Raw genomic sequence first — 60,948 nt, 5'->3', positions numbered from 1 at the left:
TTAGGCGAGGGAAATAGATTTGGAGGACTTCCAATGAAACTTAGTTTTAAATTTAAAATAGATGGTCCAATTTAAAGATACATCCGCACATACATATCTAATGAGTATTAAATAAAAAGTTCATGTACTCCGGATATGGTTGTAGCTTTATGGATTAGTATAACTTTCCAAGTGAAGCATTCAGAAACACTCATTTAGAAGAGTGATTTTTGTATTCTATTTTCTAATTGAAAAAGACATAAGCATAAAAGAATTACTCCATAAAATGAAGTAAGGATTTCATTGTTTTGTTTACTATATAGAAATAGGTAAAGTTTTTTTGTTTTGATTTGGTTAGTTGAGTATAAAGTAAATGGAAGGACATGATCACATGAAGGAACTTATATTGTAAGTTCTCTTGTCATCTGTATTCTTCCATTTTTGGAGCTATGAAAGGTGATGGTTTAATAGATATGTCTCAACCTTTCTTTGTTAATATCTTCAATTCTGATCTTACATGAGGTGGAACATACAAATTACAAACACTTATGTAAGGCACAAAAATATTATGGATTAATCAATAAAAATTATCTACAAAATAGCAAAAAATACTAAAATATCACAATATCATATTTTGTAATATAAATCTGTCAAAGTGTCTCATATACGAGTTTATCACTAATAAATTTAAGATTATATTATCGTGATTTACTTTTAAAACAGTATAATATAGTTGACATAAAAAAAGTTAACAAAAGAATTTCTATCAACCAAAAAAATCAACACATGCACACAACTAAGAAACATATTGAAAGCCAAGTTGCAAAACAAAGAGAGCTAATTCAAGGGTTGGCTTAAATACAACCGACTTAAATTTAAACACTAAAAACCCATCAAAATGATGCCGATTGAAAAGATAGCACCCCCACCACTACCACCACCAATTTAAATAAATTAGTATACCAAAAGTCTATGAAAAAGCTACTTGAAAATTGCCAAATTATCTTTTCAAATTAAAAGCTAAAAAGCTATACATAATGTCTAGCTAACACCAATCTATGATTTCTACTATTTTATAACCACACATTGAAGATAAACCTTCATTTTTATTTTGTTCTACAATTTTTGTTTTTTATTTTTGTCTTAAAAGTTTATAGCAAAATAAAAGGATGTAAGTTTTAAAAAAGTTACTATTAAATGGTCATTTTCTTGAAATTAATTCATTTAAACAAATCAAATGCTTTAAATTTATTAAAATTAAAATGGCCCCCTACTATGATAAGCATAGATGGGCCTTTGTTTTATACTATAGAAATTTCCCGGTTGTTTACAACAACCAACCGGCCCACACGTAAGCATAGTAGTATAAGCATACGCGTAAATCTTGGGTTCAATTCATCGTTAAAAATGTGAGAAAGATTATTATTACTTTTTTAAAAACGATAAGGGACCCGAACCTTCAATCCTCGTGGTTTTTTTAGTCTCGTATTTACGGATTAGACACTTTGAGAATGAGGGGGAACAGCAAGGGATCCCCACCCTCAAAATGCCCTAGTGGAGATTGAACCCCCAATCTTAAGGTTGGCAGGTACAATATTTCCCACTAGACCAAGCTTAGCTTGATAGGAAAATTATACTTGTAGATAATTCTTACGTCGTACACTCCTACTCCGTATAATGTTTCTATTCTCATAGTGACAAATTAATAGAGAAGAGTGAATAGAATAGAATGGCTTGATTATTATTCATCAATAGGTAGAGTATTTATACAAAACCTAAGAACATAAGATAGGAAACAATCTTCCTGAAAGATATACTTAAATAATATCTTAATATATAATAAACCTAAATATATTATTCTCCTAATAAGATCAATACGGAAAATATATCACACATATATTTTCCGATATTATCTCTAACACCCTCCCGCAATCGTAACGGCAGTAACACGTACGTTGCGATTGGAAATTCTTCAAATTGTTGAAGCCGAGATGCACACTCTTGTGATGTCGCCTTCAAATTTTGTTTTTTTTCACTTCAATGATGAGAACGTTCATCTTTTCGAACTCATCTGTCATCAATGAAACAGGAACGTCATTCTTTTCGAACCTGCAAATATAACAATTTTTGGTTTTTCCAGAGCAAAACCGAGCTCCAATCAAATATTGGTTTTTCAGAGTAAACCACACTCAAATTTCGTATTGGTCTTTCAGAGTAAACCACACTCAAATTTCTTATTGGTTTTTCAGAGTAAATCACACTCAAATTTCTTATTGGTCTTTCAGAGTAAACCACACTCAAATCTTTTATTGGTTTTTCAGAGTAAATCAAACTCATATCCAAAGGAGCAAAATCATGCTCGAATCAACTCACAAAAAAGAAAAAAAATTGCACACGGAATTTTTAGGTAAAATTTATGAATCCTGCCGATGAGTTTAATTTTCTAACCCACCGGCAGGGGGGAATTTTTGTAAAGTATCCCAAGATCTAACCTACTCTTGATACCATGACAAATTAATAGAGAGGAGTGAATAGAATAGAATGGCTTGATTATTATTCATCAATAGGTAGAGTATTTATACAAAACCTAAGAACATAAGATAGGAAACAATCTTCCTGAAAGATATACTTAAATAATATCTTAATATATAATAAACCTAAATATATTATTCTCCTAATAAGATCAATACGGAAAATATATCACACAAATATATCACACGAGGTCGAGGCAGAGGTGCTCGTGGGGGAAAAAGTGGTGGTTGTGGTGCTAGTGGGGGGCGCAATAATACCTCTGCGACCACTACACATCGTGCCAATGCTGTACAGGGAGGCGTGAACAACAATAGTGCAGTAGGCAGCAATCAAAATTCCTCCACACAAGGCCTTGCAAGTGTGACGTCCGATCAGGCTCAACAAATTATTGAATTACTGAGCAATAAATCTAAGTCTCGCTTAGAAGGACCAGTCGACGAGGATGGTGATTGGCGTGGGTGAACGAGACAACGGACTTTATTTTTTCCGAGGTGTGCCGCAAGTGAAGGTGCTAGCAGTGGACTGTGTGGTGGATCTGTGGCATCAACGCATGGGTCATCCGTCGGAGAAAGTGTTGAAGTTACTTCCGCCTGTGAGTAACTCAATTAGAAAGAATAATAAAGTGTGTGATGTATGCCCTCGGGCAAAACAATCTAGAGATAGTTTTCCTCTTAGTGAGAATAAGGCTAGTAATTTGTTTGATCTAGTTCATATTGATTTGTGGGGTCCTTACAAGGTAGCCTCGTCGTGTGGTGCCAAGTATTTTTTGACAATAGGTAGAGTATTTATACAAAACCTAAGAATATAAGATAGGAAACAATCTTCCTGAAAGATATACTTAAATAATATCTTAATATATAATAAACCTAAATATATTATTCTCTTATTCATATATTTTCCGATATTATCTCTAACACATAGTCTATTAAGACATAGTTACTCCATATGACCGTATGTGATATACTAATCGATTCTTTTTAATGTGAAATTTTATACCCAGAGTAACATTATTTTATAATATAATAATTGTTGATACGTAATTAGATATATTGATCATTAAAAGATAGTCTTAAATACAGTTAAAATAAAACCTTATATTATAAAATTGCTCCGTAGTACTATATGAAATAATACAAGGTGTATTCAATGTTATTTTCTCAACATTTATTTTTTATTTATTTATTTGTTTATTTTAAAATCTTAAAATGAATAATAATAATAATAATAATAATAATAATGATAATAATAAAATAAAATAAAATAAAATAAAAACAGAGCAAATAAACACCCTTACATGCACTTACCTCTATTTACATCCGAGTATATATAAAAGAATTTTGAATAAATAACATTAAGTATGTAATTTCACTAGTAGAAAAATTGAAAAAGGCAACGCTCATTGGCCACCGGTTTTTGTAAACCGGTGGCTTAATTAAGTGGCGGGATGAGGCAAAGAACAATTGCCACCGGTTCAACCAAACCCGTGGCAAAAATTGGAAAGGCCACCGGTTTGAACCCGTGGCAATAATGAGTTAAACCCCCCCCCCTTATAAACCCCAAACCCTACCCTTTTCCTCTCATCAGCCGCGCCTCCTTCTCTCTCCTCTCCCCTCTCCTCTTTCTCTCTCCTGCTCTCCCCTCTCTTCTCTGTTCTCATCTTCTCTTTCTCGATCATCCCCTTCTTCGATCTCCTTCTCCTTCTCATCCCCTATTTTCGATCTCCTTCTCCTTCTCCTTCTCATCCCCTATCATCTCCGTCTCGTCTCCTTCTCTTTCATTTCCAAGACCACCAAGACCAACACCGCGAAGACATGCACGAGGTTAGGTTTTAATTCGATTTAATTTTTGGGGTTTTTTTTCCTTTTTTTTTGAGTTCGTGAAAATCAATCCGTTTTCAACTCTTTTTGTTTTTTTGAGTTCGATTTAATCCTCAATTTGTTTTTAATTCTCGTTTTGAAAATCAATTCGATTTGTTTTTTGAGTTCCATTTAATTCTCGTTTTTTTGATGATTTCTAGGATTTTGCTTAATTTTTTTTTTCTGGGTTTTTTCTGGGGTTTTTTTTTTCTGAGTTATTTTTCGTTTTTTTTTCTGGGTTTTTATTAAATTTTTGTGTTTTTTCTGGGTTTAAAACTGATTTTATTAGATTTTATTAAATTTTTGTGTTTTTTTTGGGTTTTTATTAAATTTTTGTGTTTTTTCTGGGTTTTCATTTAATTTTTGTGTTTTTTGCAGTTTATTTATTTTATTAGATTTATTTTTTTTTGTTTTTATTGGTGCAGGTATGTTGATTTAATTTAAATCGAAGAATGAAGCCGAAGAATCAAGATGTAAGAATTTTGATTTTGATGTTTTAATTTTTTTTTTTGATTTATATTGTAAATTTTTTTGATTTATATGTTGTAATTGTTCCTGACTAGTTGGCTGGAAATCGTACTAGTAGTTCCTGACTTATATTGTAAATTTTTTTTATTTACTAGTTGTAATTGTTCGGTTTTTTTTTTGTAGGAAATACTTTCGATTTTATTGATCTACATTGTAATTTATTTTTGATTATATATTATACATTTTCGATTATATTTATCGTTATTGTTTGATTTGGATTTTGATGTTCTTATTTTTTTTATTTAATTGTACTATTATATTTCTTTAAGAAAAAGGCAAAAAAAAAAAAAATTACATAATGTACATTGCCACCGGTTAACCGGTGGCATTTATATTTAATACAAAAAAAAAACCGCCAACTGTTTTTGCCACCGGTTAACCGGTGGCAATACTTAATTTTGCCACCGGTTTGAACCGGTGGCCTTTTCAACCGAGTATTGCCACCCCCCAAATGACCACCGGTTCAAAACCGGTGGCATAGGGGGTTTTGAACCGATGGCTAATTCATTTTTTCGCCTAGTGTTTTATCATGTATCTATTGACTATTACTAAAATTGAGTATGTTGACATCACCACTACTCGTGTGTCGCTTTTTTTTTTTTTTTTTTTTTGGGTGTGGAGCTATCATATTTAATTTTTTGATTTTGTTTTGAGGGAAAATACTTTTGAAATTTAAATATTAGAAGTTTCTATATTATTACTAAAACCTATCAATTTATCGTATTAATTTGAAACAATAGCACACTAATAAATGACCTCATATAAGCATAAGAAGATTCGAACCCTCAACCTTTCATATCAAAGATCAACTACTTATTTTGTTTTTAAATACCTGCTCTATTTTTCCATGCGCGGAGTTTTAGGAGAAATTAATAAAATATAGAGGTAATGGGGTTGTTGGAAGAATAAAAAAAATTGTAAAAAGCAAAAGTAATGGAGAGAATGGAAGGAGCGAGAATATAAAATTAATATAGAGGTAATGGGGTTGTTGCGAAATGAATTAATTATTGTAAAAACTTTCCAAATGAGGAAATGGAGCTTAAAAACGACCGCAAAAGGAAAGTGGGGCAAGTATTTTAAAATCGAGAGAGTATGTTATTAATATGTAAAAACTTTTATATAAATGCAAATCACAAGATTAAAAAAAAATTACACATATAATAACTCAATTTGGTTTGATAACGATGATTTCAGTTTTAAAAGGCCTTTAATAAAATAACGCCCGCACTACTCACTAATTACTTGCATTATATTCCGTATCATGGCATTTTTTTGAAAACCCGTATCAACGCATTTTAATTTAATTAACTAGTGTATAGCCCGGACGATGCCCCGAAATTATACATTAAATATTCTTTACTTTGTATTATAGTTTTCATTATTATACTAATTATAAATACTTTTTTAAAAAAAATAAACTTAAATACTTTTATTATAGATTTAGTTGAAGAAAATGATTTGTAAAAAAAAAAAATAACAAAAACAAAAAAACAAAAAACACATGTCATACATTAACTATATTTAGGAAGAATAAATAAACTAACGTGTTCGACAGCAAAGATGGTATGCCTTCTAATTTATTTTCTAATGACCCGAGTTCAATCCTTGATATAAACATTTTTTAATTGACATGTATCAATTCTCCTTGGTGATGTGGCATCTTCTTAGTGGAGAGAGGAGTGACACGTGGCGTATATCCTTAATTAGGAACGCCTTTTAATATATAGTATAGATACTCGTACTAACGCTTTTCACTTAAATCAAGAAAGTTCTTCTTTCTCTCTCTTAGATGTGACAAAAATGGGTCCCACTTCCATCTACCTTGCCAGTTGCCACATTCCAATCTCCTATTGGTAGTCATAGAATCAATAGAACACATGGCTAAGTGAAACTTTCCCTTTTTATTTGCGAACCGCTAAAACTAAAATTCCAAACACGCCCTTATTTTTTACTCAATTTGATTTTTTTTCATTTTTAATTTTTGATTTTAATCACAACTTTCATCTTATAAACACCTTACACGTATCCCCACGTGTCAACAATCCCGGCCACCTCTACCCCTCTTTTTTTTATTAATTTTTTTTTTAAAAAAAACCTTAACCATAGTTAAGTTAACTAACTCACATATCTAGTTTAGTTAATTAATTAAACCAACAAAAACCCTCCTTATTTATTAATTGACCCCCTCTTGCTGTCTACTCCTAGCCCCTCCAAAAACTCCAAAAGTTTCTCTCTCTAAAAAAACCCTTATTTTCTCTCTCTAAAATCTATTGAATTGAAAAAAATTTGAAAAATAGTTGAAAAAAAAGGAAACAAAAAAAATATGGGATTGTCGAATTTCCCAAGTCCAGCAGAAGGGGTTTTACCCGTGTTAGTAATGAACACAGTAATGTCAGTAGCAATCCTGAAGAATTTACTGCGGTCATTTCTTCAATTAGTAGGGGCAGTAAATTGGGTTACGAGTAATTTCGAGACGAATCCAACAACATCCACCGTATCAGCATCGACCGCAACAATAACAACAACTACTAGTATAAGTGAAACGAGGCGATTAAGGGGTATTTCAATTACCCAATTCAAGTATTTGTGTGCTATCAACAACAATAGTTACCACGGTAAAAATAAGAATATTCGAGACGAAGATATGAAAAATGGGATTGAAGGAGAGTGCTGTGTTTGTTTGTGTAAATTTGAAGATGAAGAAGAGGTGAGTGAATTATCTTGCAAGCATTTCTTTCATAGAAATTGCTTGGAAAAGTGGTTTGATAATCATCATACTACTTGTCCACTTTGCAGATCCATCCACTAAATTAAACAAATCTTTAATTTTAATTATTTTTTTTAATTTGGGGGATAATTTAGGTGGGTGGTTGAGGATGAGGATGACCACACTTTTTTTTTTTTTTTGGGAGACTTTTTGAGGAGCCTTTTTCTTTGATTTAATTCTCTCTCTCTCTCTTTTTTTTTTTTTTTTTTTTTTTTTTTTTTTTTTTTTTTTTTTTTTTTTTTTTTTTTTGGAAGAGGGTTCCTTTTGTTGATTTGGAACCCTTCATTTTTATTTTCCTATGTTTTCCAGCAAAGTAGAGAAAAAAAAAAATGAAACTTTGCTGTTGTAGATTTGTAGTGTGTTGTTGTGTGTTTGTTTAAAGCACCAATAATATCAAAAAAAAAAATGAAGGGTTCAAGAATTTTTGCTGTAAATTTATTGTCTTATTTTTCAATTTGTGCAAATTTATTGCTCTTTACAATTCAATATCAAGTTCTAGGTATCACCTCACCATGTCGACGATAACTAACCAATTAAGCTAGTTCGCATCCAAACAAAATTGGTATTGTTGTTTCAACATGCAAGAGGCCAGGTTGTTGTAGTTGTTGTTTGGTTTTTAGGTCTGCAACAAATGATATCAGAAGTAACAAGTAAATCTTTATGTATTTGTTTATAATAATTTTTTATATATAAAAATAAAATTGTATTTATCGGAATAAAAAAGTTTTTGTCTGAATCTGTAACATGCTGTGGAGGGCAGTATGATGTTACTAGAAATGGTCCATCACAAAATTTAGGCAGTTTTGGTTTTTGGTAAAATTTACAAACTTTAATTTTTCTTTCTTCTTTCTTCTTCTACTCTTATCATGTGCAGTTATTATTGGCTAAACACATGTGAAGGCTTCCTATTCTTGGCAACATCAATCATTGGTGCCATCTCTATTTAGTGGACCTATTTCAATTTCTATCTTATTTTATTTTATATGACTGACCCCTCACATAAAATAATATAAAAACTATAGGTTAAAATGTTTTATTTCTTACAGAGTGTACTACTGGTAATTTATTACTTTTATGTTGCGGTCCACTGGTCCTGCGGTCCTGCCTTTCTTCTATGAATGTGTAATGTGTATCCAGAAAATACAATTTCCTGGGTCTTATAAAGTGTGCTAAAATGACATTTTTGTTGTGTTACATATTACTCGTCCTTTTTTTTAATGCGAGTATTCTGCTATTATAAAGTAGCTAGCAGAAGAGCATTGCCTGTGTCATCACCTAAATGACCTAATTGTGGGTGTTTGTGTTGTGACTTGTGACATTCACACTATATCAGTTGATATCCTTATTATCCTGGGACAGAGATATACAATGGAAAACCCGATATGTATAAATCAATTTTTGGAGTGTCAAAATTAGACGTACACATGCATGGACTTCCGAGTCATGAATCCATGCATGTAAAGTGTTTTTACTATGTGGCTCATGAGATTTTAAGCTAAACTTTTACACACACTGCGCATAAGCAAATGTAATTATCAGTGAATAATGTTGGAAGGCTTCTTCACCCTTTTCCATGCCCTGAATAAAGCAATGATAAGTACGTGACTGAGCATGGAAAGGGGTAGATGAAATGTACGGAGTAATTCTTTCCATGTGCTAATATTTTGTCTACATAATAGGAAAATGCTTCCTTTGTTTTAACTAATAATACTAAGCACTAAACCATATTAAGCTTTTTTAGCAAAATAATCATGAAACTGATTAATGGCATTCATTTATAAAAATGCAAGCACAAGAATCACAAGATCATTTTTTATGCAATAGAAACCAAAAATCTTATAAACAAGTAAAAATTGGTGTACTATTTCCCTGCAATAGATACAAGATTTTGTTTTTCCTTTTTGGACGGTAATGTATTAGACCTATCCCATTTCCGAATCCTATAAGGAAAAGATAAACCCTCTTTCAAGGCCTAGAAAAGAATCAAACTTGTGACCTCAAAGTACAATAGGCAAACCATTAGAGAAATATTCATGCATTTACTTCATACATAAATAGTACTTGTACTAAGTATTTTTTTTTGTCCTATTAATTATGTTCGAACGAGGAACACACAACAACATGGAAACCATACATGCTCAACCAGGCACACAGAATGAAAAAATAAAAAATAAAACAGATGAAAGCTTGAATATGTGCAGTTATTTACCCTGCATTTATGAAGACCTTCCCGAGTTCTGATTTCTTTTTCTTGATAAATTCCTCTGCTTTGACATCTACGTAAACTTCATCTTCTCCCTTGTTAGCAACATCCTTTTGGCCAGTTAATCCTTTAGTTTTAACATCATTTTCGCCATCGATCGTAAGCTGCTTCAGCTTCTGTTTGATGAATTCCTCTGCTTCGATGTCGATATCTGACATATCTCCCTCATATTTCACAGGACAAGTAAAACTCTTTACAAACATGCTGCTATTGTTGTTGAAAGCAGATTTGGCACCATTAAGATTCCTGGGAGGAGACAACAAGTGAGAGAAGTATATGTCATACTCATTTAACATATTCATATTTCACAAATAATATACTACCATAGACAATCATTCACATTCAACATATATGTATATATACATTGGTTGATATTATATTATTTATAATTTGGCAGTTCAATTTGATATTCTGTTCAACATTATTAGGCAGAACTTTAGAAACTTCATGTACATTAATGCTATAGGTCATGTTAATGAAACCTAAATTATGCTTCCATATGCAGAAAAGGCAAAGAATAAAGCTTTACTTTGCCTATATGATTCTCTAAGGAATAACAGGAAGTGTAAGTTTTAATACGAGCTGTCACAACACGATAAGTCGATAACTCTTTGCATTGCGTACACAAGAATGTTCATGGGAAAGGTTTCCTGCAGGGTAAATCACTAATCACTATTGGATTATCATTATTGAGTTGAATAATTAACAATCAATCTCACTTTGTTGGTTAACTTCATCCAATACGAAAGTGTTTAAAGATCTTACTAGAAGCTGAGCTGCACACAACTTATGTTAATGACTTCTAATTAACAACCATTTTTGGTCACTTTCATTACCTATAAAAGTAAATTTATTTAACAAAGTGAAGTTTAGATGTATGGGTCAACAAGCATACAAAATAAAAATTGAAGAAAAAAGTGGGTTTACATTTGTAGGTATGAAAGGACTTTTAGGTATTGAATTTTGTTGCAAAAACAAGGGGATTAAAACTTCTTAAGTAACGTTTTTTCCTAAATCAAATCAATAGGGAGGGGGGGGGGGGGGGCATCCTTTTAATTAAGGGAGAAAATTTATCAACACTCTTTCAATATTCGTTTTCCACAAGTAACAAAAGGGATCCCCCACTAATCTGTACCTAAATGGTGCAGATCTAGCCTCCAAGAAACATTATCCCGAGGAAGATTGTTACACATAATAGGTCTAACTGTCTAAGTCAACCACACATGCCGACATGCACATCATTAACATACGCGCACAAACAAGAGCAATAACAATCTAAGTCTTAAATCTAAAGATAGAGTCGACTATATGAAACAAGGTTTTATCTATGCGTGTTAAAAAACAAAAAAATCTTAGTTCTTTCTCTTTTACCCATGTAAAGCAAGCCGGTAATACGCTAGTTCATAGTGTACCAAGATGGGACATAAGTGGTTGTAATGAGTTTATTTTATCTGTTCACTTACTCTATGATGATATAATTAAGATGATTCCATGATTTAGTTCTTTCTCTTTTACTCATGTAAAACGAGCCGGTAATACGCAAGCTCATAATGTAACAAGAAGGGACACAAGTAGTTGTAATGAGTTTATTTCCCTCGGTCCTTTTCCTCAAAGCCTCACAACTTTGGCGGAAATTGACCTCATCAATAAAATTGCTACTTGCTTAAAAAAAAAAAAAAAAAAAAAAACCTTAGTATTTTGTACTACCTTTTCATGATTAGATGGAGGAAGCAAACCTTTTCATGATTAGATGGAGGAAGCTAAGACATAGAAAATATATAATATGGAGTAATAGCAATCCTCTCAAGCAAACAATAACTGGACTATTAGTCCGATATTGGGGCAATTTGGTCATTTAAGGGGGTACTTTTCAGGACGTGTTGGATCCATACTCCAAATTAAGAGTGACACTTTTATAATATTGGATTGAATGATTGATGTATCCAATGAATGTTATGCACTTATAGTTTCTCGTACATTCGTTAATGATTTGTGATGACTAAAGAATCATGACTAGTTCCAATATTCAAATGAGATGGTAACATACTCAAATTGATTGAAGTATTAAATCACAAGTGGCTAATCAGAAATATAAAAAATAAAGACCTGATGCAAGATACTCCATTTCTTTGTAAGTATTCTAAAGTTGGTCCAATATTGCCGTATCTTCTATCTTATGACTGATGTCAGAGTGACCTTTTAGAGCCAAGATCAAGCACGCCTAGCACTAGTTGCTGTCAGATATCATGCATGAACCAAAAATACAGTATAGGAGTTTGATCAATCTAGCTAATATAAGACCAATAATTATAAACACTAATTACTGGAATAATAACGGTGAAGCATGGAACAGTCCAACAATCATGCAGTGATGGTACAATCATTTTGAAGCTTCAAGTGATGAGCCGCAGAGCTTGTGTTTGCAATACACTTATCTGCAGCACGGTGAGAGATCCGGTGATATCGACACATAATAATCAGTATATACTATGATAGAACATCATCTACTCCCAATCTGTGTGTGTTCACTAGTCAGCCTTGAATCCCAGAACTTTATAGGAACCATATAATTGACTTTAGTACCTTACCAAATCCTGGTTTACTCTAAAACATACACGATGAGAGAAAATGGTTCAAGGCCTTGCTTCATTTCAAAAAAGCTTAACTGCAGACACTTCAGAACATTATTCTGGTAGTAATAATTTGCTAGGAGTTAAGGAGCATGTCAAAGCTTCACTTTCTTTAGTTGAGCAAGGACATTCCAACAACAGACAACTTTACTTCTCATGGATATCTGTCTATTTACTTCTAGCATATACATTCGCAAGGCGAATAGTTTGGTGGTTACCTAATTGCCAACTGATTAGTCTTATTCTTTTGAGATATATGTGCGTGAATGAATCAGTAACACTCTTGATCTTCATACTCACCAACACGAAACTTCAGAATATTAGAGATGACCAACTCCAGGAATATCTTCAATGTATCCTAGTGATTAACTCCAACAATAAGGTAATATTTACAAAAGACATAGGATTTTGTGCCTGAAAAACCTGAAGATTGTAAGCGTAAAGCAGTAAAGGTAAATAGCTCTAAGTGCTTGTTACATTAAGAATGTTCAACTAGCTTTTCTTAAGAATGTTCAGGTTATCAAAAATATGGCTACGGTACTATGATGCTTTTCATGCCAATGGCACAAAAATGTCACTATTATATGCCAAGGTTATTTTCTCTACAAGTAACCTGTCAAAGGCATACCAGTGATCTCACCTTGTAAATGGAATGCAACACATCACATCATGTGCCTTCATGTATAAGTTCATAAAGAAAACCAGAGTACCCATAAACGTTGGAGTTTTAAGTCAAAAGCCATTCATAGACCTTATAAATGTATAAGAGATTTCGCTAGACAATTAATCAACCAAATAATAATGGAGAAACATGTGCAGACCAGACCTGGAGAATTAACACATAGTGTTATCCAAAGTTCGAAACTACTTCTAATATCCAGTTAACCCATTTGACAGTTCCAGCTTCCGAGATAAAAACTTTTCCACGAGACATCTCAGCAACGCCACATAACACATGGAGCCCTGGTCAACATCAGGTAGAAAGCTCCTTGGCTTTCAAATCTGAACGTCTTGCTTCTTGTAATACTGTAAGACATCACAAGCCATCCAATCGGCAAACCTATGCAAGAAGTCCAAAAGAGAAAGGAAGGTGACATCACCAAGAGTTTTGTTAGAAGGTTTGACAGTCTGTGCCTTAGAGAAGATTGAGGGCACATCAGTAAATTGTTAAAGAGTATGACAGATACGTGAATCATGGCAAGGGTACAATAGTATAGATAAGGGGATGTGGGAAGGATCAATTCATGAAATTGTGTGATTCTCTATCTTCTTTTGGCCTTGATTTGTATTCTCTTAGTGATGAGTTGATAGCATTGTTAATACAACGCTATTAGTTTCTGCTTCTTCTCATTCTTCTTCTTAGTTTCACTCTACTTCTTGTATTCTCCGTTTTGCCCTAGATCAATCTATTCCATTACAAATAACACTGTTTCCTATTTAAAAAATATAATATAGGGTATTTCCTCCTCCATTGTCTTCGTAAGTCCCTATTCCAGGATCCCAGACAACCAAGAGCAATATAATCCTCCTAATTACATTTAGTACCTAGGTTGCATGCAGTATTCTAAAACTTAAGCTATGGGTGCTCCATACCTGTGGACATCCTTGCTTGTATACTATATCACTTACACATCCCTCGTCTCAGTAACATCAGGTCGAATAAGCAGAAATGAGACCGATAAGCTAGCTTTGCTTAATTTCAAGAAAAAGATAACAGCTGACCCATCACAAATTATGAACTGTTGGAATAATACTGTCCATTTCTCCAACTGGCACGGTGTTGCTTGTGGCCAACGTCATCAAAGAGTCACTGAATTGAAACTCAATTCCTTGCAATTGGCAGGCTCCATTTTCACCAAATATTGGGAATTTGTGCTTTTTGAAGATACTAGAGCTGAAAAGCAATAGCTTCAGGCATCAAATCCCTTCAGAATCAGCTATTTGCGAAGACTGCAAATACTATACCTGTACAATAATTCTCTAAGTGGTGAAATTCCATTTAATCTATCCTGGTGCTCTAAGCTTATAGCATTAAGTTTAACCTATAATAGCCTGGAAGGAGAGATACCAAAGGAGTTAGGATTTCTATTGATGCTTCAGTTTTTATCACTAAGCATCAATAACCTAATCGGAAAAATCCCTGCCTCTCTTGGAAATTTGTCTTTGCTAAGCACTCTCTCAGTAGAAGAAATCAATTTAGTAGGCAATATCCCTGATTCTCTCGGCCAACTTAAACAACTTACTTTTTTGGGACTTGGTGTTAAGTGTTAACTACTTGTCTGGAACTGTCCCTCCCTCAATTTTCAATATCTCCTCCATTACACTAATGTATTTAGGGTAATCAACTCCAGGGACATCTTCTTAGAGACCTTTTCACCACTCTTCTAAACCTAAATGACCTTACTGCAGCCCTTAACCAATTTTTAGGTCCCATTCCTACTTCTCTATCCAATGCTACAATCTGCAGTTTCTCCAACTGCAGATGAACATGGGAAAGTACCCCTTCTCTGGAGCTTCAGGTGTTCCTTATAAGTGGAAAATCTCTTGATTTGAACTTTCTTTGTTCATTGACCAATCCCACCAATTTGCAAATCCTGGACATGAGCAGCAAGACAGCAATTATCTTGGTGGTGTTCAACCTGAATGCATTAGCAACTTGTCCACCAAACTCACAGAATTGTTGTTGTGAAAAACCATATCTCTGAAAGTTGATACTAATGTTGTTCTTTAACATCTTTATGAACCCTTTAATTATGCAATTAATTATATTTTGCAACATTTGACTACAGAGTATGGAGTAAGTGAGGTGTCTACAAGGAGATATTTATAGCTACGGCATCCTATTATTAGATATATTGACTGGGAAGAGGCCTGCTGATGTCATGTTTAGGGATGGTTAGAACCTACATCAATATGTTAAATGGGCTTTGCCCAATGCCCAGTAACATCAGTAACATAGCAGAAATAATAGACCCTACTCTTAAAGGTGAACTTGGAACAAGCAAAGATCATATCATGGATTCCTTACCAGAGATGTTCAGAGTTGGACTCGATTGTTCTGTTGAGTCACCCGAAGAAAGGACAGACATCATTGATGTCATCAAAAAGTTGTGCTTGATCAAGGAGAAGCTTCTTGGAGGTGGAGATGCATCACAGAGGAAAAGGGCTGTTGAATTTAAAGGTAATAGCATATGAAGTTTCTTCTCTTCAAACTCCATTGGAATAATATGGAATGTATCTAACTTTTATTTTTCTTTTCATTTTGGGCAACAGGATGATGACTTCAGTGATGAAATATAGAAATCCTAATGCAAACAACCCTCATTACCGAATTCCTTCCTACCCAGGCTAGCTGGTGAGTGATGATTAACCCAACCAAAAACACACGATATGAACTCGCCTAGATAATGTATTTCATCTCAAATAATAATGGCAATGTACTCGCTTCATATATCTAGATCACAAAAGGCCACTGTACTCTTCTAGTGATACATAAAATCAGTACTCTATGGTTTGTACTCTGTAGCCACACTACACACATTATTAACAGTTTAACACTAACCGGGGCAGGCAACTCAAAAGATGATTTTTAAATGAAATATATTCCCGTTAAAAAAAAAAAAAAAGGAAATTGTGCAAAAAACCACCTTTTATAAGCTTTTTTTTTTTTTTTTTTTTTTTTTTTGCAACAAACCACCTTCTAAATTTTAATTTGCAAAGACACACCTTAATCAATTTTTTTTTTTTTTTTTTTTTTTTTTTTGCAAAACCATACCTTTATGCCAGAAAATAGAGTCAAACCGTATTTCCCGGCGTTGAGCCGTTGACTACGCCATTCGCACCCACGAAACTGACAGTGGAGGGGAGAAGGGTGGCTAGGGCTATAGAGGAGGGTTTAGGGTGGTCACCGTCGTTAAAGGGGTGTGTTTAGGGTGGTCAACGCCGTAAGAGGGGGTGTATTTATGGTGGTCAACGCCATGAAAGAGTGGTTTTATGGGTGGGGCTTGGGAGGGAGGTGGTGGGTAGATTAGGGTAATCAACGCCGGAAAATGGGGTCAAACCTCAATTTCAGACAAAGTATGGATTTGCAAAAAAAAAAATTGATTAAGGTGTGTCATTGCAAAAAAAAAATTATAAGGTGGTTTCTTGCAAAATTTGCTTATAAAAGGTGATTTTTTGCAAAATTTCCAAAATAAAACCATGAACACTAGTCCCTGATACTATGTTATAATGTCCGGAAAAAGGATTGACAACATCAATATTATTAAAGGGCCTTAAAATGTGGCCAATCAATATCCTCGCAACAAGAAATTACGCAATTATGGATTGGATTAAGCAATTCCGAGTATTTGTTTAAAGAGATTTTCTTTAGTATTTGTTTAATTTATTAAGCTAAGCTAATTAAAGCCAAAATCCTCCTCTAATTACCTAAATCATGAGAAGAAAATCTCTTTTCTGAAGTATTAATCGGGGTTACGAATTATCAGACAAATAATTCAGTTATGGAAGAGAAAACGAAGAATTGAATTCAGAAATTGATTAATTACTGGATGCTAACTAATTTGTATGGAAAAGCAACGAATTAAGCAGATACTGCAGATTGAAATGGAAAAATAGAACTGAATTAGGGTTTTAGACGCTTACAATCAAATATTTTGCTCCAATTCAAGCGCCTCTTCTGTTGGTGGGAGTACTCGACTGCGAAACGAGTGGCGTTTCATTGCTGAAATGCTTGGAAACGAAACTAGAGGAACAACCGAACAATGCAGCGAATACTAAGAGTACATCCTCGGACACAAAATACCAAGAGTGCCCATAGAACGTTCCATTACAACCCTACTCTATTTTCGGGTCACTAGTTAGGAACTTAGGATTCACTCGGGTTGATTTAGGCTTTGAATCATGCTAAATTATTGTACACTTGTACTCATATAAGTAAAATTCTAAATTGATTACTTTCGAGTATTAGTCGGATGGGTGAGTTTTTGACACCATTCTCTCTCTCTCCCTCTCTTGATAAAAACAAGCTTCTTCCATTACTTAAGACATTAGAATTGTCACAATAGTCATTGAGGTCAGTTTATTTATAGTTGTATATGTTGAGATCTCATAGCTATAAGGCCATGACCCAAATGTTTGGTTATCGGTAAACTGGTTGATGATAAAGATAAATGTATCAACTTGACAATGCTGGGGAAATCCTATCGATTGTTTGGATGGACAACAATCCATCTTTCTCGCTTCGCCTCATCAATCGCGAGGGTTTCTTCAGGCAGGTCAATTCATTATGCTCGTGGCACATTTTGAAAATGATGGTGATGTACATGTATGAGCATTTAATATGATTTACGGCCCAAATAAGTGCTTCTTGTGCCTTGCCATTTTCATGATAGGCTCATGCTGAGTTAGAGAGACACTCCAAAGCAATAACCTCATAATCAACCTACATAATAGAGGGTAAATGAGTAATTACATATATACATAATCAAAATGCATATCCAAAATTAAAATTGCTCATAATCGTAATATCATTGTATGATCAAATAATATCATTGAGTGAGATTATTTCCAGCTACGCCTTATCGACCGGCTCATTAATTCAGTGAATAAATAGTTGGTGGGGCCAAACTTTGTACAGCTAGGAAAAGAAACGCTTCATTGGCAAAATTGGTGGCATCAACGATGAACTGAGTGTAGAAGCCCCTTAACTTCTGCTAACAGTGAACAAAAATGGCTTCAGTTCATCTTCTTCACACTTCAATTCTCTTCAATTCTTTCAATTCAACCAAAAGAAATGATTTTTCTGCTTTCAAAATTCATGGGTCTCCTTCTATTTACCAGAAACATAATCTTCGAAAGTACCCATCTTTCAAAACCATGTCATCTGGGGATAGAAGACAATTAGAGGTAATCACTATTTTCAATTTTTAATTTTAATTTTAATTGAAATTATTGAATGAATTTATCCCAATTTTTATTTATGTATTAATTTTTTTCGGGTAGATAGTGTATGACCCAGAAGAAAGATTGAATAAATTAGCAAATGAAGTGGATAAGGAAGCTGGTCTTTCTAGGCTCACTCTTTTCTCCCCTTGTAAGGTGTGACATTTACTATAATTTAATTCAAATTGATTTATTAAATTTTGTTTTGATTGCAAGTTTTATTGTAATTTGGTGCTCTTTGAAATGAATTACAGGTGAATGTGTTTTTGAGGATAACTGGAAAAAGGGAGGATGGATATCATGATTTGGCGTCTCTATTTCATGTATGTCCTATCAATTTTGGCGTTTTTAGGGAAAAAAAATTATGATTAATTATCTGTATTTTGATGTCAATCAATCAATGAACCAACCAAAGCCTTAATCCCACAAGTGGGGTCGGCTACATGAACCAAAAGTGATTATTCTGTATAGTCATTCACAATAATATATAGAGCCGCAAAGGCGGTGATGTTTTGTTGTAGACGAGATTCGATCCCAAGTCTTGGGTGCCGTACTGCCCTGAGGTCTTGGTAAACTTTGCTATGCAAATTTAGATTGTTAGAAGGATAATGCATATATTGTTTATGTTTGTTTGATTTAGGTGATAAGTTTGGGGGATAAAATAAAATTCTCTTTGTCACCTTCAAGGACCAAGGATAGTTTATCAACAAATGTGGCTGGAGTTCCCCTTGATGATAAAAACCTGGTAATTACTGCAGTATATAGTGACTATTTGATGAATTGTGGTACGCAATTATGTTGCAATGGACTAAAGTTTAGACTTTCATTCTCAGATAATTAAAGCTCTAAAGTTGTATCGGCAGAAGACAGGCAGTGACAAGTATTTTTGGGTATTTGAAGTGTTTTTTTTTTTTAGTAATGAATTCCGCAATTGTGTTTAGATATTGTATTAACATTTGTTAATTTGAATCCTGATTAACAGATTCATCTTGATAAAAAGGTTCCTACAGGAGCCGGGCTTGGAGGAGGTAGTAGCAATGCTGCTACTGCACTTTGGGCAGCGAATCAATTTAGTGGTGGTATTGCAACAGAAAAAGAACTTCAAGAATGGTCAAGTGAAATAGGTTCTGATATTCCATTTTTCTTCTCCCATGGAGCTGCATATTGTACTGGAAGGGGCGAGGTATGTTGTTAGGAGGAAAAAAGAAAACAAATTTTATGCAATTCAAGTTTAAGTGTCAAATTGTTGTTTTGAAAACGTGATAATAAATGTTCATTGGGCTGTCTAGTTCTAAACTGTTGATAAAACAAACCTATGAATTAGGAAAACTATATACCTTCACTACAGGAGGCACTAAGGAACTTGGACCAATTGACTGGCTTTCATACCGCTGTTGTTTAATAATTGTCTGGAAGTTTGAGATAGTTGGAGCATATCTAGGTCTTATGTTGCATTTCAAAAAATTAGGTGCTGGCTAAATATTAATGATTTTTGTCTTAATTATGCTAAAATCATGTCCTCCTTGAAAGAAAGAAAAGTGACTTTCATCACTAAATGATACAAAGTATCTATTTGTAAATGTTGCTGTAGTACATTGTTGGACAGTATTAGATTAGTCTATAGTTTCCTGCTGATGAATCTTCTTCTGTTATTTAGGAAGTTAAAAATATCCCGCCACCCATACCTTTGGATACTCCAATGGTCCTTATAAAGCCCCAAGAAGCATGCTCCACTGCCCAAGTTTACAAGGTATGCATATTCCGTAGCTCCTGCAGAATGTTGTATGCAATAAGATCTTTGGCTTCCGTATAATGTGTGTATTTAATAGTTTTTTCTATTTCCACAGAGCCTTTGTTTGGATCTAACTAGCAAGGTTGATTCTTTATCTTTATTGGAGAAAATATCCAAAGAAGGAATCTCTCAAGATGTATGCATCAATGATTTGGGTAGGTATTATGCTAAAATGGATCTTCTCTGCCCCTTAATACAGTTAATTGGATCCCAATGTCTGAGATATTATGAAATCTTGTCATTCTGCAAAGTCTGACAAATCCAAAAGAAGGCAGCAAATAGAAACATAGTTGTGAGAATGGCCCTTTCTCGTAACTGCTAACCTGGGATGGTTACATTTTTAGAACTTTTCCTCCTAAGAACTGAGTACAAATTTTTGATTTTGGATTGGGTTGGTGTAACACCTGATAGATTGAAGTCAGACTAGATTTGGGTGATATTGTGTATATAATATAGTCATCCTGTCCATGAATTACATAAAGCTAACTGTGGTTCTATTATTCCACTCATGGTTTTGATTGTTCATGCTCTATTTTTGCTTGGAGCCTTAATTGGTTATAACAACATTTTAATGTTAAATTAGCTCAATAGATCTCTTGGATGAATCTCTAATAATATTGTTTTCAGAGCCTCCTGCATTTGAAGTTCTTCCAACTCTGCGAAGATTGAAACAACGCGTAATTGCAGCCAGCCGCGGACAATATGATGCTGTTTTTATGTCTGGAAGGTGAGATTTTAATGCATGAATGCTATAGTTCACTGTATTTGCTAATATCTTTTCTCAAGGCTTTTGAATAATTTAATGTCATTTTGTACTCAGTATCTAAATGGATATTGTGCTGAGCCATTACCCCCTAAAACCCCTGTATTCGCAGTTTGAGCGAATGCCAACATGCTTGCTTATTCAATAATGTCTTATATGCATGACATACAATTGCTGTCTTTCCAGAGTCCAGACACTAGGTTTCTCGTACACTACATTCAGTTATGAACTGATAGTCCTATACGAGTATGCTACAGCTCTTTTGTTCAAAGCTTTTATTTTAGTATATGTAGCAAAATGAAATTTGAAGTGAGATTAAAGAAAAAAGACTATACATTTCCCCTTGGACAATTGGATTTGGCTCATTGAATTATTTTTTTTTCCTCTAAATATTTGTTAATTTTCAATCCTTGCAGACTGCAATGACTTAAAGGGTCTTCTATATTATGCATTTATATATATTCATTCTGGCCGGTGCTGCCATAATTGTTCTTTTGCATTATGTTCAATGCAGTGGAAGCACCATTGTTGGGATTGGTTCTCCTGATCCACCACAGTTTCTCTACGATGATGAAGCATACAAGGATGTCTTCTTATCTGGTATGATTTATGCAGTCTCAAATGGAGATTTACCTGCGTCTTTGTGCTCTATGGCCTGATTATTTGAATCTCGACTACATTCTATTCCCTGCAAGCTGACATATGGAGTACATTGTACATGCAGAGGCTACCTTCATCACTCGAGAAGAGAACCAATGGTATTCAGAACCTTCAAGTAGCTCTACTGGCTCAGTTGCTGAATTTTCCCGGCCACTTAGTGATGGAATTACACAGTAACATGATGGTAATTTCCAAATGATTCTATTTGCCCTTATTTGCTGTTAATGTCCATAGTCTAGATAGAGAAGTGTAAAAGGAAAATTCTTTAAATTTGAGATTCAACCTTTCCATGTTTCGAATAATTTTGTATTTTTGTTTTTTAGTTGCTGAGAAATGCTAGGACGTCTGTAGCTGCTTCAGTCAATTTCGAGGTGAACTTTCAGATAATATTTTTCACTGTATAGAGCAAACTTATCGTTTACTATTAAATGGAGGTTAGTATACTTCAACAAAAAACTTCTCTGCAACATTGTAAATTTGTTTTCCCAGGTCACACATCAGATCAGATGTTTTTGTTACAATGAACTGTACCTCTTAGAGGGGTAGAAATTTTATCTTCTTATTTTGAAATTTGTTTATTCTTTTACTTGTATGTTGCGAAGAACATAAGGTAATAATACTCAAAACTATATGCTTTGAGCTTTATCCTTGAGACTCAATCTGATGATAATAACATAATTAAACAAGAAAAGTAAAAACTTCATAAGCAAATAGAGAAAGTGAGACAAACAAGTGTGTTAAGGTAGCGAAAGATTAATCTCTCAGAAAATGGAAAAAAAAAAAAAAAGAAGGAATAAGAAAAAAGAGTGTGGCAGGCATTATTATGCAATTATCGTGCATGCTACTTGCCGTTGAATGCTGGAAATTCTCCCATCATTCAATGCTGGAGGGCATCCGTTTGCTGAGTGCAAACTTGAGGTGCTCATGGTTAATGAATTCCTCAGCTTCACTATCAACATCTTCTTCTTGCTTCTTTCGTGCCCCATTATGATTTCTCTGTATGAACTGTTCAGCTTCAGCATTGATGTCTTCACCATATTTGATGTTCCCACTTCTCCACTCTCTACTCGAATCATTAGGAGGCTTATCTTTGTGCTTCTTTGGCAGGGAAAATAGGTGCGAGAAATAAGCATCAGTTTCATTCAAGGTACTCATTTTGGTAGCTGATGATATTTTTGTAGATGTAGTTTCGAGTCACAGACTTCTAGTTATATACGGAGTTATCTTTAGACTACTCTGCTCACCAGATTAGAATTCGTCGTGTTCTCCTCTTGACATCTCTTTTTTAATATGATGTTAACGAATCTTATTCCTATATGGCTTTATAGCATGTGCAACTGAGTTTATATGCTGAATGCATCTGTGGATCTGTGACACAGACCTTGTCCAAAAAAAATTTCAAGAATTGGTTTATTATACGAGGAATCTTCAACTCAAACCTATTGTCCTATTGATATATTTTTTTTGTATTAGGAATATTTTTGCCTTTCCCTTTTAGATCAACTTTGTGCACCAGCTGAATTATTTGAATTCTTTTGTCAATCTTTCAATAGACTTGCCGACGTTGGGCCTAAATTAAATGGGATTGACTGAGGGGAAAAATGGGCGAATCCGGCGAATTATTGTATGATCCTGTGTAATTGCTCCCACCCCTAGGAAAAATTATAACCACTTCCTCGATTCGTATATAGCTATATGATTGCATCATATTCTATGTGGCTAGCCACACCGTTAGTTGACAATGTGGTAACTTTACATAAGATAATTAATTGAGTAATGGGGGTAATGGTGATGATTAAATGGGATAATTTTAATATATGGATGAGGATTACTCTATTGAAAAAATGGAGTTACTCTTACAAATAAATAGTTGTTCCTCTAATTATAAAAGCAAAAGAAAATTGGTTATTTGGATGAATAGATGAAGTTATTTTTTCTTACTAAATCAAACTTTTTTTTTTTTTTTTGACGAGAAGATTAAAGATTTCATCTATAAAATAGCCAAATGGCACTTACAATCAATTTTTGAGAAATTTAAAATTCCAACAAAAATATATAAAGCCCTAAAAATAACATTGCATAATCGATTGATAATAGCCTTAACAAAAAACTTCATCCGAAGCAATACAATCTGTGAGTTCGCTCTAATTCGGCATAAGATCTGCAGATGCATAATTTTTAGGATGAATAATATACTTCCGTGGTCTTCTAAACTTGCGAAACCTTCTATCTTCATTCTTCAATAAACAAGTAATAAAAATCCTCATCATGAACACCATCTTAAGGAGGTATTTTTTTTTTATTGAAAGCAATTAAAGAGAAATTGGGGCTTTCCACCGGTAAAAACCAGTGGAAGCCCCTACAAAATTCACAAATTAAAATCAAGAATGAAGGAGATGAAGAGAAGTAGGGAAGGATTGAAGAAAAAATAAAGAAAAAATCCTAGCAAAAGAGGCTAGGAAAAAACCCTCCCTAGGGAAAACTCTAGAGGGAACAATCTCTCCCTAAAAACTAGAAAATTTCTTACTAAATCAATTTAGTCATATAATAATGAATTAATATTATTACTTTTATTGTAAACAAGTAGTTAGAGCTTCCCTCACGATTCCAGGAGACCGTGGGATCAATTTTCACCCCGCCCTTCGGCCCTTGTGGCTCTCTAGATACCAAAAACTTTTATGATAAATAAAAGGTTCATTGGTAATCTATTCGGTGGATAGGTAAAAATTTGTGATGTATAATGTCTAAATATTTGGGATATTCTCGTCTCTTTATGATATTATCATATCAAGGTTTTGAAATTTAGCTTAAACTTGAACAGAATATACAAAATTCCTCTAGATCGCTTGTAACATTGCATGGGAAAATTCAAGGAATAAAGTCGTTATACCTACAATTATGTATACCTTCTCCTTTATGAAATTCATTCAACTTCCAAGCTTCTTAAGTTGAATTTCAACTAACTGCGCCTCTATTTTCAATGCCAACGTAAAAGCAATCAAAGAGTATCAGATTCCCTTCTATCATTCATCAATGTATAGGAACACACGTAAATTCAATTACTTGCATATATATATATATATATATATATATATATATATATATATATATATATATATATATATATATATATATATATATATATATATATATATATATATATCTTAGTTGTTGTTTAACCTTGTGACAAAAACAGCAAATCACAGACAAAGAAGGGAAAACACAAAGAGAGGGAGTGTAGATGAAGCAGCCGAAATCCAACCTTAACAACAATAATAGTAACGTTCGTAGCTTAGATGAACGTGAGAGTTACTTCTCTTACATTTTGTCGCCGCCATACAAGATTAGCCACCAAAAGAAGTCAGTAGATGGCCGTAGTAAGGTGGAGAATGCAATCAAGCATGGTGATATAATGAAATGTGAAGGGGACGTTAATTGTGAGGCCGAGGTTTTTATTCAACAGAAGCGAAAGAAGTTTGAGCATAACAATTCTACATTTGTGATTATCGATTAAGAGTGTTATTATTGTACAATGTTGTTCATAAGATTGATATGTATGTATATGGGAGCAGTATCCTATATACGAAGTAGTTTATAGTTTCATTCTTTAATAGTAGTAATATCTAGATTGCATATTATGAGGCATTGGCTTAGGTTTCTTAGATTAGGCAAATAAGTTGAGCTGTAAATCGATACGATACTCTTTGACATTAGGCCCATATATTAGACTAAACAAGTTTTATTTAGCCCAATATGACATTTACATATTCAAATCAAATAATAAGGCAAGCATCCTCACTATTATATTGCTTGTATTCTCAATTATCAACTTTCTTCTCATGATAAAAATATTTGTGGCAAAACTGTTTCACTTAGAATGTGAGCTTTTCTATGTCTTTATTAATAATCAAAGAAAATTTTTTTTGGGTGGGGAGGAGGGCCTCTCTACCGAGCCAGAACCTCTCACTGATTCACCCTGGCCCAGATTAACGGGCATGTGACTATGTGAGATAAAGTTACCCATTAGACTGAATGTTGAAATTTTTTTAACTTTTGGGTGACCTTTAAACGTTTGTGATAGGAAAACATACAATTGAGAAGCTGAAAACAATTGAAGGAAGGTGTTCAAGGCATTTAATAAACAAATTAGCAATTTTAGACAACAACTTGGAAGATTACAGTATATAGCAATGAATGGTACTTGTTTGTATACCGTTTTTTTTTTTTTTTTAAAAAAAGGTTGGTTTTATTATGATCATATATACTTGAGTAAATAAAAATATCTGTCCAACATACATACACGAATACACGATTGTTACATTTAATTATACGTCACATACATACACCACAATCAACAAGATTGAACAATTATTTAATACTTCCAAAGGCTGAGCTCAAATTTCTGTTGCTTCTTCCTAATAAACTTGTCAGCTTCAGCATCAACATTTTCATACCTATATTCAGTAACCCTATTACCACCATAATGCTGCTGCAGCTGCACTTTCGACGCCGTGCTCTTACGCTCAGCATTCGGCTGCTGCTGCTGCTTCTTCTTCTTAAATGGTGACAATACATGAGAGAAATAGATCTTATATTCATCTAATATACTCTCCGTACGAACGACCTTACTCCTCTTTGTCGACGACATCCTTAATTATCTATATTTGAGTTTAATGTGATAAGATTATTATTGTAGGTAGGTTTTGAGAAGGATGCAATGAGAAAAAATTAGGGACCTTGTTAGCCATATTTATACGTGAGTTTTTGATTCAAATTTTTGGTTTGACACGTTTTGATTTTCGAGATTATTTATTCAAATTCTAATAACTAACTTCCCCACCGATTTTTGACATTTTTTAAGTTTAATTTGCCAAATAAATCAAGTTAGTATATACTCTTGATCGAATATATAAGTATTAGTTCAAGCTTCAAATGTTTTTCTTTGTTAATTAATTAGCATTCACTAATTAAAATAATTCTAGACTAATGTAAAGGCACCGCCATCGTCTCTGAATCTTGCTTTAAGAAACTGCTTTGCTGCGCCTAATTAACAATTTTGCTTACTTACTTAAGTTAATTCCCGGCATTTGTTTAGAGACAACTACATTGTTTCAAGACAATCCTTTTTAGCTGGAACCCTAGAAAAACCGCGTCCATAATCCTCAAATTATTATAATTTGATCATTAATAGAAAAATTATGAACTTTTTTTTTTTCTACTTTTGGTGGCCATGTTATGGTGTTCTTTTGCCTAATTTTGATTTGAAATTCTACTCTATGTTGTGTAGAATAATGTTAATTTCAATTCTTTTTGGAGTGTCCCCTTTCAATGAAGGGTCTTTAACAACATTATTATTGCAACAAGTCTTATTCTACATACAATAATGTATTATTAAGTCGTCCACAATTTTCTTAAAACACTATGACATATAAACATCGTCATGTTGGTGGAACCGAGATTCAATTTTTATTAATTTCTTGTCATTCTAAAGGTGATATCATGTCAAAAGATCAATTCAATCAAAAGCTAGTATAAATTGAATGCTAGAGCCAAAATTGGTTTCATATTCTACTGCTCCATGTCAGAATAATACAAGTATTTTTTTTAGCAATTGACGACATTTTCAATCTTTTTCTTCTTGGAGATGACTAATATTGTATGATAGGATTCATCAGCTGCGTATATCACAAAACTTCTTATAAGTATTGTAGTGATAAATAACAAGATTCGTCTTGCTGTGAACTTCTCTTTCCAAACATTATTTGCCCCTTGCCCCCCTAGGGGCCGGGTATCAAACTTGTTATTAACTCATCAACTGGGCTAATCTTTTTTTTTTTTTTTTTTTTTTTTTTTTTTGGTGAAAAGGAGCAGGATTAATTAATTAATTAATTAAGTTTGTCGAAAGATCCACCATCATACACATAAGTTCTCCCATCAGTGAGATCAAAATAAGGTGGCATAGCACCCACATAGATCATATTAGGACTAATAGTAGCATAGATAGAGTTAGAGAATACATCATCCAAAAGAAGGGATGGGGTTAATATAGCACTGCTTTACAAAAATGTAACAAATCAGGGGTTGTAGTAGCCCCCTGAGATGCAAGATCCAATATGGCTTCCCTGGCTAGCTTGTCTGCCTCTTGCACCTTCTTTCTTGACACAAACAACAGCTTGATCTCTGGTAGGCTTTGGCTTAGGTGCCTGCAAGTAAGAGCAAGATTGTGTAGTTCATCAGCAGGGGTGTTAGGCTAAGTGATGACCTTAATACACTTGTGATAATCTGAAAGGAAAGTAGAAACTGCCCAATTGTTTTTGGTGGACCATTGGAGGGCCATAAGAATGGCCAGACACTCGGCAAGGAGAAGGGAAGTGTCTGTTACATGTGTTGCAATTCCTTGCACCCATGAACCCTGTTGGTCTCTACATACACAAGCTAACCCTACACTCATTGTCCTTGCAGAGTGAGAGGCATCAATGTATATAGTATAACAAGCACTGAGAATGTTAGTCATGCCACGTGTTGGTTTAGCAACAGGGGTCCCTAGTCCAAACAATATAAACTCATTGACATACCCTTTAGTAGCAGCCTGCCAGCTCACCACTGCTCAATGGATGAATAATTATAGCTTCTAAACACCCATCTGTTCCTCCTCAACCAAATTCTTCAACTAGGCATTAAGAAATTTGTACTCCTTTACTGATTGAATATCATCATTGACCCAACTCAAAACACCCCCTAAACTACCACTTTCACCCCAAAATCAACACAAACTACTTGAAATTGCCTCGCTCTATCGTGCCAAAACCACCCTCCAACCCCAAAACCACCACCTCTAACCCCAAAAACCAATATCTCGAATCACAAAACTATCCTCACCAACTCGGAATGTCCTTTAAACACCCCAAAATAGCCTACCACCTTGAAAATCAACCCTTAGGTGTTTTCAAAGGTGTTTTGAGGTGGTGAACGCCATAAAATTAGGTTAATGGTGGAAATTTGGCAAAAGGTACGTAGTATCTTACAACATTTTACCTAGTTTCTTACAACATTTTTTTTTTTGGTAAATTCTCACAAATTTAGGTTTTATATATATTAGGTAAAGTTCCGACAAAAAACCCTATATATATGATGATGTTTCTTAATGTAATATATTGGAATATCAAGTTTTATAATCATATCACTAATATAAAAGTCGGTCTCGCAGCCAGGCCACGAGATAGCGACACCTGGCATTCCAGTTTTTCTCCAAGTGTCGCGCCACATAGGCGACAAATAGATATTAGGAAGAATGAAAAAAAATCCTACCTTTGCACTTTTTCCTTACAAAAATCCAACCTTCAATTTATTCCTCAAAAATCCAACCTTTATACCCCTCCTTCCCCAATAGGTCCATCTGTTGATGGCCGAATTTTCTAAGTTACATGCCATGTGTCAGCTATTAATAGGTTAATTATTTTTTTAATTATTAAAAAAAATTAAAAGAAAAAGAAAAAAATAATCAGAATCCCTTTTCCACCACCACCACCTTCCCCTTCCACCTCCACCATCTTTCCCTGCCACCAGTGGCGTATCCAAGAATTCCGAACTGTGGGTTCGGAATTTAAAAAAAAACGATGATCATATATTAACTAAATATTCAATACATAAGTTCAATTTTTATTTTTTATTTTTAATTATAAATGGATGGATTTCACAATTATAAATAAAAAAAAAGCATTTTTCGAGTTTTCATACTTTGAAAGCGTGCTAATACATTACTACTTCTATAAATCTATAATTCTATTGCAAAGAATCAATATGACACGTTTAAAAAAAAAAAAAAATTCCCAAGTCCCCAATAAATTAAACACAAATTTAACAATGTAAACTTCTAATTATCAATTAAAAGACCAAGTAAAAATCTAAAATTCTAAGTTTCTACAATTCAATTTGTCAACAATTCAAGTATTCAACAATATATCAAAACTAGTTAAACAAATCAGTATGTAATTAAACTAATTATCACTAATTTTAATAAAATTAACCATAAATAAAGATTTAAGAATTAAGAGGAGTAGAGGAATAAGGGTCTCACAAACTCACGAAGAACGGAAGAACACGAAAAAAAATAACAAAAAAAAAAAATAAAAACATAAAATGAGATTAACCATTAAATAAAGATTTAAGAATTAAGAGGAGTAGAGGAATAAGAGGTCTCACAAACTCACGAAGAACGGAAGAACTCGAAAAAAAATAACAAAAAAAAAATAAAAACATAAAATGAGATTAACCATAAAATAAAGATTTAAGAATTAAGAGTAGAGGAATAAACAGTCTCACAAACTCACGAAGAAAGGAAGAACTCAGCTCGAAAAAGAATAACAAAAAAAAAAAAAAACATAAAATGAGGGCAGCTGGATTCGAACCCAAGACCTTAGAAGGAGATTCAATGCTCTAACAATCACTCCCTTACCAATGTGCCAGGCTTTCACATTTGATTATTTATCTCACATAAATTTGTTTTAACCCTTTTTTTTAAAAAAAAAAAAAAAATTAAAACTTATAATTTTTTTCCGAAAAATCTGTGGGTTCAATGAACCCCCTTGAACCCCCTAGATCCGCCCATGCCTGCCACCACTCCCTCTCCCCCCCTCCCCTGCGCGCCCACTGCCCACCGAAACCAACGCACTGCTCACCGCGCGAAACCCAACATACACCACCACCACCTTCCCCTGCCACCAACACACACCCAGCCACAAAAAAAACCGCACAGCCACCAACTCCACCGCCCAGCCACCACCTCCAAACCCAAACCCCGCTAACCGCCCAGCCGCCAAAAAAAAAATAAAAAAACCCCCCTTTTTTGTCACTACACCTTCCTTTTTCGGTCACATCAGCCACCCAAATCACCCACATTCGATTCCCTTCACCTCGAAACCCTCCCTACCTGAAATCTAGCCCCTAAAAACCTCCCCGATCTGCTTGAAACACAGCCCGATGTCACCCTTCGCACTTTTCCGTCACTACCACCTTCCCTTGCCACCAACACACTTGCCCATCCCACCCTTTGCAAATTGCAAGCCCTGACTCCATGGAGGAAGAGGTGAGAGAGAGATAGGGAGGGAGAATGAGAGTGAGGGAGGGAAGGAGAGGTGAAACGGCGATGATGAGTGGTGGTGGCGGAGGTGGGGTTGGTTGTTTCAATGTTTGAGGTGAGAGGAGAGAGATAGAAGAGGAGTGAGATAAAAAATGAGAGGAAAAAAAAATCTTTTTTAACCTGTGTTTATCAGGTCACATGTAAAATGGACCTGTTGGGGAAGGAGGAGTATAAAGGTTGGATTTTTGAGGAATAAAATGAAGGTTGGATTTTTGTAAGGAAAAAGTGCAAAGGTTGAATTTTTCTTATTTTCCTAGATATTATTGTGATCAGATTAGATGCAACGTTAGATTAAGTTGGATAGATTTGTTTAGGATAAAAAAAATATACATAAAATAATTTATAATTCTTTTGAAAAAGATTTTTTTTTTTTTTGTTTTATTGACAATAGAATTTTACTTATAGCAAACGCACCACATATTATAATTAATATATGAATATCCAATTAACAATAGAATTTTACTCCTATAAGAATAACTAAGCAATTATAATTATAAATATGGCCATGTATCATTAATACTACCTCCGTTACATATTATTTGCAACGATTAGACATTTTCTCTCTCTACTTTATGTCAAATCGTTGCAAATAATATGTAACGGAGGTAGTATTTTTTTTTGTTATACCATTGATTTACCACCAAAGCTCTTGTAGAGAGCGTTTAAACTAATGAAAGAGCTACTCCGTATCACATATCAGAATACCCAATACGGTTAAACGGGAGATGTTCCCTCAAACAATTCAATTGATCTTCCTCGTTTCTTATTGTTAAGATCTTTTCATTCGAATTAATATATGAATATCCAATTAACAATAGAATTTTACTTCCATATATATAAATAACAACGTAATTATGACTATAAATATGGTCATGTATCAATAATTTTTATTTAGTCTATCATTGATTTACCATCAAAGCTTTTGAATGAATTAGGTATTCTTCATATTCAATTGTAATACTTTTGTGTATGTTTATGATTTTGTTAATGAAATTAAAGAAGTCAAAAACATTCTAAAATTAGGAAACAACAAAAATGTATAATAAAAGGGATTATTATCAACAATCCGGGTATCGCCCGAGCACAAAACTAGTTTTTATTAATACGTAGTTAAGGAAAATATTGATAGTCCAACTTTTGATAAAAGTCAAAACGTGTCGGACATTCAAGATTAGGGAACATAGTACATACTTATCTTCTTATCATGCATATAATATCGGAATATCAATTTTTTTTAATAATTTTATTTATACATAATTAAATAAAGATATTGATAGTTAAAGACATAATAAAATTCAAAACATGTCAGATATATAAAAGTGAGGGGAGTAATGGAGCATCATATACTCGTATTCGATTATGAACTTGAATGTCATTCCATTTATGTAACCCAACTCTAACTAAATTTCAATAAGATACTCTACAATATAGGAGGTCATCTTTCTATACTTTTTCCCTTGAATCCTTGATGGATACAATGTAGTTGCCTTATTAGATAGAGTTCCAATTTTCTAGCTAATTGCATAATATACAAATACTACAATATTCTTGCTTAATTAACATACAAATCCTACAATTTTCTACATTATCTACTTTTTCCCAAGCTAATGGTTGTCGAACTAGATTTCATTCTTTATCTTAAAATTGTTTTAAAATGATGCTAGTATCAGTGTATCACCTTTTAGTTTGATTTAAGATAGATTTATATTGATGTAACCTCCTATATCTCACTACTTTTGGGCCATGATTAGTTAATAATAAATTAATTAAAAGTTATCTAATGTTATTTGCAAATAATTTCTTGCCCACACGGGTTTGCCTAGAAATAGGTACCCAATCTGCCAATCACGTAGAAATAACGTGTTAATGAAAAGGTGAAAAATCATGAAAAGGTGAATTTAGTGACTTTATGTTATAAAAAGTTTAATAAGACATACGAAGTACAATTCAATTGAGTTTGTAATATAATTATATATTGAAGGCCATGACAGGTGTACAATAGAGACTTGTTGATTAATTATCGTATCTGCTATACTTCTTGTAAGCTTGTAAAAGTTCGAATAAAAATTGGATGAATTTCGTGTATTCTCGCTTGAGTTTTCATCACCAATAATTAGAGTTTCCTCAAATAATTAAGTACCTAGATTTTAGATGCTTTGGATGTGACCTCTCCACGATTATATTATTGTACTAGATGATTTCAAAAGCTTGTTTGAAAAAGGATGTACAAAAGTAAATTCTTCAAAGCACTTCGTTATTTTTTTTATTTATTTATACTTTGTATTCTTTTTTCTTGACAATTATTTGTATCAGAAATACTTGCGTGGACCTGGTCCACAATAATATTATTGTGGACTCGAGGTTTATACACACACAACTGACATTATATTGAATATAGTGACCTTATTTTTAACATAGTAACCTTATTTTTAACATAGTAACCTTTATTAAAAGTTGTATAACATTTAATACTATTGTGAACTTGAAGTACGACGTCATGACCCTAATTTTAACATAGTGACCTTTATTATTTATATTGACCTTATAAAGTATTTCATTAAAAAAATTAACTTCTTATACCCTATATATTACCAAAATGACTTTTATTTTCAACATAATAACCTTCATATTATTATAGTGACTTTTTTTTATTAATAAAATAACCATAGTTTCTCTAATGTTAGTGGTCCACAAAAAGTTAGTGTGAACCAGGTCCATTTAAGAATTCCAGTTATTTGTATATACTAGGGAAAAAAAAAGCAATCCATTCGTTGGTCCCTACAGGTGCTGTTACTGTATCGTACAACCGTTTTCTAGGAAAGAACGTAATATAGAAAAGTAATAAACATATAGCTATAGTGAAAAGAACATATTATTAAAATATAATAAACATACCCAGAGTGAAAAGAACATACTATTAAAATGTAATGAACAATTGAACATATACCTAGATTGAACAGAACATAATTGCACCAAAAAAGAGTGAAAAGTATATATGTCCATGTTCTTTGATTGTTAGTGTAATGTACTTTTATTTGTGACATAATGTTCATTGCTTATTGTGAAATGTTCTTTAAATTTTTTCTTCAAATTATGGTGGGTATATATAAATAATGTTCATTACATAATATTATCATGCTCTTTATTAATATTACAGATATTCTTTAGATATTTTTAAAAAATTGGATGTTCTTAACAAGATAGTTGTATGTTCTTTACAAAACAGCTACATGTTCTTTCCGTGTTTCTTGTCTATACTGAGCAAGGTGCAGCCGCTTGTACCTCAAAATTTACCAACAATAATATTAAAAGGAGAGAAAATTCTATGTCACGTTGGCTCTGATATCATGTTAGAGGATCTTCTCAACCAAAAGTTTTAGCTGATGGTTGAGGCCCAGAAATATGTTATATACTCTATCAAGCTGATGGTTGAGGCCGAGGAATATGTTATATACTCTATCAATAACTAATATTGATGGTAATATTGACAATTTAGTAATATAACTTACATTGATAATTCAATTGCTTCTTTTATATCAACAATCCCATAGCTTAAATCGGTAATTTAATAACTTATAATATTGACATTTTTACCAACAATTGCTTTTCTAATATAATTATACTAAAATATATATATATATATATATATATATATATATATATATATATATATATATATATATATATATATATATATATATATATATATATATATATATATATATATATATATTTTCTTCTAGACATTTATCATTTTTTGTACAAAAATTCTCTTGTATTTCTTGAGAATTATTAGATATGAAGTAATGGCATGGAAGGTATAATGAGTATTAAGAATAAATTAGCTTTGCTTTTAGAACAAACTTTAATTTGTTAGATTTCTATAAGTCTCTATAGTTAATTATATGCTCTTTTTGTTTTTTTTAATAATTGCAACACTTTTCATTTACACTTAATTTGTATAGATCTAATACTATTTTATCACACATTTTCCTTATATGTCTACTTTATACTTAACATACACTTTGATTTTACTATTATTTTGTGTTTGTACTCTCTCCTATTATCCATACACAAATTCAGTGTTTAGTATTCCACTTTAAAAGGAGGGGTAGATAAGATTCGAACTCGTGACCTTTATATCATGTTGGCTTTGATACCATATTAGAGGACCAACTTAACCAAAAGTTTAAGCTAATGGTTGAGGCTTAGGAATATATTTTTTACTCTATCAAGAAACAAAATGACAAGAAAGTTATAAGTTCAGATCTCATATATATACAGCTTCATGGTATGGTTTTAGTATAAAGAGGCCCAGGCCATGTATGTTGTATTTACACTTCAATCACAAACAACTATCATGAGAGGAAATATGATAGAATATAAAACCGGTTTTGGAACTAGTTTCAACCATTAGTTTAGAATTTTGATGGATTTGATCTCTGACACGACCATCATACTCGAAACTCCTAACATACTCGAAACTCCTAAGTCCTAAGATATAGTCATATTCGTCTACCATACTGCAACAAAAGAATTTGAAATATGTTACAACTTGCATGGGTTATCCCCTAGTTGGCTAGCTCGTTACATGTAAATTCAAACAAGGAATAAAGCTAAACCTAAAATTGATTCGAATTCCTCATATTTATTCAACTAGCTAGCTTAACTTGAAAATCAACTACTTTATCCGACTTAGACTTTTTGACAGGAAGTGTTATTCAATTTTGCCCACGTAAAAAAGCAAATTTGGCATTAGATTCTCTTCTATCATACATACTTTTATCTAGAACCACATAACCAAAACTACACAATTATTGTTTAGGTTGCATAACTCTATCTTCGTGTATATATAGGTGCTCTTCATCTAAGTTGGAGTATATACATTCGACAATAACTCGACTACTCGAGCACGAGTTAAAAATAAGAAAAGAATACAAAAAGAGAAAACAACAAAGGAGTTAATTAAGTGAGAACGAGTGAAAATGAAGCACCCAAATTCTAACCAAAACAACAATAACATTCATACCCTAGATGAACGTGAGAGTTACTTTTCTTACATATTGTCACCTTACAAGGATAGTAACCACCAAAAGAAACCATTTAATGGTCATCAAAGGGTGGAGAGCGCGATCAAGAATGGTGATAATAAGAAATGTAATGGGGACGTCGATTGTGAAGCTGAGGTTTTTATTCAATTGAAGCATAAGAAGCTCGAGCTTAGCAAGACCATGTCCATGGTGATGATTGATTAAGATTTGAATTATGTATTTAATTATATACGATGCATGCTCATGCATATTCTATTATTATCCTTTTCGGGTTGCTTGTAATTTAATGATGCTAGTAATTTAATATGAAGCTAGCAATATAAAATATGTGTGCATTGTGTAAGATATATAACCATGTAGGGTATATCGATCTCTATGTGTTTTGTGCTAAATAATTTGTTGAACATCATCATATATGTTGAGTCCTTGTTGTAAATATAATTGAGATCTATACATTCAACAATGTGAGAATTATATAATTAATCTTTTCATCCATCAATATTGTCCATGTATATACATATATTTACATTAGTGATAATCGTACCATAACCTATTTTTTGAACGAGAGGTTCAATTCAAAACATGCTTACAACGATGACAGGTAGTTAGATGTCAACTTTCTCTAACAAACACTCAAATGACATTATATACTATATACTTCCTCCGTCTAGGATTAGTTGTAGCATGGGTGAGCACATAAATTAAGACAATGAGAGTTGGTGGGTTTTTGGTCCCCACATAATGTATGGATTTTTTTTGAAAAAAAAAACCCTAATAATGAGAAGGAAGTTAGTGAGCGTTGGTCCCTTCATGGGTAATAATGTACTATTGATATTTTGCTAGTCAGAACTTACTAAGCTAAGTAACGTTACAATTAAAAACAACATCCAAATGAAGTTATTATATACTCTTATTTAAACGGCCGTGCCTCTATTCTAGCTAATGCACTTTGTGGCTCGTGTCTTTTTCTACATGCTCCAATTATACTACTGTAAATTTGTAATTGTTGTGTGCAAAACTATATGACACTAAAAATGATTACAAATATACAATAAGTATAAAGTAAATTATATTCCTTGAAACACTATGTTGCCATGGCTGCGCTTCTATTTTTCCTTTGCTTTATTAGGCAATTGGATGTTGAATAAGTAATATTGAGATGCCCAAAATGGTTGTCATTATTTCTAAAATAGTTCTAGTAGTAATATCTTATATTATTAGATTAATTATAATAGCTTTCCCCAATTCCCTTGATCTATTTTCAACAGAAAATAATAATAAAAAAAGAAGATAAAAAGCGTTTGTTAATTGTTCTTCAAAATTTTTGGCAGTTAATTGAATTCAAGGTTGTACACGTATTCTTCAACTTATAATACTTGCAACAATTTGACATATTCATGATTTATATGCTTGTACTTCATATTAAATTTGATCATATACGTGTATATATTTGCTAATTTATGAAGATTAAACTCCATTAGATATCTTTAAATTAGGCTTTGTTAAATACACCTAATGTCCTAATTCAAATAACATTTAATGATAATAATAATTTAAGTTTAGTTAAATATTTTTAGTTCAGTAAATATAACTAAAGTTTAGCAAAAATAAGTTCATTCAATAGAAATTAAGTTTTAATCAGTTATATACCAGTAATTTTAAACATCAAATATAATAAATGAGAATTAGTTAAAATAGGCTTAATCAACAAAAATAATTTAAGTTTAGTAAAAATAATTTAAATTTGGCGAAAACAATTTATTGTAGTAAAAAGAACTTCACTTCATAAAAAATAAGTTGAATAGAACAGAGTCTTAATTTCAATATATTACGAAAAATTGAATATAATTACAAATAATTGAAACCTCTGTGAAAAGAATACAAATGATCGAACTCTCAATAAAGACCTACATTATCAAGTGCATTGATCAAATAGATCACGGTCGATGTAATTACATACATGTAAATTATACAAACGTAAGAAAACATTATTAACAAATCATATAAATCCTTCAATATTTCCAAAGACTCGTCCCTTCAAACTTCTGACGTCTTCTATTGATGAAGTCCTCAGCTTTAGCATCAACGTCTTCATAAATATTGTTGTTGTTTCTACAACCATGTCCATATTGCTGCGGCTGCATCATCTTTGCGCTTCTACTATTGCTACTATCACCTTGTTGTTTCGCCTTCATCGGTGACAATACATGAGAGAAGTAGATGTTGTATTCGTCTAACATACTCTCTGTACGAACTACCTTACTCGATTTTGTGTACGATGACATTTTTAATCTTAAATTACTTTGAATTGAAGATATTATTGATGATGAATGTGATTAAGACTTAAAGAGTTTTGTGGTTTGGATTTGATGAGTAAAACTTTGTCTTGGAAGACATATATATAGGTGTTGCTTGCCATGCTCATTTAATCATATTGTAATTTCTTAAGCACGTTTTTCATATGTAATAAATGCATGGTAGGTTTTTTTAATATACATAATCCTGCTTCTAAAATTTTAGTTAACGTCCAACATATCCCAAATTATATTTTTAACCTTTTGATTTAAGTTACTATATAACCTATTAATTAACCTCTAATAAATTATGCACTAATGTAGTGATATGTACACGTTAGAATCTTTAAAGCATATGCATTAGCTAAGCTAATCATATAGAATTAGTATATATGATTTGAACTAGTTAAGTATTATATGGCGTATAAAGTAAGGTTCCATGTATTTTTCTACGTTGTGCACCATCGTTTTGACCCTTTCTAATACAATTATGCTAGATTATTTTATTTAATATACGTAGATAGTAGTTCTAAATATTGTCCAACGACGTTAAAATTCAGGGAATCAATGAAAATCTTTACTCCGTTACTTAACTTGTATTAGGCCCTTGTTTATTTTAGATACAATTAGTAGATAAAGTTTAGCTGCATGTTCATTGTAATTTAGTCCCGTATATCTTTTAATTTTAATTAAAATCAAAAGATATAGGGACTAAACTCTATATTTAGTCCCTTGTATCTTTTAATTTTAATTTTTTAAAAAAAAATTGGTCTGTGGGGTCCTTGCTTAACTATATACAAAGTATAATTTGTCCATTATTTTATAGTCTCACTTTAATTGATTTTTACACTATTTTTAGCATAATTCATTTTAAATAATGAAAAATACATCATATATATATAGTGCAATTTTGGTGATCTCCATCAATTTATACTTTTGCATTGGTTAAGTTGATCTTTTAACAAAAATACTTGTAATTAGTACTATACTACTATACATAAATTAATACCAAAGAAGGTTGGATCAGAATGTTCTAAAGTATGTACATATATACTACTCCGATCTGTATATTGCATCGTAAATGAAAAATTCTTTAATCAATGGAGAAATTTCAATATTGTACTAACGTAAACCAACAAAATGCCATGGATTTGGTTACGGAATACTCTACTATACCTAGCTACATACGTACAATGTATTAGGCCATCTTCTTTTCTTTTTTAGGCACTAGTTTGGAATGTTTAGATTCTTTTGATTTTTAAGTACAATGTCGTAGCTGCCTAATTAGAGTTCCATTTTGGTAGCTGAGCTGATTTCTTAGTACTCCTATGATTAATTAATCGATTTTTAAATAATTTTTTCGCAAGCTAATGGCTTCAAATTAAAACTGAATAGCTTTCATTCATATATATCCTCAAAAATTTTATATTAATTCTACTAACATTATAAGTAACTGCCTTTTTATTTATTTCGATGAAAGCTAGTTACGCTATTCTATAATTAAACTCCTTATTCTATCCAATTGTGGGCTAATGAGATTAAGAATGATAAGATCCCTTGATGTTAGTCATATTTGGATGAATTAATTACGTGTTTTCTTGCATAATCAATTTTTTTTTGTTTGTTTTGTTTTTGAAAAGGTATTCTTGTATAATAATCTTACTTTTACTTTAATTAATTAACTCTAAGAATTAAGAATTTGTATGTGGCTCGAATATCTTGGTCCACAAATTTGAAGTGTATTACAAATTTACAAGTATTATTATTTTGTGTACAGAACTACGTGTAGCACTTTGCATTGTTTGGAAAAGGATGTACAAAAAGTAAATTATATTCCAAAAAACACTATGTTACTATGTTGCCATGGCTGCGCTTCGATAGTTTTTCCTTTGCTTTATTAGGCAATAGGATAGTGAATAAATAATGTTGAGATGTCCGCAAATTTTGTCATTTTTTCTAAAGTACTTCTCTGGAATACTTAATTTGATTACATTAGCTTTCCCTAGTTCCCTTGATCTACTAACAACAACAACAAAAAGAAAATAATTAAAAATAAAAAAGACTGTAATAAAAATAAAATGATTCCCATCCACTCATTATATTGAAATATACTCATCATGCGGCCTTGCGGTATCGTTAGATTCGTCTTACGAGCATTTTTAAACTACTACTCGTACCTTTGTTTACTTAAGTTCTACTCATTTACTATACTATTTATAAGGTAAAAAATTTGATCATGTATAATAGTGTATGTATAAGAAAAAACATTATCATTTTTATTGTTATATATTTTCAATATACTTATCATCTTTTAGTCTTTATTAATGTGCAATTCAATATACAAATGGTCAAACTCAAAGTAGTGCATTGGATACCGCGCAAAATACAGATAAGTAGAATTTAGGAAAACAGAAGAAGCATTACATTTAATATTGATAATTTTTAATCACAATTTTGTTTCTTATTGTTTGTCCCATTTGCATGATTATTGCTATTTTAATGCATATATTTGAGCAAAAATATAAAACTTCAACTATACATTAAATAAGATTAAGCAAGTTATATTTTCATACATTTGAAGTAAAAGATTTAATATTATTCAAATTTAGGCAAATTAAATTCAAAATTGTATTTTGTTACGTCAAATTCTTAATATCTATAACATTTTAACTTTCTCATTATTCATATATTAATTTAATCGATCAGGCCATGAATTAACTAATACATTAAAATTGTTGTCGTCGAATTAATCTCAATTCAATATACAGATAAAAATTAGTTGAATAAGCTAAGGATCAAACTTCCGATAAAGAATTAAGATAACGAGATGATGAGAAGACTAGAAGGGTGTATATATATATATATATATATATATATATATATATATATATATATATATATATATATATATATATATATATATATATATATATATATATATATTTATATCTCATGGAGTTATTACTAATTTATGACACGAGCAAGTTTTGAAACGAATGTAACAAGTCATATTACTATTGCATTGATGATCAAACATATGAACGTCGATATTTAATGTAATTACATCCATCGATTATATTTTTATATAAAAATCATACAATATAATTCACAAATCCAATAATTCCTTCAATACTTCCAAAGACTAGTTCCTTCAAACTTTTGACGTCTTCTCTTAATGAAATCCTCAGCTTTAGCATCAACATCTTCGTAAACATTGTTATTCCTACCGCCACCATGTCCATATTGTTGCGGCTGCATCGCCTTTGCGCTTCTTCTACTACTATCACCTCTTTGTTGCTTAGTCTTCAATGGCGACAAGACATGAGAGAAGTAGATGTTGTATTCATCTAACATACTTTCTGTCCTAACTACCTTGCTCGATTTTGTGTACGACGACATCTTTGATCTTAAATCACTTCAAAGATCGACGAATAGATGATGATCAATGTGATCAAGACTCAGAGATTTTTGTAGTTTAAGTTTAATTTGATGAGTGAAACCTTCCCCTTGGAAGACATATATATAGGTGTTGCTAGCTACATTCACTTAATTACTTGTTATTTCTTAAGCACGTTTTTCATATGTAGATATTTTATACATACGATTATCATTTTTCTAAAATTATAATGTCGTGTTCAACAAATCTCAGGACAGTTTTCAAATGGCTACAATAAAATTGTGGCCATTGTAACTAGTGAATCTCAACCCTCTATTTTACAAAATTGATCATATCCATCCATTTAGTTGACTTTAAAATACACTTTATCACAAAAAAAAAAAAAAAAAAAAAAAAAAAAAAAAAAAATTAAATTAAATGAGATTAAAAAAATATATATCAAATTTTATAATACTAGAAATTTTGTTCAAAAAGGATGAATTGATGAAACTTATAATTTATCTTGTTTTCAATTTTTGTTTTGATCTTTAATGTCAAATGATTGGTTTCTTAAAGATTAGAGACAAATCTCACAACTTTTATCTTCTTATTCGATCTACTTCTATTTTGCTACTTTTTCTTCTTTAACGGAAGATGATTCATTCTTTGGATAAACTGATGCAAAAATCATGGGCCTAGTAATATATAATGTTGAGTAATTGGTTTTTAATGGAGATGGGAGAATCTTTTGAACTTGTAAATTGCAAGTATATGCGTCAATCAATGGCAAAGTACAGTATTTTGTTTTAGAAACTGAAATTTTTTTAATCATAATCAAGAAAACTGTTTTTTTTATTTTTTATTTTTTTTTCTTATTAAAAAATTAAAAATTAAAGTCAATTGGATGAATGGACAAGATTGATTATTAAAAATATAGGGCCAAGATTAAAAACTAATTACAATAGCTACAAGTTTATTGTGGCCATTGAAAAACGATAACAATTAACGAAGATCCAATGAATCAATAGAAAGCTTGTTGTTAAATTAGTTCTTGTATTAAAATTAGACACTTTTACTTTAAGTTTGATAGAATATAAAGCGGAGTAACAAGAAAGTCACAAGTTCAAATCTCACTTTTCATTTCTAATAGAATATTACATTTTAAATCTAAATAGCTCTCATGTAGGGGTATGATAGACTATAATAAACATATTATTCTTAGCTTCAAGGACTTCAACCATTAGCTTAAACATAGCTGCCTAATTAGAGTGAATTCTATTTCAATTACAGGCCAGAATCACTAGTTGTATACTTCATCCTTCATTTATTATGAAGTACGGAGTATTAATTATTATGGTTTTACTTTAACTACATGCTTTATTATTTCTTAATTAGTCATACACTTTGTCTGTGTTTTTATGGTCCTACTTTAATACGAAGTAGTAGGCAATTGTATAAACGTAATTTTTTTTATTAACTTGATTAATCTAATTAAGATTTTGGATGTGATCAGATATGACGATATGTCGTGACACCTCCGCGTGTCTAGCTTCAGAGAATACAAGTGGAAATCAGTTGGTTTCAAAAAGGATGTACTGTACTAAACCAACAAAAAAATAAATCCAAATACACTTTGTTTTATAAAAAAAAAAAAAAAACAAAAACAAAAAGAGAATCACTTTGTTATCTTCTGTTTAAAGTGAATATTTAGAGGTAACACAAGACAACTTTCTATAATTGGTGAGAGCCTTGGAAGATTCTAGCTGGTTATAGATCTGATTTTCATCAATTAATACTAGAAATGTTGCATACATTATTTTTGGATGAATGAAGCATATAATTTTGTAATTACAGACGTCTATTTTTACTAAAAAAACTAATGATGAAAGACAATACTTCTGAAACAAATGGTGAAAGACTATACTTGGAAAGGTGTAACATAGCTATCACAAATAAATAATGTTTAATCATGGATTATTATACTCATTTCGTTATTATACGTTTTTTTTTTTTTCCCAACATCTTTCTTATAAGTTTGTCTTGCTTATTTATTTAAAATGAATCATTAAATTTTAAGAGAAGGAAAAAATATTGATCATTTAGTTTGCTCATGCTTAATGGATAATGCATCAACATGTACAAGAAAAAAATATATTCATGTGATATCTTGTTAGATTTGTCCCAACAAGTTATTCAAAATATTCAAAAATTTGATAGAAAAAAGGGTCTTATTATTTTATGTACAATCATAAATTATCGTACATACAAACATATTAATAATTATCAGATCAATACATCAATTAATCAAATAACTGTTCAAGCTATATATAAGATATACATTCATGCATGCATGCTCACTACTACAAAAAGAGTGATTTTTGGACGCAATTGGTTCGACGCTGTTGAAGTGGCGTCAGTCTATATTTTTTGGTTCCGTGTTTTTGCGACGCTTTTTGTAGTCGGAAATTTTCTCGACACGTAAAAGCGTCGAGAAACTCACGTGATATGCACGTGAATAAAGTTGCCCGCAATTTTGAATTTTTTTAATGAAATAATTAGCGGGTTTGTGTATTTTCACCCTCAGTCGAAATAACTTAGGTTCCCAATTAAACGCACATCTCTATTCTGCTCTCCTCTAAACTCCATCATCATTCTCATATCGAAACCCTGCTCCAAGGACAGTCGGCCTTAAGTGAGGTTCCCCCTTTCCCCAACTGGTTATCTGATGCTGATGCCGCTACATTTCTGGGTTAATTTCTATTCTGCTCTCCGCTAAATTTGGTGAGGTTCACCTTTTCACCAAAAAAATCACAAATTTTAGGTTAATTTCTGGGTTTTGCTTGCTAAATTTCAAGGAATTTGGGGTTTTGTGGCTCGACACTTTCATAAATTTGAGGTATCAATTTACAATTTGCTGAACAATATTGTTGCTAGGTATATATCTCTATCGTTTTTGGCACCTAATATATCACAATTCTCTAAATTTTCGTTAAAATTGTGAATTATTTGTTTGCATGTCTTCGATTTTGCGTTGGTGATGAAGAACAAGAATCAATCTCTTGTTGCGAGGTTATTTTTTGGCCTTAATTAGATAAATTAATTTCTTTTTATGTTGTTTTTTTTCGTGAATTCTGTTTTTGAATCCAAGTTTTCATGTTTTTTTTTTTTCAAATTGTTTTTTGGTTTTTGTTATGATTTTTATGGTGTTTTAGGGTTTTAGTTTGGAATGTTATGGGTTTTTTATATGAATATTATAGGCTTTCAATTTTCTGGTTTTTGATATGAATTTTGTAGGCTTTGAATTTTATGGGTTTTAGTATGTAGGCTTTGAATTTTCTGGATTTTGATATGATGCCCGTAAAACATACAATTGCTTCTGGTTCATCAATATGTAAAGGAAAATTCAGTACTTATTTTAATGATTGAGAGAGAGAAAAAGAGATGAAGACTTTCGTTTTATTATCAAATTGATGTAGAAATATTTATATCACATGTAAAAAAATTAAACGAAAAGAAAAATATATGGTGAAATATTTATTCAAAATCATTAAAGAAAAAATAAAGTTTTTATGTGATTCACCTAGAGGGGAAGAATTGTGGACCAAAGTTAAAGTTGGTGATGCTAGCTTTAATGTGGAAGTGTTCCTGGGACACATATAGTGTGATGTTTATTTTGGTAACGTTAATGGCATTTGGATTAGGCTGATGCATGCAGATCTGAGTAAGCTATTTTCGATTATGTAACAAAAAAAATATCAATTATGAGCCAGCTATGGATAAAGTAGAGAGAGATATGTTAGTGATTTAATCCTTAATTAACCTTATAATATAGCTTTAAAATTTATTGAGTGTTCTCTTTGGCAATAGTTAGGTTCCGTTCAGTATCACTATCAATTTATTATTTCATCTATTTCTAAATAATTTGATAAATCAAATATGGTTTTTGATATGAATTTTATGGGTTTTTTATACGAGTTTTCTTGTTTTTCTATGGTGATTTTGTGGCTGATGATTGCATTCTGTCTTCACATGCTCTACTCTTAGAAGCAATAGCCTACTGCCTCCCCTAGCCTAGTTCTCTTTCATTGCCTATATTTTTTTAGCTCTTATTTTGGATTAAGAATCTGAAATATTGACAATTGCTCGGTGATGACAATTGCCTCTTAGAGGTAAAAGTAAGCAATGTATCAATTTACATAATTGATAGAAATTTATGTGCAGAAAGCTTACTTCTGGTGCTCCCCTGCTGCTTGCTGTCTTGACATGTTATCTTCCATCTTTTGCTTCTATATTTGAGCCTAAAACCATGATATAAAGCATGATGGACAGGATAAACAACTTAGAGAAAAGTAATCTATTGTAGAAGTTAAAGTAGAAACTCAAAATATTAATCAATACTCGTTAACCTGTAGAATTCAGTTCATAAAAGGTAGTAAGCTATAATATAATAGGATCACCTGAGTGAGATGATAGCATGGATTAGTTTTCCTTTGATTTGAGGCTATGTTGTTATAAATTAAGCGGCTGAGAATTGTAACTTAATAACGATTACTAGAATGCTTAAGTATTTGATTAATTGAATTGAAGTTGGAAGGATACACGTGACTAATTAAGCTAAGAATGGAAAAACCATCAAATGACATTGTTGGAGTAGCTTGCCTTCTTTCCATGAATTCTCTTAAATAACTTTGTCTTGTTGCACATTGTCTTTGGCCACCTTTGACTCTTGCTGCCCCTGTTTTGTGCGCCTTCTTTCCATGAATTCTCTTAAATAACTATGATCTTATTATTCGCATGAAGACCTAAGACCACACTCAGTTATCATAACTTCATGAGGAACAAAGCAATCATTCTGAAGAAAACATGCACAAAAACTCTAAACTCCACTAACCAGATTCTATACCCTTTTATTTTTAAAACTTCATTGGAACTTCTGATTTATATGTCATTTCACCTTGCTTTCAAAGATGTGGTCAATTTCTATGATTCAATAATATATCTTTATAAGTTGTGTTTTATTGTTTGCTTTAAGGTGCAATAGTTTTCTTCTATTTGGTTTGATTTATAACTGATAATATTACTTTTACTTGCTGCTTGCCAATTAATTTGTTAGCTAATCAACTTAAACTGATTATTTCTTTTTAACTTAATTTTGTTATTTTATTTAGATGCCAAGGGTAATACTACATTAGTAAGTGGTATTATTCTGCCAATTGATGTATGGAGTAATAACGTCGTCCAGTACTATGTCGAATTCAATGATTTATGCCAGCCAATTAGGAAGGGTGGACATATTTTGGTTAAATTCATTAGTATGCTTGCGAAGATGGAGTCACATTGTCCAGTTGGGGAAAAAGATTGGAAAGCAATCGACAAGCATTTTAAAGGGAAAATAATTAAAGACATAAGAGTAAGTATATTCATCCCTAAGACACATACTTAGACGGTCTCTTACTTCTAATAGATTACTTACTGATTTATATTTTTAACTAATTATTTTTACTGAAGGACCGTTTTGTGATTCCTCCTGGTGTGGAATATGACAACCAAGCTCTCAAGCGTGCCAATAAATGTTGGAGGCAGTTCAAATATTCTCTGAAACTGATTCATTACAAGCCACTAGAGAAGAAATTGGATGATATGTGTAATAATGTGCCACATGGAATTACCAGTAGTAACTGGGTTAAGTTGGTAAAATATTGGGATTCGGATTACGGGAAAGTAAGGACAATATTTACCTTATTGTTTACTCTATTAAACGTTATTTAATCTCTAACTAAAAAATCTGAAAATGTGATTGCAGACTATGTCAAAATGCGGTAAAAAGTAGGCACGAGCTTGTCAAAATCAGATTCATACATCTGGCTCTAAAAGTTTTGCAAACCAACAAGCTGATGTTGGTATAGGATGATGTTGAAGCTAAGGTTGAAGAGTTGAGGATGGTGCACCCTAAGATGTTTGAAGAAGAGCTCGAAGATGAAGCATTTCAGCAAACTATGTATGGCAATGAGATTCACGATCGTCCGGTGGGTTACGGACAAGGGGTTAAAAAGGGGGACATTTTCGGAGTACGTGGTGTGTTAAGGAAGGAAGGCTATGGAAAAGTTCAAAAGAGGACTATTGTGATGGATAGTGTTAAAGAAGAAGTGAATGCTTTGCACAAAAAAAATGATACACTATCTCAAGAAAATGAAAAGCTGAAAGACGAGGTCGGACACAACAATCTTCTTCTTAAAGCGCTTGTTGGACAATTTTCTCAGATTGTAGGTGCAGTTCGTCAAGGGAATGCATCTCCGGATCTTCTAGACAACGCATCTGAATTCTTAAGAAAGGCAAAACATCAGGTAACATTTAGAGCTTGTGTGAATGCTTGCTTGTGATGAGTGTGTGTGTGTTCCCTGCTCCCCTACTACTGCTTGTCCTGCTCCCCTGCTGCTTTTATACTACTTGTCTTAACTTGAGCTTGTGTGAACATCTGAACTTGAGTTGTTGCTCTTATTTCAGAACTGACATTAGAACTTGAATTTCAGAACTGAATTCAGAACTGAATCCAGAGCTGAATTCAAGAACTGAACTCCGAACTGAATGCAGAGCTAATCTTCAGAACTAAAAATCAGTTCTGGAATTCAGTTCTGAAAATCAGTTCTGCAATTCAGTTCTGAATTCAGTTCTTGTTATTTCAACTATGATGCATTGATGTTTGTTGTTCTTAAGTGTTGTTGTTGTTTGCTTTTGGTAGTTTGCTTTTAGCTATCATCAATTTGACTTTGAGCTTTATTATGGCTGAAGTTTGGGGATAAAAATGTGTTTGTTGTTAGAGTTGTTACCTCCCCCATTTTGAATTTGTTATGTGATTGTTAAGGTCTGATGATTTTACTTGCTCTAATTTTTTTAAAAAAAAATATACAAAATTTCTCATAAAAGATGGATGAATAAATAAGACAAGTAAAATGAAAGTGAGATGAATTCAAACAAAGCTGATGTACATATATGTATATGAAGTATGAACTAAGGTCTGATGATTTTACTTGCTCCCCTGCCTAAGTGTTTGTATGATTGTGACTTTTATACATATAGTCTTAATTTATTGGATAGATAGAGTATAGGGATCAATGAATATAGTGGGTGCCTTTGTTCTGTATTATATTGTTTGGTTCCTAGAAAAGGTAAGAGATCTTCAGCTGTAGAAACTCTTAATCCCTTCAATATAGCATATATACTTATGTTGCTCAGACTTGGATATGATTGTCTAGCACTTTGAGTTATCTTTTTTCCTGAAAAATATAATGTATGCCTTTGAGATCTTCATGGATCAATTATGGTTTTAATCATTTCACTACTTCAAATTAGTTTAGTGAGTTAGCTCACCCAAGATAAACAATGGTGAATAGAAAAGAATTAAGCACCAGTAGTAGAAGCATAAAAACCATGAATAACTTTGTATTTTCTGTAATATAGTGTAAGAATTATCTGCTGGCTGAGAATGTGAGGAACTCTAACTGATGGAGCATGCTTTGTAAATGGCTCTAACTGATGGAGCATGCTGAGAATGCTTTGTAAATGGCTTGCCCAGTTGCCCTATTGAAATAAAAGTCTAAAAAGTGGGGTGTTTCATTATGTTGACTATACATTTTCTTCAATGGTCCATGATTGAATCTACTTACAGCAAAATTTATTTTTATGGGTTTCTTCTGTATGATTCAATGAATACAATAGCTATAGTGCTTTTGTCTATGCATTGTTTACTCTTTGTAATTTTGTGTGAGTGGGTTAGATGTCTGTGATATCTTCTTGACATTATCTTCCTTGCCTTTTGGTCCCTCCTTTATGATCTAGTATATTCCTTGTTTACCCTAGGTTTTTTTGTTCATTAACAGTGAGACCTTTTGATGAAATAACAGTGAGACAGTAGACAATAGACGTCCACTAAGAACTCTTGATGAAAGACCTTTTGGCTTTTTTTGTTCATTTATATTTTTATGTTTAACTCACAATTCTATGTTTAAATACAACATGTTGAATCTTGAGCCTATATTGTGTAATGTACTAATTTATACTTTGTATTTTTTTTTTTTTTTGGAAGATTGGAAAAGGCAATGTAGGTGCAACAAAAGAATAGGCCGGGACACTTGAGCATCAACAAGCGACTATATCGATCAATGTGGCCATCATCTATCTATTTTGGGTTTTAGTCTTATATTAGTGATGTATTTATTTAGGGACAAGCTACATACTATAATATGCGACCTTTTTTTTTTTTTTTTAATGATTGTACTGTGTTGATGTTTTCTTTTCTAAATTTGGTAATTAACTACGTACTATTTTTATTGTTGATTAATTATTGTTTTTTTTTAATCTAGTTATATAGAATATTTGTTTATTTTTATTTTAATGTTATTACTTTAATTTATGATAAATTTAAATAATTATAATGTATGTATGATGATAATAATTTGATAAAAGAAAAAAAAAGCTTAAAAAATAAATCTAGACGCTTTTTAATGTCTACATAATTGGACATTTTCAAATTTCAAAGACTTTCCCGCCATACCATAGGACGACACGAATAAACGCAAGACAACAAAAAGCATCGCTAAATTTGATTATGTGGACAGGAAAAAGCGTCGCTAAAAAACTACATACATTTGGGATAATGCGTGAAATACGTAATTATCGACGCTTCGTATATTAGTTTGGACACTAAAAAGCGTCGAGAATCTCGACGCTTTTTTGTGTCCCTGAAAAATTTTCGACTCACGGATTTGCGACGCTTTTTTGCAGCGTCGAGAAATAATTTTTCGACGCTTTTTAGCGTCGAAAAAAGGCCTAAAAAGCGTCTAAAAACCACGCTTTTTGTAGTAGTGGCTTTATTTACATCATGATCATATTTACTCATTTAGATGATTAGTATGGTTAGACTTCCAAAGGCTGAGCTCAAAATTCTGATGCTTCTTTCTAATAAACTTCTCAGCTTCATCATCAACATTATTTTCATAATACCCTTTTTCAGTAATACCACCATTGTGTTGGTAGTAGTGGTTGTGCGGCCTCGTCGTCGCGGTGTTCTTACGTTCAGTATTCGGCTGCTTGTTCTTCTTCAAGGGCGATAAAACATGAGAGAAATAGATCTTATTTTCATCTAATATACTCTCTGTCCTAACAACCTTGCTCCATTTTCCGAACAACGGCATTCTCAATTAATGAATTAATCAATGAAAAATTAATCAACCCTTTCTCTTGATTCAGAACTAATTTTGTTTGTAGGTTTAGTTGAAGGATGAGGAAATAATGGACCTTCAAAGGCCTATTTATACAATTATACGTGTATTTTTTTTTTGGTTCATGTATTAATTTTTTTTAGAGAATTTAAGTTGATCGAACACGCTTTGGATTTCTGTATCTACTATGAGAATTCTAAGCAGTCCTACATATATAACTTTTTTTTTTTTTTTTTGATATTTTAATAATTTTCATATGCCGCTATTAAGGCCCTGTTCTCTTCACCTTAAAAAAATAATATTAAGTAAAAATAATTTTAGTTCAGTAAAAATAAGTTCAGTTCAGTAAAAATAATTTCAGTTCAGTAAAAATAAGTTCAGTTCAGTAAAATTCAGTTTTCTTAAAGAAGAATTATAATAGAAAATCAGTAAAAATAATTTAAGTTCGGTAAAAATAATTTCAGTTCAGTAAAATTAAGTTCAGTTCAGTAAAAATAAGTTCAGTTCAGTAAAAATAATTTCGGTTCAGCAAAATTAAGGTGAATCAAACATGGCCTAAGTCTTACGAGTATTAAATATTAATTAGATCGACTTTGTGTCAAAAAAAAATTAGATCGACTTAATTGCCAAATAAACACGCTAGTATATTTATGTATATGCTATGTAGAATCTTCAAAAGTAAATTGCATCATTTTAAATTTCTACTTTGGGCTACATTAGATGTATTATGAATGTATGATTTATTAGTGTAAAGTCTTGATGTATGTGCTTACGAAAACAAGGTTTAATTAGCTTAAAGATGGTCACTTAGCTTTAGCTTTCGTGCGCCGTGATTAAACTAGCCGTGGTCCGCCATGGAATCTCTACATATACTCAAGCTAAATTGTCATTGAAAACTTAAAGGCTGGTGGCCGTCTTCTCTGAATTCTGCTTTTAGAAAATGCCTTGTTATAAATTCTATATTTTGATGGGTTACTAGTTCAACTTTGTTGGCTAAGCTACTTGCCTATTTGCTAAAGATATAATTTCCAGCTTACTTTGTGGATATGGTGAAAAATTGTAACTTAAACCTAAATTTACCAATATAATAAGTATATAATAAAATAATAACCGGTTTTTGGGGCCGAGCTATATCCCGATTACAGTTTGCCTTAAAAAAATGTCTTGGTTACGATCATTACATTAAATTTGCAACTTAACATTTAATTTTCTCGTAATCTTATTTTTTTTTTTTTTTTTTACGGATTAATTTATTATTTATATTTTTAGCGGAAAGAAAGTCTCATCCTGCGCTCCCTGGTGGAATTTTGATGAAGTATATAGTCGTTTTGTTTTCGGGGCAAACACGTTAATAAAAGTAGCCATGTCCCAACAACGACTCTCAATTCATTAAGGGTCACCTTAAAAAGATAAATGTGTATTAATATGAACTTATCTTGTTATCTAATACTTATAACACTTTGTATGAAATAACAATAATTTAATTATTTTAGCTGTACATTGAACTTGTCTATGGCTGTATTTTTTATTTATAAATAAAATTATAAATAGAAAATAAGATGAACATATAGAATAATTTTTATAAGAATAATTAAACAAATGCTCCAGATTGGATTTGATTGCTTGCATATCAGTGTATAATTACTTGATAAATCATATATTTATATAGTTTTATTTAGGCACGTTAATGCTAGTTTTAGAGCTTTTTCATAGTCTTCTTAGTCGTTTTTAGAGTCATGTCTGCATAAGTTATCATATGTCGCTCTATTACGCTCCGTTTGTGTTTTTCTTAATGTTTCAGGTGATTTCATAGTCATTGAAAACTTTCGAAGTGTTTAGAGATGATTTAGATGATATTTGAATGGAAATCGATGGATCAAGTTCATTGATCGAGGGATTTTTGCTCGTGGATGTTGGCTCTAAGAATTTTATGCATGGAAAATGAAAATAGCATCCACGAGAGTCGCTATGGACCTTACAGAAGCGAATTTGAGTTAGAAACGGAGAAAAACGAAGGCTTGCAAGGTATCAAAAATGACCTTTGCTCACTGTTTTGACCATAACTCATTGAAGTGATTAAAGATGTGTTGAAAACTAGACTTGAAGAGCTTTCCAATGATAGGTCACACGCCCCGAGAAGATTCCTAGAACAGAAGTTATGAGCATTTGAATCTAAGCAATGCAATCAGTCAACCGCAGGGCTGGCTGCGCCTCTGTCCCGCGCCCCCTCGAAGGTTGCTGCCGCCACTGCCAGGGTGCGGGAACCACCCGACAACGGCGCCAAAAACTTGATGAATAAAAAGTTATACCGCAAGTGCACAGTGTCTATTGTTAGCAGAGATTTAGCAAATACAGGTCGAATCCCACAGAAAGACAGGTTCTATTAGTTTTTGCCCAATTATTATGAACTATTTCTATAAACGAAGAATGATTTGATGATTAATTAACTATATCTAAATACTTTACCATAAACTTCAGGCACATGAATGAAGTAGTTTTTTTTTTTTTTTTTTTGATTGGCCATGGTGTTTATTGTTTAAACGGTTTAAACCTGTTCAATATAAATTTGACGCCAAAGGAATTCTTATATATAAGTAAATGACTAACATTTATTTTATCGAAGCTGGTTTGCCCGAGTGGTTAAGGGGGCAGACTTAAGATCTGCTGCACATAAGTGCGCGTGGGTTCGAACCCCACAGCCAGCACTATTTAATTTTTGATCTTTTCTTTTTTTTTTTTTCTTTTTTTTTTTTTTTGAGGGATAATTTTTGATCTTTTAATTCTTATGATGTTTGGTTCTTTTGCAAAAGTGTATTTATTTTTATATTTTAATTTTTAGTATACTTAATTAAAAAATACTCTAGTTTGTATTTTTGGGTATTAAGGCATAAAATGAGCAGCTAAAATATGTGTATTACAAATTCACAATCACAAACTAATTAATTCGATAACAAGAGATTTGAACGCTAGCTAGAAAACAGCATGCCCAAGATACACAGAATACCTTAAGTTCAATAAATGTTTTAATTTTGCCTACATATTTAAAATTAGTTGCATATTCATCATATAGATTGATTGATTACATCCAATTGCTAAGCGTAATTAAACTTCTGATGTCTTTTCTTAATATATTCCTCTGCTTCGGCATCAACATCTTCATCATGTAGCTGTTGCATCATTCCCATTCTTTTGCTACACTCGACCTTCCGGTTTATCTTCTTCAATGGAACAAGGACATGGGAGAAGTAGATTTTGTATTCATCTAATATATGCATACCCTCTGTGTGAACTACTTTAGTCGATTTTGTGTATGAAGACATTTTTTATCCAACCTTTTTTCACTTGGGAGATGATGAATACTTCGTATTATGTATGTATGTATGTATGTATTGTGAGTTTGTGACTAATAATAGTTTTGTGGATTTGTGGTGTATATTTGGATGGTAGATAAAAACACTCATGCAACTTGAAAGAAATTATATATAGGGTGTTGTCAGGTAAAATTATACTCTATGTATCAAAGAATAATGTCTAGTTACAGCTATTTAAAAGTATAAGGTTCCTTGCTTCATCGAAAAAAGTATGGTTTTTAATTTTGTTTTGTACTCTCTGGTCTTTTATAAACAAAAAATGATGCATCTATAAAGAAATAGATGAGGGTTTTTTTATTTGAAAAGGACCTATAATAAATTCATTGAATTGGATGATTTTTTGGATGATTTTTGAAGACCTAAAATAATCTTGATACGTTGTTATTTACAAGCACATCGACATCCAGCTTTGATTGAGATACCAATTCCTTGTGTTAGCAAATTAAGTACTGTACATTTTTACTTTTTTTTTTTTTGACAGGCCGTTCCTTTTTACTTGAGCAATCAATAATCATTAATGTATTTATTTGCTAATTAAATAGTCTAAGATTTTGGATGCGTATCATTGAGATGTGACTCCTTTATGCTACTTCTTTTTGTCCATGAATATGTTTAATATATCATCTTTTATATCATAGATTTTCAATAAGTGGAAACTATTCATGAGCTATGTGTTTGAAAAATGATTTACAAAAAGTAGATTCTTTGAGCACCATTCATACATTAAATTATCAAGACTATATTTTTTCTTACAAATAAATCACAAAAATACTAGTAGTAAAGAAGAGTGTTGTGTAAAATTCAAAACATGTCAACTAAAGATAAATAAAGGTAAAAAAAGCCGAAACTAGTCTTGTTAGGGACGATACAATAGATAAATACAATATCAGAAAGAATAATACGAGTACATAAAATACGGAATGACAAAAACAACACACGATATTTTTACGTGGAAAACCCCGGCCCTCAACAATAAGAAGAAAAATCATGGCTCTAATCTTCAGGGATAAAAACAACTTCACTAACGGCAATGATTTTGAGAGTACAATGACCGCCACCACAATTACAATAATATCAAATTAAATACAATGTACTTTAGGATAGTGTACACTAAATACCCTTAACAATAGTACGTACTTATAATACTAAACCTAAAAATACCCCTCATGCAGTCACACTTATACTATTGTGTTTGTCTCTCATACGTTTCTTCCCTCACACTTAAACTATTAATTATTCCAACAAGTCCTTCCAAATGCAATATAAATTCAAGGATTAGCCAAACCTTAATTAATTGTTATAATGAACCTAATCCTCAATTCTCAAACAATGTAGAAGTCCTAAGCTCGATCTTTTTCATAAGTAGGCTCTAAGTTGAGAGATTATGAAACTTGAAATTCAATAGAATAATAGGGAAACTAATAGGGGGTGATTTTAGAGATGTGAGTTAGACTACAAACAATCAACATGACTAACTTTATATGATTGTATGTTGTATCAGTAAAAGTCAACAATTAGTCAATTACATACATGATTTAATAGTAAACATCATAAATAAACCTTGCTCTCAATCTCAACCACAGATACAACCATATAAGCTGATTAACTATTGCATATATTTCAATCAAGTAGAATTCCTGGATATCCATTTGCTAAGCACAAACTTCTGATGTCTCTTCTTAATGTAATCCTCTGCTTTGGCATTAACATCGCCTTCATCAACTCCCCTGCTACCATCATAGGACTGCTGGTTGTGCTGCGCCTTTGTCGTGCAGCCCGATTCGCCCCTCGGCTTCCTCTTCAATGGAGACAGCACATGAGAGAAATAGATGCGGTATTCATCTAATAAACTCTCTGTGCGAACTACCTTGCTTGAATTTTTTGTTGATGACATTTCTGTTTTTACAAGGCTAACTTTCTCTTTGAATTGGGTGTTTATCAGTTTAATTTGTGAGTAATTAGGAATAAATTGTCCTATATTTATAGGCATGTATCGCAGGCACACAAGTTGTATTGTTGTTTAATTATATGTTTATATTTCTGCTATATGCACGTTTTTAATGATGTAGTCTAGATTTAAGATCAAGTACTTATTATATATTTTAATAAAGTGATCAAGCTAAGTAATTAATATAGCTTAATGGCAGTCTTTCTCTGTATAACAGTAATTTTCAATCTCAAAGTACCATTTTTCCTTCATAATATAATTATTTAACGAAGTATCTGTCTTTAGAATCATATAAAGGTTATCTAGGCTTGAAAAGCTACCTTGCTAGCTACAAAGTATATCGTATCCCATGCCATAAGGCTCATAATGGTAAGATTTGATATATCTTTTAGATAATATATCTATGTATGATACAATTATACAAACTTACAATAACTTATTGTATAATAGTTGTGCTTACTTATTTTAGGTGTAATAATACTACATATATACACTAAACAACAATTTCACTAGTTATTATTTTGTATTTAGTATTGCCTAAATTTAGGGCACATACCAGACTGACCATTTTGCTGACAACCAGATTTCCGGTAAAACAATCTATACTTTTATACATTAAAAAAGTTTAGGAAATTTTGACTTTTACCACAAAAAAAAAAAAAAAATCAAAAAATTATTTTTTACCACCAAAACTTCTAAAACTTTTATTTTATCACCAAAAAATTTCTAAAAATTGTTTTTTACCGCCAAACGTCAAGAAAACCGTTAAATCTAACGGCTTAAAAAAATTTCCTTCGAATTTCGTGTGCAAAATATGTTTTTCATAGGTTTAGGGGGGCATGTCATGGGTTTCGAACACTAAATCTTATGGGAACAAGATCAAACTCCTTACCATCTTAGCCAATTATAAATCATGTCGTTTATATAAATACAAATATAAATGGCACACACTGAATAAAAGGAAAAACTGAAAATGAAAAAAATAATTAAGAGTAATAGAATGAACATTTCCCAAATAATGGACAGTAAATAAAATAATAATAATAATAATAATAATAATAATAATAATAATAATAATAATAATAATAATAGTAGCATTATGTTCAACATTTATGAACAACATACTCAAGCAACATATGTATCAATTCATAATACCACAATTATATTATATAATTGACACACACAACAACCATAAAAAAAAATGATAAAGAATTTTTTAATCAAATCGACAATTCAGTGCAACACCCGGGCCTCACACTTTATATTATTAGAAGGTAATCGATTCTAGAATATTAATACCATTATTACTCCTACAAGTGAAAAGTTTCGGGATTCAATTAGGCAATTATCTACTCAAAATTTTTATATGCTAGTTGTACCTCCACTATACATTTATTAATCGGTACTTGCAAAAAGGAATATCGCTAACAGTTCACCATTTATTATTTCATAGAAAAGTTAAGCACTACTTAGCAATTTTGCATCTTTAATTAAAGAAAGATGTAAATAGAAGTAAGAATGATCACTTCCTGTTCGGCCATTCTCAATCGGATTATTAGTTGAAAGTGAGTGATAGATACGATAGATACATTGTACACACGTTTAAATCCTAAAATAATTTTCCTTATTCTTTATTTCTTTCATCACGCTTGGCAATGTAAAACTTTAAAATCAATATTTTAATATTCCATACGTTAAAATTATTAAATTTATATATTATGATAATAATTATTGAGACGAATTCAAAAATATCTCACATGAATATGTTTTTCCTTACATATTTACAAAAGACAGTTAAAAGAGAGGTGGACATAGTGTAAAAATCAAAACGGATCAAGTATATAAGAATGGAGGAGAATATGATAGGGTTACCAAGGTATGTTTTGGTGTGCATATGTTCTCAACACAAACCTTTAAATAAAACATATGTTCAGTAATTTACTGAACATCCATTATAAAGTGACAATAAAATGCGCAAAAGTTACACTACAACGCACAAAAGTTACTCTGACATATATGGGAAAATTCAAGTTTATCAATTTGATAAACAAAATTTGTTAACCAAATGACACAATTGTAAATAAGTCAACAACTTTTTGTTAAATATGGGTCCCACTGTTGTTGATATATTTACGAAAATGTCATGATGACCGTGCATTTATGTTGTTTTATTTACCATTTTGCCATTTGATAAACAAATTTTGTTTATCAAATTGATTAACTGGAACTTCCTCGGCATATATAAGAGTTATTTATGCTTCATTAATAAATTTGACAAAAGTGACACTAAATTTAACAAAAGTGACACTAAATTTAACAAAAGTGAACTCGATGTACAGTAAATTACTAAAAACCGGGTGTATAAAAAAGTGAGTGATGTTCTCAATCATACTTGCATAAAATTAGACATGCCTAAATATTACGAAGTATATAATAACAATTAGTAAGTATTGGCTATTTGAATCTCCAATTTGCTGCTCTAAGATTTGAGTAATGGAGAAGTGCTTTTAGTTGATGATGAATTTCTATTACCTTCACTAAGTAACCCGAAATTATCTTGCAAATGAGCAAATGGATTTGGTGGTGAATCAATCGGAATCCCTCCTTCCAACATCTTAACAACAGAACTCATCAAAGGTCTTGCATTTGGCAAGTATTGTACGCACCAAAGAGCAACCTTCACCATTCTCTCTGCCTTCTCCTTATCGTCCTCTTCGATACCTACAAGCGACAACATCTCCGCTAACTCTCCCTTGTCGAACCTCTCATACGCCCACCTCGGTAGCCACTCTTGGCTAGTACCACTAAGATTAGTGTCATGGTTTCTTCTTCTCCCTACAATCTCAAATAAAAGCATTCCAAAGCTGTAAACATCGCATTTGTGAGTAACCGGGTAGGGAGTCCATAACTCTGGAGCAGCGTACCCTGGAGTTCCTCGACAACCTGACATAACAACGTGTGTGTTATCTCGATTGCATAACATTGCTAGCCCAAAATCCGCAACCTTCGGATTTAACCTTGCATCTAATAGTACATTCCCGGGCTTAATGTCATAGTTAATGATTCTTTTTTGGCATTCTTCATGTAAATATGCTATACCTCTAGCGGTACCAACTGCAATTTGTTGTAACTTCTCCCATGTTACAGACGTGTCGTTATTACTTTTTTCGCGAAATAATAGATTATCAAGGTATCCTTGCTCCATATACTCGTAAACTAAGGCTCTCATTGTAGGATCAAAACAAAAACCATAGAGCCTTACTAGATTAAAATGATATGTTCTACACATAGTGCTTACTTCTGCCATGAATTGTTCTTCAACCCTCTTACTTACATTCTCTTTCAACACTTTTACTGCGACTTGAATCCCATTCGGAAACTCTCCTTTGTACACCACACCAAATCCACCAGACCCTAATACCTGCACATCAAATTTATTCACATGCATAATTAGAAACAAATTAAAAAAAAAATCCTCCTATGAAGCCATGAAGGCTATGATTCGTGTCAAAGCTAAATTTTGAAGTGCATATGTTGATGTATAAAGGTTTTGATGATGAGGAACTTAAACTGAAGCAAACTCATCTAATAAAGGTTTCTCAAGTGTTTGTTTAGCCTAGGTGAAATTGATCTTGGAGATGGAAGAAGTAGCTGATGCTAGGAAGCCTTGAAGAAGCTTTTTATCCAGAAAGTTATTCAATAAGAAGAAGAGTTCCCTCACAGGAACTGAGTTCCCTAACAGGATCGTTCCCTAACAGGAACCTGAAGATGAATGACTAAGTTCTTTGGAGGAACTTAGTAAAGCGTGGAGCCCAAGTTAACCTACCAGATCAAGAGCGCAGCGCAGCAATAGTTTAGTTAAGATTTTATCTTCTAGATTTATTGTTAAATATGTTAAGTAGGATATGCATGGAATTTATTAAAGGCATGACAAGATAAGCTTGGCAAATTAATTAAAATCGGAAAATATAAAAAGATAGAATTCGAAGTAGATTTTAACTTAAATGCTTATTTCCTAAAATCAGTTTGTTAAAAAGATATTATGCTTTTTAACTAAATATTTCTATCTTATTTTCTGAAAAGATTTTCTTCACAAAGATTTGTTTAAAACCGTGTTTTAAGATAAGTTAAGTTTAACTTATTTATCTTTTTGAAAACCTACTTTCTATACGGGTCTTGCTTGTATAAATAGTAGAGAATGAAATGAGTTAAGGTTTTTGTGAGTTTTATGCGTGAAGAATTACAGAGCTTAAATTGTGTAAGTTTTCCAAGCTTATAAACTTGTCATATTAGTTTCGGGTTTCATGCATAGCTTGCCTATCATATACTAGGAGTTTATTTCTTGTATTTGGTTTGCGTTAATTGGGAGAGAGTATTTTATTAATCTTGTTTAAAGTGTTAGCTTCTGGTGAGAAGGGGAAGATTTGTACTTGGGGAGTATGAGAGAATCTAAGTGTGGGACTTAGATCAGGTAGAACATGGTGTTGTTCTGTAGAGAGTTCATTTAGGAACTTGAGAGTATAGACTTAATTATAATAGGTTGTAACTTGGTGTTTGCCCTATTATAGTGAAAGTGTTTGTGTTTGAAATCCCTAAGGTAGGGTCGAGGTTTTACTTCTAGTTGGGCACTAGAAGGTTTTCTCGTAAAATACTGTGTGCTTTACAAGTTCCTGTTTTATTCTGTTTTGTTCTGTTTTATATTTCGAAAAATAGTCACTAGGAACTCACCTACAATTCACCCCCCTCTTGTAGAGTTCGTCTCAACTAACAGCATACATTAACTAACTTTGAAGGGATGGTCCTCCTTTGCCACTATCTGTTGGAAAATATGGCTAAGG

General features: G+C 32.1%; 3 protein-coding genes, 1 long non-coding RNA gene and 1 other non-coding gene across 7 annotated transcripts in view; 3 read left to right on the top strand and 2 right to left on the bottom strand.

The window, feature by feature from the left end:
• Positions 1-7,099: 7,099 nt before the first annotated feature.
• Positions 7,100-8,503, top strand: LOC145601365 (putative E3 ubiquitin-protein ligase XERICO). Its single transcript, XM_081657376.1, has one exon. It carries the CDS (start codon positions 7,219-7,221, stop codon positions 7,702-7,704), a length of 486 nt encoding a protein of 161 aa, XP_081513502.1. The 5' UTR covers positions 7,100-7,218; the 3' UTR covers positions 7,705-8,503.
• A 4,962-nt stretch (positions 8,504-13,465) lies between these two features.
• Positions 13,466-17,584, bottom strand: LOC145601550 (uncharacterized). Its single transcript, XR_014104418.1, has 2 exons — positions 17,200-17,584; positions 13,466-13,615 (listed from the first exon to the last, which is right to left on the bottom strand). It is a non-coding gene; the product is annotated as an uncharacterized LOC145601550 (long non-coding RNA).
• Positions 17,585-17,978: 394 nt separating this feature from the next.
• On the top strand, positions 17,979-23,065 carry LOC145600176 (4-diphosphocytidyl-2-C-methyl-D-erythritol kinase, chloroplastic/chromoplastic-like). 3 transcript variants are annotated; one of them, XR_014104255.1, is made up of 13 exons: positions 17,979-18,462; positions 18,559-18,654; positions 18,753-18,821; positions 19,139-19,243; positions 19,332-19,388; positions 19,481-19,681; positions 20,156-20,248; positions 20,346-20,445; positions 20,918-21,017; positions 21,568-21,653; positions 21,778-21,897; positions 22,037-22,084; positions 22,821-23,065. XR_014104255.1 is itself a non-coding variant. In XM_081656075.1 (12 exons), exons 1-11 carry the CDS (start codon positions 18,286-18,288, stop codon positions 21,888-21,890), a joined length of 1,197 nt encoding a protein of 398 aa, XP_081512201.1. In that variant the 5' UTR covers positions 17,981-18,285; the 3' UTR covers positions 21,891-21,897; positions 22,037-22,358. The 3 variants fall into 3 exon arrangements, 1 of the variants encoding a protein (XP_081512201.1); XR_014104254.1 differs by having other exon boundaries at positions 17,981-18,462; positions 22,037-22,147; XM_081656075.1 differs by lacking the exon at positions 22,821-23,065 and having other exon boundaries at positions 17,981-18,462; positions 22,037-22,358.
• A 30,348-nt stretch (positions 23,066-53,413) lies between these two features.
• On the top strand, positions 53,414-53,496 carry TRNAL-UAA (transfer RNA leucine (anticodon UAA)). The gene has a single exon. It is a non-coding gene; the product is annotated as a tRNA-Leu (tRNA).
• A 5,047-nt stretch (positions 53,497-58,543) lies between these two features.
• LOC145602816 (rust resistance kinase Lr10-like) overlaps positions 58,544-60,948 on the bottom strand; it is a 5,057-nt gene continuing 2,652 nt past the window's right edge. Inside the window, exon 2 of the mRNA XM_081658968.1 lies at positions 58,544-59,531. Within this exon, the coding sequence (XP_081515094.1) occupies positions 58,590-59,531 (942 nt within the window). The 3' untranslated portion in view covers positions 58,544-58,589. The remainder of the gene's footprint in view (positions 59,532-60,948) is intronic.

The sequence above is a fragment of the Chenopodium album genome, chromosome 21 (genome assembly GCF_948465745.1).
Source record: "Chenopodium album chromosome 21, dcCheAlbu1.1, whole genome shotgun sequence".
Lineage (NCBI taxonomy): Eukaryota > Viridiplantae > Streptophyta > Magnoliopsida > Caryophyllales > Amaranthaceae > Chenopodium > Chenopodium album.
The sequence above is the reverse complement of the archived record's forward strand: the minus strand, read 5'-3'. Positions and strand labels throughout refer to the sequence as shown.

Excerpts from the sequence above, each read along its gene's own strand:
- LOC145601365 (XM_081657376.1), top strand. The coding sequence starts at position 7,219 with ATGGGATTGTCGAATTTCCCAAGTCCAGCAGAAGGGGTTTTACCCGTG.
- LOC145600176 (XM_081656075.1), top strand. The coding sequence starts at position 18,286 with ATGGCTTCAGTTCATCTTCTTCACACTTCAATTCTCTTCAATTCTTTC. Across the intron at positions 19,389-19,480 it reads GCAGTGACAAGTATTTTTGG|ATTCATCTTGATAAAAAGGT; the intron begins GTATTTGAAGTG and ends CCTGATTAACAG. Across the intron at positions 20,249-20,345 it reads CCACTGCCCAAGTTTACAAG|AGCCTTTGTTTGGATCTAAC; the intron begins GTATGCATATTC and ends CTATTTCCACAG.